General features: G+C 30.9%; 3 protein-coding genes across 4 annotated transcripts; 2 read left to right on the top strand and 1 right to left on the bottom strand.

The window, feature by feature from the left end:
- Positions 1-15,630: 15,630 nt before the first annotated feature.
- Positions 15,631-26,034, top strand: LOC123220719 (signal peptide peptidase-like 2). 2 transcript variants are annotated; one of them, XM_044643276.1, is made up of 14 exons: positions 15,631-16,000; positions 16,712-16,870; positions 17,597-17,708; positions 17,807-17,926; positions 18,868-19,022; positions 20,363-20,542; positions 21,487-21,521; positions 21,679-21,826; positions 22,930-22,983; positions 23,060-23,152; positions 23,302-23,444; positions 24,531-24,601; positions 25,454-25,537; positions 25,639-26,034. In XM_044643276.1, the coding sequence occupies exons 1-14, from the start codon at positions 15,872-15,874 to the stop codon at positions 25,737-25,739; spliced, it is 1,584 nt and encodes a 527-aa protein (XP_044499211.1). In that variant the 5' UTR covers positions 15,631-15,871; the 3' UTR covers positions 25,740-26,034. The 2 variants fall into 2 exon arrangements, with proteins under 2 accessions (XP_044499211.1, XP_044499210.1); XM_044643275.1 differs by having other exon boundaries at positions 15,632-16,000; positions 21,670-21,826.
- Positions 26,035-42,374: 16,340 nt separating this feature from the next.
- Positions 42,375-42,892, bottom strand: LOC123220522 (putative lipid-transfer protein DIR1). Its single transcript, XM_044642769.1, has one exon. The coding sequence runs from the start codon at positions 42,835-42,837 to the stop codon at positions 42,541-42,543; it is 297 nt and encodes a 98-aa protein (XP_044498704.1). The 5' UTR covers positions 42,838-42,892; the 3' UTR covers positions 42,375-42,540.
- A 26,699-nt stretch (positions 42,893-69,591) lies between these two features.
- On the top strand, positions 69,592-71,539 carry LOC123220132 (UDP-glycosyltransferase 92A1-like). The gene has a single exon (XM_044642158.1). The coding sequence runs from the start codon at positions 69,733-69,735 to the stop codon at positions 71,227-71,229; it is 1,497 nt and encodes a 498-aa protein (XP_044498093.1). The 5' UTR covers positions 69,592-69,732; the 3' UTR covers positions 71,230-71,539.
- The last annotated feature ends 550 nt before the right edge of the window (positions 71,540-72,089 follow it).

Genomic DNA, 72,089 nt, shown 5'->3' on the forward strand with positions numbered 1-72,089 from the left:
GTGGACGTCAATAAAATATCTTGTATGTGCAAAAAGTTTCAGGTTTCAAGCATTTCGTGCGAGCATGCCATTATTGTTGCAAGACATATGAGGCTCACAAATGTCAATGCATGGGTTCATCCATTCTTTCACACCGAGTTCTATCATGCAATATAAGCAGAACCTGTCAACCCTCTCGGAAACCAATCAGAATGGTTGCATGCACTAGAAGAAAGAGTTATCTTACCCCCCGTTCTTGATCATCATTAACTGGGTCACCCTTCCAATAGGAATCAACGTCCTTCACAGGGGGAAAATGTTACACCTAGGATTTGTAGTTGTTATAAGCAACAGGGCATGTTCAAACCCAATGTAAAAGCCCAACACTAGTTCCAAGCTCCGTTCTATAGGGTTCATCCAGAAAAGGTAAAAGATCGAAATCTTGACAAGCTTCAGTTCAGTTTTATTAACTATGTGATTTATGACTGTTGTTCAAATAATATGTAATCAATGTATTTTGATTAATGTTTTAGATGAGTAATTGTGTTCATATGTGATGTAATAATTTTATTGTGAATATTTTCTTTATTTCATACTTGTTAGAATGAACATTATTCTTTAAGTTATTAGAATTAACTTTTTCTAATTTGATTAATATATGTTTTACTTGTGTATGAATATTAACTTATAAAAATCAATAAATTATGTCATTGAACCTAAAATTCATGCAATTTATTGAGTCAATATTATTCATAAATTAATAATATGATTAAGCCCATACAATTAAGCGTAATAATGATATTAATGTTGAATATATTTTAGTATTTCACTAATAGCATAATAATGAAATCAAATACATATCCATATATAATGATAGTTAATATATATCATACACATAAGCATATATAATAAATATATACATAACAACTTCTGTATCAGTAAACCTATAAACAATGATCAAACTAAATATACATCCATGATCTACTTGATACAGTGAAAATACAACTATGACGCTAAACGCCGATGCATAGAGGTGGACGACTCTCGGGAAAAATTTATTCTTTGTGACAATGTCAAACACTCTATAAAGCGTAAAATATAAATGCCACAATCATCAGAACCCTCGCCCTATTGGGGGACACCGTTCACTCGATGTAACATCAAGGGATCGACTCGTGGTGTACGCCCAAAAGTTGTCCAAAAATTCATCGCCTTTAATAACTCCAGTATGTATGCCATGTACGGTCGAATCTGTCGAGTGAGTGTCTCTAAACTCCTTGAATATGATACCTTGGAGTCGTATACCATAATTGATCAATCACAAAAATCTATAACTCCGGCTATCCAATATATGCAATTGAAATTTATAGGGATGAACACCTATAAACATTGAGAAATTAGAATAGTTACACATGTAGTATATAAATTAATTCAAAATAAATTATAATGGAAATAATATTGTACTATACCATATCGACCTTCCCTTATGGTTTGTAAAACAAGCTAGGGGTATAATCTGCCTCAACCATCTTTGTGAACATCTTGAGAAATCGATACTCCTTTGTCGGCGTGGTAATTCAACTATCATATGCCATCCCTATATATCCTACAAAGAAGGTGTGCGCCGTCGTCCAACGCTGCGAAAAGATCGTCTGGTGATCATCCTGGTACCGATGTAATATAGCCAAGAAAGAATCGACATGCTGAAATAGATATAAAAAAGTTGAATTGTGTTAGTTAGTGACAAATATATAAAACTTTATATAGTAAGTGTAACTTACATCGTCAGTCAACCACTCGCATAACTCCACAACAATCCTCTGGAAACTGTCCCTTGACTTCGATCCAATGAAATAAAATTCATGCTCGTCAGATGCTACAGCTCCGGTATACCACGCGAGGAAAAATTCCTCACGTTCTGCATCAGAAGATGGAATGGTCCAAAGTTGTCGTTTCGTCCTTAGTTTAATTGGATTTGTATACTGGGTGCGAACGAGCAAACTCTTCCGGATGACCCATCCATGTGTAGTATGAACCAACTGAAAAAACATACAACTGTTAAGTCATTATTTAATCTTAAGTAACAGTTACGATTTAATCGACTAATATTACCTTGTTGATGTATGCCAGAGGAGGTTGGGCGAGGGAATCCTCTATCGTAATCAAGTCAACTGTCTGTACCCCTTGAATGGACTGCAGAATTAATTTTATATTGTCAATGATCAGTGTATATGAATATATACTAATTATAATAGATATATCTCATCATAGTTTTCATTGGAAACATCCTCTCGTAAGTCCTCCCCCTGTGAACTAATATCTATGACCCTTTTTCTAAAACTGGAGATATCAACAAGTAACCACAACCACTCATTCTAAGAATGAGATAAAACATTTCAAATAAACGTAATAATTTGAGAGACAAATTGATCGATGACATTTCATCAAAAAATACACTACCTCAATGGTCGAGGAAGGTGTACATAGAGAACTCTCGATCAAGAACTCCTTATGGCTAGTACCCTGTATGAATGAAAAGAACAAATTGGTTAGTAATATTTCATATAAAATATAATAACTACAATTATTAAGGATCTTGTGTATGTATGTTTATTAGAAGATAAAGGTAATAATGTAAATGGAAATTAATTAAATTACCTAAAATTTAGGGGTGCAAAGCTAAATTGTCCAAATTTTTTAAATTTAAACAAAACTACCCTATTTCACTATGAAGACAAAATTGCCCTTGATGAAAAATTAAAGAAAACGATGAAGTTTCATTCCTAGCAGCACAAAAACACATACCTAGCTACACGATATCGTAGACTCTCTCCGGTCGATTTTCTCAGGCGAACTTGGCAACATTTTAGCAAAAAAAATGAATAAAAAGGTTAGTAAAACAATCCATGTCATGTTTTTATGCATTTTAGTGTAAGATTTAGTCGATTGGATGGGGTATTTGGGTGTTTAGACTTAAGATTTTGAATTGAAATATTTGTTAAAATTACTTGATTTGTTGGTGTTTTGACTTTATTTTTTTAGGACTTCTGTATTAGATTAGTTGTAGCGTTGATTGTTCATGAAATGGTATTTGAAAAACGAAGTTTGAAAGATGAAATCTCACCACACGAAATCGACAGTCACTACCGAAGTTTTTGTTCACCACACAAATTCATGTGATGAGATTTCTTGGAGACGGAAAGGTTTTGTAATTTTTTTAAACTTTCTAGAGCACATCATGTGGTTAGGGGCCAAAGTGCGAGGTTTTAAACAGTGAATCGTGTGGTAGGTTAGAATTTTAATTTTGAAAATTTGTTGACAAGTGAATTCATGTGGTGCAGTGTCTTTTCAAAGTTTTTAACCACACAAATTTGCGTGGTAGGCTTGGGGGGAAGAATGAAATTTTTTCATAATTATGAGTGTTTTAAATATTTTTTTATAAGGGGCAAATTTAAATTTTTTCATTTTAAGGTTTTTTGATGTGTAGAATTTGAATTTGAGGTTTGTTTTTCTGAATAATCTATCTATGTTTAGAATTGAATCATTTATAATATAAAATTGATATAATTGCAATTTAATTTTTTTACGAGGAGCTCGACAAAAGAGAAAAAGGGATAAGGGAAAGTATGGAACGAGATTCTTTATCGAAAAACACTTCAAGGCTCAAGTTACTTCACGTGGATATAATAATGTGAGAGTCGTGATTAAGAAAATATTAATAGAGCAACAGTTACAAATACTTCAGCGTACTTGTTTCGGATACTTCCTAAATCTTAAGGATAACCAATTCAATGGAGTGTTAATACGCTTCTTCATCCTAAGAGTGGTAAATTAGGCAAATTTGAGTGATGAGTTATGGTTTCGAGTTAATGATATTGACGTAAAGTTTAGCGTGTATGAGTTTATCATTAAGACAAGCCTTCGATTCAGTTGAATATTAGATATTAACATGTATATTCCATCGAAGGCCACAAATAAGATCCAACATACATATTTCCATAGGTGTAAGTCAGTTATATATGTTGATCTGAATCACATTTTCCAACAGAGGCCTTGAGGGGAGGACAACACTGATGCAGTAAAGTTTGTCTTGTTGTATTATCTTCACGTGGAGTTATTAGAGAGTGATTAAGAAAACAATCCAATAAAAGATGTTACAATTGGTTGATAATTTTTATGAGTTCAATGTATACCCATGAGAAGTACGAGTATGGCAAATGACGTATTGATCGATATGTGATAATATCTCCTAAATTTCTATGGATTTCAACCTTATAAAGAAGAAGGAAAACCTTATAAAACAATATGGTATCATAGGGTTCCCGTTGGCTTTCCAAGTAATTGTGACATTTATTAATTTAAAAAAAATGTGATTAAAATAGAACTGGTTTAATCCGATTGTAATTTTAGAAAGTAATAGATTTAAATTGAAATTGTAGTTTTGGATATATGCGACACTAGATACACTACATCGATGGGTGGATATCACATCAGTTTCAGGATTTGCCTCGATGTTAGGGTGGCATACGAAAGATATCTCAGGATGGGATGTTATCCTAACTATCTTCACTGGAGATGTAATAAGTAATAATTTGTTATTAATTAAAATATGAATAAGGTATAATAACAAAGTTTACTTAAATAAAAATTTGCAAGATAATGTTAATTTTCCATTGGTTTTAACTTCGGTGGAGAAAACCGCAGAATAGTTTAACGATATTGTCCGATACACAAGGATGTCAGATAGACAGTCTTCTTCATCGACATCCTCTCCATCCTTATCAAAAGATGCATCATCGAGTCCTCTTAATATTACTTCTTTGGTCGTTGCTCTGTTTTATATCAAGGTTCTTGTTCAGTTCTTGTCATTGATCCCACTCATGTCACTAAGTCCACTCTTGTCGATGCCCCTATTATGACCCCTATCATCGAGTGTATATCATTAGAGCACTCAGTTGTGCCCTAACCATCGAGCACACATCAGATGATCCCTTTGTCACTAGACAGGATTTCTCCATTTGTTATTTTGATGTTGCATTGGCTCAATAGGGCAATCTTCTTAGATTGTTTGACTTGTATGGAGGATAAGATAACTCGTATGGAGGATAGACGATCTCATCTTAGCATAGATACTATTGTGCACGTAAAAAAGTTAATGATATACCAAATATTCTAGTTAATTAAATATTCAAACATATAAACCCTATAATAATTGTATATATTGTTATAGTCTTCTCGTGACGATGATGACAGACCATTGAGAGAGGTTTTGACATTCACATCTTCACCTACTATTGAGGTAAGTACTAAACTTTTTGAGTATATTAGAAACGATATTTCAGATATACTTTTAGTATTTTGTTAACTTATGATTATTGATATTGTTACAACATCAGTTTTTTTAATGAGGGACAATCGAGAGAGGATTCTATATTAACTTCTGATATAGGCGATGAGAGATCATCATATGAGGTTTCCCTATTGACACCTTCTATGATGGTTTAGGTAAGTATAACGTTGTTTATAAATGTTATATCTCAATTTAGCATTCATTTATCGATTCCATGTTAACTTGTTGCTGTTGACATTATGATAGTGCCCCCGTATTAATGAGGTCGCACCAAAGGGGATCTCATATTGACATATGTTCTAATAGTAGAAGTACGTATAATATTGACTATAGGCATTATAATCTTTGTAAAACACTTTGATTAACTAATATAAAATGTCATTATTGTTACAGGATGTCGACGATGATGAATCACCCCATGAGGTTTTCCCATTAACACCTTCTATGATGGTTCAAGTAAGTATAATGTCATTTGTAAATATTATATCTCAATTCAATATTCATTTATCAATTCCCTATTAACTCGTTACTCTCAACATTATGACAGTGCTCCGACATTGATAAGACTACACTGAAGGAGGATCCTATATTGACATCTGTTCTGATAGTAGAGGCATATATAATATCAACTGTAAACATTGTAATCTTTGTAACACGCTTTGATTAACCAATATACAACGTTAATATTGTTACAAGATGTTGGCAATGATGGATAACCCTATGAGGTTTCCCTATTAACACCTTCTATGATGGTTCAGGTAAGTATAATGTCGTTTATAAATAGTATATCTCAATTTAACATTCATTTATCGATTCCCTATTAACTCGTTATTATTGACATTAAAATAGTATCCCGACATTGATGAGGTCGCACTAAGGAGGGATCTTATATTGATATCTATTCTGACAATAAAGGTATGTATAATGTCAACTATAGACATTGTAATCTTTGTAAAACACTTTGATTAACTAATATAAAATGTTAATATTATTACATGATGTCAGTGATGATGAATCACCTCATGAGGTTTACCCAATGACACCTTCTATAATAGTTCAGGTAAGTATAACGTTGTTTATAAATATTTTATCTCAATTCAACATTTGTTTAGTAATGTCTTAACTTGTTATTATAGACATTGTGACAGTGCCTTAACATTGATAAGGTCACACCAAGGGGGATCATATATTGGCATCTATTTCGACAATAGAGGTACATATATTATTGACTGTAGATATTATAATTTTTGTAAAACATTTTGATTAACCAATATAAAATGTTAATATTGTTACAGAATGTTGACAATGATGGATTACCCTATGATATTTCCCCATTAACACCTTTTATAATGGTTCAGGTAAGTGTAACGTCATTTGTAAATGTTATATCTTAATTTAAGATTCATTTATTGATTCCCTGTTAACTTATCTTTGTTGATATTGTAACAGCGCTTTAACATTGATGAGGTAACACCTAAAGGGGATCCCATATTGACATCTATTTTGATAGTAAAGATACGTATAATATTGACTATAGATATCGTAATTTTTGTTAAACACTTTGATTAACCAATATAAAATGTTAATATTGTTACAGAATATCGGCGATGATAGATCACCCCATGAGGATTCTCTGTTATCACCTTCTTCAATGGTTGAGATAAACTGTTTGATTAACTAATATAAATTGTTAATTTTGTTAATATAAATTGTCATTTACCTTTTTATCTGTTGTTATAACGGGATATCTGATTGGTTTATCTCAACACCCCAAGCAACGATAAAAAGGTGATTGATATTACCCCTTAGGATGATGACTTGACTAACATTACTTGTCTTGGGGACGATATGGTTCAACTCCCAGCACAGGAGGAGATAGTTCAGGTATGCAAATTTCATTAATGTTTTCATTATATCTTGTATGTATGAATAAAAAGTATATTATTTATTTACTATTTTTATGTATTCAACACCAGTTGGTCCAAAAATTTGATATAGTCGGCATGACCTATCTTGAAAATTCCTCGGCCATGACTCTTGTCTTGCAGAAGGTATTGAAATAAATTTGAAAATCTCACGAGCTAATATAATTTTAAATGATATATTATTTGTTTTGGTATAGTATTTTTGCATACTTCGTCGTCGAATTGTCAAAAAGGAACCGTTCGTTCGAAGCCCATACACAAATTCGTTAAAACTAAGGATCCAATAGGCGAGGCCTTTTGTGCCATTATCAAATACCGAACATAAGGAAATTTTCAATAAATAGTATATAAAACCTAATTTCATTGAGAAACGAGAGGTGTACAACATAGAGATAAAGACCAAAATTGCCTTCAGGGGTACAACGATGAAGACTTCTGGATGGTTGTCTAATAAGGTGAGTTCACTTAGTCAATTAATTTGGTTTTTTAATGTAGAATGTTTGCTCAGATGCGTGATAATGTTATATTGTATATGTTTTTACAATGCTGGATTCTTTTTTGGAATTATTACATTGAAGACAACATGATGTTACGATAGAGGTCTGTCAAAACTAGATGATAATTCTGGGTTGTTTTATTGCACATATTCCTTATGAGTATGTTGCGTGGATGAAAGATCAGTTTAACTACCAGTTTCCTTCACTTTTTACATGACTGGTTGATGCAAATTATCCCCTTGACTTATATTTGCAACCTTGAGGTACGGTGGATGAGGTCAAAATTCGATAATCAATTACTTTACAAGGATTATTAAATTAAGGTTTAATATATGTATTTTGTCAATGTGTGTAGGTTATTATCCTAATAAACTATAACATTGCACACTAGGTAGCAAGCGTCTTGGATTTTAAGGAATAGAAGATCACAGTTTATGACTCGTTATATAGTTTTATTATTGACCTAGAGATATTTAGTAAAAAGATGTTAGGGCATATATCGATGATACCATATTTACTAGCTGTGAAATCATTTTGATCTTACGTGGGCCAAACTCCATGAGACAATTCATTTGCATTGCATAGGGTGGTGGATATACCATAACAAGCACCCCTATCAGGGGATTGTGGTGTGTTCGTATTTCGTTAGGTAAAGTATTTAACACTTGGCCAATCGTTATCTTTTGAGGCCAAGGACTCATTATGTCTATGCACGTGTTTAGTCATACAACTATTTTTCAGAATATTGATTGACCTTTATACTATGAGCATTTGTATATTTAAATATATTTATTCATTCATATGTTTTATGCATTAGTATGTTTATATGTTTATTCATTTATATGTGTTTGTCCTTATATAGTTACTATAACTGATCGGTCAAGTAAACAAAAAAGGACTAAAAATGTATACATAAAATCAACATTGACATATATAATAATTACAAGTCAAAATCTTATAGATATATTAACAAATACAATTAAAAGTTTTAAAGATGATATATCAAAATCACAAACTTTATATATAAAGTAACAAATACAATCACAAATTTTATATCAAAATGAACAAGTACAATCACAATTACAGTTATCTTCAGCCTTTCTTTTTAGTTGTTAAACTTGATGGTACGAAATTAGGCATCGAAATAGGACTCTTGCTATTTTATCTCATATGTCTAGGTTTCTAACATCGGCTACAAACAAATTGTTCAATAACCTCACCTTATGAAGGAATTCTGTTTTTATTTGTTGGATGTCTTGTGCGGATGACGATGAACGAATGGTGGATGGATACAGCACCCTTTCTCGGCATGTAACCACTCTGATTGATCTTTTAATGGATTAATGACCTCTACGTAAACTACAAGATAAAAGGCAGTGTTGTAGTAAGGATGCACTTATTAAACACAGGTGGTGGGCTTTACATATCTTGCAATGACGATGACATGTGTGTAGGGAATCTATGATAGTTGAAATTTTCTGCATACATATGTCCTCTCTGCAAGGTCGACCACACCATCATATTGGCCATTATTTAAAATCTCGTATCATTCAAATGCAATAGGATGCACCTTCAAGTTTGAAGACTTTTGCATATCTTTAATAATCTTCTCATCTGCCCAAGGTGTTACTGGGCTGGTGCAAGCATCTACAAATCATATAAATATCAACACATGATAAATAATTAAGTATAAGTATACATAAACACATTTATAACATGTTATAATATTGAATATGTACTTACTTGTATAATTTCTTTTTTCATAAAATCGTCATTGTAATATACCTTTGATAAACTCGATAAGCATAATAATGGACAAACCCTGAGTGTGTCTGACAAGTGCATTAAATGACTCAATGATATTGGTAGTCATTATATTGTACCTATGCCCTAGGAAATATGCCCTTGTCCATAGATCATAACCCACCTTACATAAGTATGCTGCTACATCAGGGTGCATATGGGACAATAAGTTCATTATCTTTTGAAATTCATACTCTGTGAATGCCTTAGCTATTTTCCAATACATCTATACGACTTTTGTATTCTTCTTATACTGAGGTCGTATGTTACAGTGAAAGTGATGCCAACAACAATCATGGTGCACACCTGAGAAGACTTCAACCATTGTAGGGAAGATACTAATATATCAATCTAAAATCATTGTTAAATGAGGTACCTCACCCAAACAATCCTTCAACTTTATTAAAAACCAATATTATATGTCATCATCTTCCTTGGGATCGATGTCAAAAGTCAACGAATATATTTGATTATTACCATCTAATGCAACAATGATAAATAATTGACCTAAATATCTGCCTTTTAAAAGGGCAGCGTCAATATAAATGACTGGACGAATATATTATTGGAATGTATGGATACTACAATCCAATGCAATATAAAAGCATTTAAATTGTTCCTTCTCATTCATTAGTGTATGTGTCATAGTTCCTAGATTACAACGTACTAAAGTGTAACAATACTCTGGTAGCAACATAAATGACTCTTCGAGTGTGCCCTTTAATGATTGAGGTGCCTAATTTCTTGCTAGCTATGTTTGTGCATATGATGTATCAATTTTATATTAGTTGACGATGTCCACATTGATCTCTTTAGTCTATACACACAATCAATTAATATAAATCTGGCCCTCAAAATTTGCCTTAAAGCTTAGGCCCTCGTTTGCCTATGATGAGGCAATATCTATCTCTAGGACGTGTGTTGGTTATCCATATGACGTAGTTCAAAACTGTCACTTTCACCCACCTTGTTTGCCCTTGCATGCCAATTACATTGTTGATTATGATATTTAACCTCCCATTTGAATGTGTCTAACTTGTGCACTCTAAACTAATATCCTTTCTCAATAGTATCTCGAGTTATTGCATCAATTACATATTATTTACTTGAAAATAATGTACCAATTTTTGGAGAATCATCATCTCTTTACACTCCTTAGCTTCTGGATATGGATGGCTGGTTAGAAAATTTGGGCAACCAATGAAATGCATCAATACGAACATTCCCACCATCAAGATTTGTTTGTAGGAAACTACTTGTATCTACAATATCTTCATTAACATGTGTCTTCTCTTCGAATTACAGCTCCTCAGTGGGAATACCATGCATAGCCTTCTCATCAAATTCACTCCAATATGGAAATTTTTTTTCGTTGCCATGAACAAATTCTTCTACATTATACAATACATCAATATGAACATCATGTAAGTACGCAAAGTCTTCCTTAGAAATTTCTTGTTTAAGATTGATTCTGATATTTTGAATCCCTTTTAAACAAATCTTATGAATTTGTGGATAACTACTTGACTCATCACCTAGCAAATCCTCATCTGCTTGTTGCACCTCATAACTATCATCATTAAGTGTAGTTATTACAAAAACTGAAACACATTTTTTGAAGAGGTTAGTCAGACTATTAAGAACCTCAACATCTTTATCATTTGAAATTTCAACAGAAATGTAGTCGACAAGATGTCTTGGTCTCATTCTTATTTGAATATTAAATACCTTTCAATCTATATTACACTTTTCGCTCATCATTTGGATTAATCTCTTTAATGTCATGTACTTTGGAATTTTAATCAATTTCTTATTATCTCTAGCATATTTTATTATATTATCACCTCTTTTTATCAATTCTCCTCTATTTAATTAAAGTTTATCTTGCTATTTAGATTAATCTTACAATAAAATATATAATCAACATAAATAACATGACCAAAAATACTATTTACATATTTGTGTTACATTATTTTATTATTAAGTCCGAGTTTCGTAATTTTATTTTTATTGCACAATTACACTTATTTCATAATTCTATTACATATTGTGATTGTTAATATACTTTGATTTATTTGATACTAATTTTTAAAAAATATCACTTTACCCCTATATCACAAAATATCATTTTGCCTTCAAATATTATATAATATTTTAACACTCTTTATTGTAAAATATCATTGTACCCCTAAATATTATCTAAAATCTCTAACACCCTTTATTATAAAGTATCATTTCACCCCCTTACTATTATAATTACAAAATAGCCTTTATAATTTTTATCAATTTAATTTTTACACACAACTCTAATTTATTATATAAACACCACATATAATTGCATTATCATTAAAAGTAATAATGATTAAAGTTATAGTACATATAAATATCTTGATATTATGAACTTTTTTCTTCTTATTCGAAATCACGATCATAAACTTTTTTCTCTCTCTTAAAATCTCTCTCGGGGAATGAGTAAAATTATATATGTTTATAGATAAAAGAACAGATATGGTTTATATAGAATAAAAGAATCGTAGTTTTGGTTTTTTTTTTATTTATATTTATGATATTTCTATTTAAATCCTTTAAAATATGAGTATTTTTTTTAAACCACAAGAGTATGCACAAATTTGTTTACTATCCATAAAATATGGGTAACTTAATTAATTTCCTTAACGTAAATATATTTAATTAGATTTGTGTACTTAATTATGTTGGTAAATTACAGTAAATTAAATTGATAAATTAACTTTAATTATATTGATTAAATTTTATATTTTATATAAAAGATATATATACACATATTAATTTATGAGGATGTTTTTTTTATTACCTTAGGAGTAAACCGACAACTAACAAAATATATTAACAAAAATTTACAGTGGGTAGGTTAGACCTGGGCATGATTCGTGAACCGTCAGTTTCGGTTTGAAACTGTCTGTTCACGGTTTGAAAATATAAGGACCTTGAACCGAAACCGTAATAGGACGGTTCGTCCACGTTTCGGAACTGATGGTTCCGGTTCATGGCCCCGGTTCGGAACCGACTATTTCGGTTTGAAACCGATATTGAACTGTCAATTTTAATACATGATCTTTATTTAATTTTTAAATTATTAATTACAATAATTGAAAATTAAAAGAAAGACTTGGATTTAATTTTTCAATTAAACTTCCTACGTATCTTCTTGGGGTCTATAAGTTGATTTTCATTTACATTTGATATATGTGAATATTGACAAAATCTCCTATTATCGGAAGAATTTCCACTACTTGCCATTTTTTGATAATAAATAAAATTAATTATATAAATAAATTATATAATTAATTAGAAAAGATAATACAAAAATAATAAATAAAATTAATTATAGAAATAAATTCTATAATTAATTATGAATTGTATAATAAAAATAGAAATTAGAATTAATAAAAAATTAAGAAAGAATTTAATTAAATTTAAGAGAATTTGATTGAATTGAAAGATTGAGAGTATTAAGAGTTGAAAGAATGAGAATGAGAGTTTGAAAGATTGAGAGTGAGTAGTAGAGAGATTGAAATTTGAGAGAATGAAATTTGAATTGGTATATATATAGAAAAAAAATTTGAAAAAATTAAAAAATAGGGGGATAAATTGTAATTTAAAAAATTACAGGGGATCTTTGAAAATTGCAGGGGACCATTTGCAGGGGACTGGGTCCCCCGCAATTTCTTCTTCTGCTGCAAGCCAATGGTTCCCTACGCAAGGAATCGTTGGCTATTTAAATAAATTTTAAAAAAATTCTAAAAATTCAAAAATTTTCGGTTCAGCACAGTAAACTGCCGGTTTATATATCAGTTCATAAACCGGTGTGAACCGGTGGTTTCACGGTTCCAATTTAGGTAAGCCGGAACAGAACCGTCAAAATCCGATTTCGATTCTGGTTCGGTCTGGTTCCGGGTTTACCGGTTCAGGTTCCGGTTCTGATTTCATCCGGGCCTGTTTAGGTCCGGTTCACGGGCCAAACCGACCCGTGGCCAGGTCTAGGGTAGGTAATTGACATTTTCAATTTATTGATCAAAATTTCAGCCCAGCAAGCATGGGAAAATAACCATTTAGCGTTATCCAAACCATTAATTTATTAGGAAAATGTGTAGAGTATACAATTATGAAATACTGAACTGTTCAACTTCATATAAAGGTAAAACAGTAATGGTATACAATAAAATATTTTATGTAAAAATAAATTAAAATTACTAAAATTAAGAAGCAACAACATTAAAAATAAAATATTTTGAAAAATAAAAAAAGGAAAAAGAAAAGGCTAGATGGAATTTTCCCTTTCAGATTTCTTACTTTTACTCTTATGAACTACTTTGTTTACTGTAATAAAGAATTATATTAGTAATTTATCTTAATAAAAAATTTTGATAATTTTTTATTATTTATTATAATATGATAGAGAATATAAGAAATAATGTGAGTATCATCTCTACCTTAAATATTAAAAAATTAATATTTTGATTTTTTTATAATTATATTCTTATTTATAAATTTTTTAAGATAAAAATATCTTTATTTTTAATTAATATTATAAGTAGTATAAAAAATATTTTAAAATAATTATACGCAATGATATTAAAGTAAAATAATATCTTAATATTATTTTATTATTTTTAAATAAACACAATAATTATATATATATAAATTTTTAATAATAATTTATATTTATTAATCTTATAAATAATTTATCTTCAAGATAATTTTATATTTTTAATAATAATAAATTATCCAGATCAAACACATCTTTATACGGTATATTTCAAAAATTGCCTAAAGTAGATATAATTATAAAAAATAACTTGAACTGAACAGTTAAATTAGTTATATCAAGATTTGATAGGCAGTTCGGTTTGGGATTTCCACAGCTCACTTAAGGCTAATTGTTATGCCGATGTCAACATAATTTTTTATAAAATTTCTAAAATTGTTAGGACAATTGTACCCTACCACTAGTCTAAAATTTTGTTTGGTTATACATTAATCTAACTTCTACTTTTTATTTAATTTATTTTAACCATATGGATTTGTATTATATCAACAATGTTAATGTCCAGGTCAGATTGATTAGACCAAAATCGATATAGGCCAACCCTTTGACCAGAACAAAGCCCGATCCAACTTTAGATGTTCAAGCCGATTTTTGAAACCCTGGTGGGTGAATTGATTTTCTCTCTGTTTTTGTCTTTTTTCAGCCAATAGACATATTCTCACTCAAGGTTTATTCAATTGCCAAAGTAATCCCCACTAACTTTTGAAAATCTAAATATTCATTTATCATCCAACTTCTGTTAAAATTTATTATTAGTTTCAAGACTAAAAACGTTATTTAACCAGTAATATTAAAAAAACTAAAAATTTATCTTTTTTCTTTATTTAAATTTTAAAAACTAACAATTTTCTTGTAGCATCATATTTTTTAATTTTGAAAAGTAATTTTTTCCTTTAACTTTAGAGTTCTTTTTCTTACTACTCTAGTGAACATCTTTGTCTTTGGCGATTTTATCTTTCTATCCTAAACCTTTGTCAACTTTCTCTCTCCATCAATGCTCGAAGACGAAGACGAATTGTCTTTGTTTTTATCTCTTCATTGACGAGAGAGACAAAAATAATTTGAGGCCGAACGAGATTCAACAAAGAGTTTTTAACTAATTCGACGGATTTGTCGAGTCATCTTTTGAAGGGAGTTATAAAGAGTAATAGAGAAAGAAGGTAGTCAATTTCAAAGAGGAAGACAATTGAAGTAAAGAAGGTCATCGAAAACCTTAAACTTTTTTGAGTTAACATTAATAGGAAGGAGAGTACAATTTTTCAAAACTTACAATAAAAAAAAAATTATAAATTTTTTAAATTAATATAAAAAAATAAAATAAAATTTTATTTTTTTAATATTATTAATTAAATAATAATCACACTAATTTTAATGGATTTTATTTATTTTAACTTTGATGCTAATTTTTGAACTTCTTTTTCTACAGCAAATCGGCAAAGCCATTTCTTACCTTATAAGCAATTGTCGATTGTGGAATGGTGAGGGCTAACTGGCACCGACCATGTTCCCAAAACGACACCGCTTCTTGATCAATTATGTAACCCAACCCAACTAACCTCTCTTCCTACCTGTCGGTCTTTTTCATCTTCTCCCCCACAGAGATTCAGATTGTGATGTAAGAGATCTTCAAGCGAGCGCGTCTCTCATTTCCCTCCTTTCTTCAGCGATCGGAAACCTTAAATTCTGATTCATCCATTCATTTGCATCAATCTCTTCTTTGGATTCGGCCATGGCGCGCCGTTTCTCGATTCTCTTTTTCTTGTTTCTGATCACGTTCTCATTCGCTGCCGCCGATGACGCCTCAATGGACGACGATTCGTCTCCTAAAACTCCTGGCTGTAGTAATAAATTTCAGTTGGTAATCTTTATGTTCTTAATTATGATTCAATTTGATGCATTCTTTGTTTTTATTCGTTGAATTAGGTTTCACCGAGTTATAGCTTCGAAACCATAATTATCAAATTGAATGGATTTTAGAGGATATTATTTTTAGGTGTAGCTCGATTGATTAGATAGAATTATGTATGTGATTTAACTGAATATTGTAGTGGCGTATCTGTCTCGATTGTTGTTGCAACAAATTGTTGAAGGAATTGAGCTGTGATGAGTTAAAATGTGAGGAAAAAATGAAGATAGAACAGGTTATCTGCTTTTTGTGTGATAGTAAATAAGGTGTAATGTGGGAAAATTGTGTTGCAATAAAATCTGAAGAGCGGATGCCGGTAATAGAAGATATCACGCATATAAACTGTGGGGAGAAATAATAAGTTGCTTAATTAACTTCAAGTATTGCCAAATGTTCTTGCAAGAATGGGAGATCGGGTATGTAGGTGTAGGACTAATGGTTGAGGCACCTGCTTATGGATGTTTCATGGCTACATGCTGCAAGCAAGTTGAGTTATTTGTGTTGGAACATTGTGTTTGTTTGAGGTCAAAATAACTTTGTGTACAGTATGTGACATTGCAGGGATAATTGTCATTTGTGTGACTCCTAAGCTTCTTGGTTAATTATTTCAATGGTTACTTCTTGGGTATAAGAATATGTGTTACTTGTAATTTCTTTTTCCAGGTCAAGGTCAAGAACTGGGTCGATAATGTTGAAGGTGAAAGTTTTTCTGGGTTAACTGCAAGATTTGGGTCGTTATTGCCTTCTGATGTTGAAAAGGGGCATAAACTTACTGCTGTTTTTGCAAATCCAGCAAACTGCTGTTCAAATTCTTCTTCCAAGGTTGTGCATTGGTTTTGCTTTGTTGAACTTGCCAAAATATACTTCTTCCATTGCTATTTAGTTAGATGATTAAACGGCATTCAGCATTCAGCATTGTCATTGATGTTTTTGGTTTAAAGAGAGAACTCAAAAATGAAATTAAAAAGTTTGATTTTGTTCTCTCAAAATCTGAAAATGCATTATTATTATATGGAAAACAGTATTTGAAAATGACAACAATGAATATGTGTTTGTTATCATTTCCTATTGATGAATATGAAGTTTTTACAGTAAAGTAGATGATGAAAATATTAAATATAGCAAACATCCTTTTCATGTTTTGTGTATGTTCAATTTTCTAGTTATCCATGTGATTATCTGTTTTTCCTACCTTTTCTTGTTAAAGAAGGGGCATATTTATTAAACAAATATTCAATATTTTCCAAGATAATGTAGGGCATAAGTGTGGATAAAATTGGAGATGAAAACGATATTAAGCGCACCCTTATTGTTTTTCTGGAATCTGGATTTCAAATGATTTCTTATACTATGTCCTTTCTTAGCTTCCCAAAGTTGTCAAACAACTTGCAAAATTATGGGCAACTTGTATCTCAATTTTTGATTTTTTTTTTTAAATGGTAAATAAATATGTTTTCTTTAAAAATCATTGGCTTAATGTGGGTTAATGAATTAAATTTGAATTTCTGAGGCATATGGGTAGAAATGGTTTTTCTTGCTGTTTCGCAGATATCTGGTTCAGTTGTCTTGTCTTCACGTGGTGATTGCGCCTTTACTACTAAAGCAGAAGTGGCACAGTCAGGAGGTGCTGCTGCCTTGATTGTGATAAATGACCAAGAAGGTTAAAATTTCATTTAACTGCAAAGTTAGATAGTGTATCATGTGAACATGATGGATTAGTTGAAAATGAATTTTTGCCCTGTTTTTTGACCTTTCCAGATCTTTACAAGATGGTTTGTTCTGAAAACGATACTTCTCTAAATATCTCTATTCCTGTTTTGATGATTCCAAAGTCAAGAGGAGATGCTCTCAACAAATCCCTTGTAAACAAAAAAAGAGGTGAGGCATTTGAGATCTCTCAATATTGTGAAACTTTGTCCTCATTATCTTTAAATTAAATTCTTGTGATCTTCTTCTATTATACTTGTATATGATACATTATAGTTATTCTCAGCTCCTCTTTGTTTCTAGTTGTCTTGTTAGTGTGCAACATATGTGTCTTTCCCCTTTATTCAGTGGGTTTTTTAACTCTTGGTTTTTGCTTAAATGCATAATTTGAAGATGGAATCTATTTAATATCTTTCATAAGAATAATTATATTTGCTTTTCTTAAGAAAAAGGGATGTAACACTTTACATGAAATAAGTGTGGGCTTTCTTGGCCCTTTTTTTTTTTTTTTTTGTAGTGTGATGGAGAATCTAAGGTTATCTGAATGGAACTTTTGGAAGGAACCGTTATTGTCAACTTAATGGATTTTGGAGATGTTTATATAGCTGAGTGTGCAGACTGTACCGTAGTTGTATTCTTGAATTGTCTTGGCCTCTGCTTAACCAAAGATATCAAAAGAAAAAAATAAAAGAAACCATTTCTGAGCAGTTTATGTATACATTTCACATGTAGATACTTATGTTGTTCTCTAGTAAACATATAGTGAGGAGTTCTGTTCACATTACTTCTTGAGATTCAGGGACTTGACACATTGCATCTTTCTTGACTTTTGGATTGACTGCACCCCATCCTCAACCCTAAAACAAGTTTCAAAAAGAAAAAAAGAAAAGAAATAAAAATACAACAACACTGTTACACTTTATTAAAGGTGCCCTTGATGTTGAGGAATCTCTGTAACAAATTACTGCCATGTTCATTATTTTATAATGATTGTGCATATGTTTTTGATGAGGATTGCTTTCGTGCCTTGTTCTAAATAAAGTATTCTTAAATTCTTAGGCTTATTTTTCTTGATGATCATTTATAAATGACTATATGATTTTGTTATGCAGTTGAGCTGTTATTATATGCACCAAATCGTCCAGATATAGACTTCTCAGTAATTTTATTATGGATAATGGCTGTGGGAACAATTATTGTTGCTTCACTTTGGTCTGAAATTACAAATGAGCATACTGACGAACGCTATAATGAAATATCACCAAAGGTGTACTACTCAGCCTTTATTCCCTCTTATTGGTGTTTATAATTAATTTCTATGTCTAGCTGTCCTGCAGCATGCAATTATTGACATGTTTTATGGGGATCTTGATTATATTCAAATACTATTTTTTATGATGATACCAGGTTGATTTAATTTATATAAAATTGTTGATTGCTGCATGGTAATTTTGTTTCAACTGTTGACGATCAGCATTGCACCTTCTGGGACTGCTTCCCAGACGTTCATAGTTAATGGATAATGCATTCTCACTTTAACTTCTTGTTTCTTGATGTTCGTAGTGATTTGCAGTTTGACTGTCCTTTTTTAATTCAGTCTATGCCAACCTTTGAACAACGTTACCTCACCGATGGGCCTTAGGCTAGTTAAAATTAACCATTTTGTTTGTTAATATTTAATTGACCTCTGTTATAAGACAAGTTACTGTATGACAATTACACATGTATTTTTAAAAGTAATGTTCTTTGCATTGATATCACACTTGAGAAGATTGACAGTTGATAACCTTGTTGGGTGAAGCTTATTTAGTAAATGTGTTTTGTGTGCTTGTGTAATAAAAAATCACTATCTTATTATGATGCTAATAATTTAGTTAAATAATTTTCAAGTATTTTATGTTAGCCCCTATAACATATTTCTAAATTTAGGCTTTAGTAGATGTTCAATTCATTTGCAATTAATCTAGAGTAGCATCCTAAAGATGTTTAATATACTGTTAGTTGATGCTGTGTTGTTTACATGAAGTTTATGACCTCTGAAAGATTATGGTTATCTTAGGGCAGACTTATTAGATCTGAGTTGCCTGAAAATTAAATTTTGGTGTCAGTTGAAGGCCCCTTTTGATATTAAACCTGTGTTTTTTTGACAAGCAGTCAAAGTTTCTCTCCTCCTCTTGCTCTCCACTTCTCATTGTAACTTATTTTACCTTTCGCTTCTTGAATTAATTCCAGACCTTATATAGATGGTAATGCCTCAGTCTAGTTTTTTCCGACTAGCAATTTGGTTGACCTTGCCTTAAGCCACTTGTCTTTTAGTTATAAGTTCAAATGTGTGTATAGAGTTATGGTTGCCATTTCAAACTGTTGTTAGATATGGATTATTGTGTATAATCTGAATAACTCTACCCATTTTCAGTCTACTTGTGAATTTGAGATTTTTTTTATCATTTGTTGGGTGTTTGCAACGATAATTCACTTTGCGTGTTTGTTATTGCTTCTATTTTTTATTTATATATATTTTTTATTTTGATTCCTCAATTATTGTAAAAAACATGTTTGAATAATGAGGGTTGTGTGACTTAAGGCATCATTTCTTTCATTGTTCAGGAATCTCTTAGCATCCCATCAGATGGAGATGATTCTGAGAAGGAAGTCCTTGATATCAGTGCAAAGGGTGCTATAGTTTTTGTTTTTACAGCGTCCACTTTTCTGGTTTTACTGTACTTTTTCATGTCATCTTGGTTTGTCTGGCTGCTAATTGTTCTCTTCTGCATTGGTGGTGTTGAGGTAATCCTTTTTTAACCCCATAATACTTTATTTAACTTTTTGCCACTTAAATGAGATAATGCTTGCACAGCAATTTTATTGAAGCATTATTAAATGGGTGATATCATTTTTAATAAAGCATACTAAATGTGAATCGTGGGATGATATTTATGGTCTAATATAAAAGTCCATTAATTTGCTCATTAGTTACTAGTTCGTGAAATATCTTACTTAAAGAAGAGGTGGATAATTTTAATCTCGCTGGTATACTTGTGGTAGCACACTACCTTGATCCTTATGTTGTGTGGATATTTCTTTCAACTTTAACATCATTTTATTTTGATGTCATCTCCAACAATAATTGCATGTCTGGTGTTGTGATGAGATGTGAGTATAAAGTCATCTTGGGTTTTTGTCTCTCTTTTGCGGAACCAAATATATTTGAAGGGTCTAATTCTCTGTTGGAGTTGTTTATTGACTTAAGTTGACCTGGAGGCTAACTTATCATTTTGAAACTACAGCCAGGTATAACTTTACTGTTAACTTTTGTTTTTTTTCCTTTATTGATATGATTTCTCAATTTTGAACTTGTCTTGGAGCTTGGTGGATTCAATATATGTGAGTTATTATTAGCTCTTGTCAATGGAAAATGGATCGGATAAAACTTCTTGTTTATCATACAATGGGGATGGAGAGTGAGTTTTGTCATTAGTTGTGTTTGGCAGGGTTTGGTTTGGGCACCAAGTGTTTGGGAGCCCTTTAGTCTTGCTAGATTTTTGGATGTAATTTTCATTTCAAGTGAATAAGAATAATTTTGTGTGCATACATGTGCATGTAATATCTAGGCACTGGCCAATCTTTTCTAGCATGCTTATACAAATTGAATTTCCTTATGCTATTTCATTTGGTGGTAATATTATGTAACAATAAATGCGCTGAGCTCATTGAGTATTTTTTGTTTTCAGGGAATGCATAATTGTATTGTAACACTGGTGTTGGGGTATGTGCTATCTTCTTCATCCTGCTCTAGTATCTACAAGTTGTTGGTTGTTTTAGTAGTTCTGGGGTTTCATTGCCAATTTTAAAGAGAAAAACATGTTTTTTTTTTTTCATTCCTTGTTTATGTACACATTTTTTTTGCTATGAAGGAAATGTAGAAATTGTGGTCAGAAGAAAGTGAAATTCCCTCTGTTTGATGAGGTTTCTATTCTATCACTTGTGGTCTTACTGTTCTGTGTGGCATTTGCTGTTGTCTGGGCTGTATATAGGCAGGCCTCATATTCGTGGGTTGGCCAAGATATTCTTGTAAGTCTCTACTATGTGCTTGGTCCATTATTGTTATTTTTCTTCTATATGAGTGACTGCAGCTTTGGAACATGTGATTGTCTGATTTATGCTGCTATGTGATAGCCTTTTCTGCTGTCTTTGACTGTGGAAGTCCCTCTTACTCTACTCTTCACTTCTGTTTTGTCACCTGCCAATATTGATACTAATCTGGAGGATTAAATGAGTTCTTTTGCCTTAAGTGGTCCCTTGTGGAAGCTATGGCTATACATTATATTCTCCTAGTGTTTCTAATTTTCATATTTTCCTTTCGTAAGCATAGTTTTGGGGGATTCTCATCCTGTATTGGATAAGGCAGTTTACTTTTGGTTAATTTTGTAGGTGTCAGTAGCAGCACAAGCCATTCTGTGCTCTTTACATGAAAAATAATATTTTTCCTATTTGCTAAAATCTTTCCTCTTTTTATTCCAAGAGATGGGGTTGGATTGGAAAATAACATCTTATTAGCGATGCCTATTATGCATTGAAATTGAAAAGGCTTCACATTATGTTTGTTATTCTATCAGTTAAATGTTTTGGCGGAAGTTGTAGTCATTGTTAAGTTGGAGGTGATTGTCAGTCCATTTCTTGTAAGCATTACTGTAGTTGATTCTGCAAGGAGGTGTTTCCTGGAATGAAAAACTTAAGATAGATTCATTGTATCGTGGGGCTTCTTTTTTGTGTCATTTTTCTTTTTCCTTTTGGATTTTCTTAACCATTGATCAATCTTTTTTCTTTATTTTTGAGCACTTGTTTACCTTTTCTATCAAAACGAAAATGAATTGTATCTTTTAGTGAAATCCCGGAAGTCAAAAGAAATGATATACTGTTAATATGTATATATATAAAATTACGGAGACTTACGATGTTTTAATAATGCCAAAGAAAGGACCAAAAAACTTGTATCATTTTAGACAAATTATTAATTGACAGTATTACCTTATGTAGGATTTTTCTGGTATTACTACTATTTGCTTGAGGCTTATCATGCTTTCTATTAGTTGTCTTATGGCTTCCAGAATTGAATTGAATATACTTCCACTTTCCACCATTCTTTTTACCTGACATAATATTTCTGTTGCCAGGGTATCTGTTTGATGATAACAGTTTTGCAGATTGCTCGATTACCTAACATCAAGGTATGCTTGTTTAGTTTGTTCTACATTGACAATTCACATCATGTACCTGTGCCCTGATCGTATTGTCATGACTCAGGTTGCTTCTGTACTTCTTTGTTGTGCATTTGTTTATGACATCTTTTGGGTCTTTCTATCACCGTTAATATTTCACGAAAGTGTTATGATTGCGGTAAGTTGTGTTGTTCCTTTTTTGGTGTAAAATTATTCGATGAATTTGGATATTATGATAGATGGGTAGATCTTTTTTTTTTTTTCAACAAAAAAGCCTCAAAGTATTTCTTGGCAGATTTATGTTTTTAAAAAACTTTTCTTATATAGGTTGCTCGAGGTGACAACAGTGGTGGAGAATCCATTCCCATGCTTTTGAGAGTACCCCGATTATTTGACCCTTGGGGTGGCTATGATATGATTGGATTTGGGGACATTCTGTTTCCTGGTTTGCTGATTTCTTTTGCTCGCAGGTAATGTATGTTGGATACGCTAATCATCAGAATGAGTATGATTATCTGCTTATTGTAGAATTTCCTGAGCTTTGGAAGCTCCCATCATATGGTTTACTTTATTAGCCAGGAAGAAAAGGGCATTAGAGACCCTAAGAATTTTTAGCTTACAGCCCCAATTACGATTTGTGTATATTGCAGCACACGAGAAAATCAAGCAAACTTGCACCTATTATACAACTAGAGGGTAGATAAATAAAGACAATAAAGCAGGAACTGCGTAAAAAAGGGAGGAAAAAAAAACACTATGGAGCATCCTATACAGGGCAACTTGTATAATACAAACACAGAGCAAATGTTGTTTTGAAATGTGGTTTGTTGATAAATTCTGGTTTAGGAAAGATGGATGGTACTTGGTATTTCATCATCACTATGTGGGAGAGATATTTTAAGCTGTGTATTTATTTGATTGACGTTAAGCAATTATGGTATTATCACATCCTTCAAGTACAAGTTAAAGCTAATTCCTTAGTAGTATATCATGCTGTATTGTACAAATTCTAGTTTCTATCTTCTGTTATTCTAGATTATTCAAAGAAAAACTAATCAGATGTTGAACTTGCATTTATGTTCTTAAGAAAATTTATCGTCCTTACTCATAATTGCAGACTTCTAAATTGTCTTTGTAGGCAGATTTGAAGTCATAAAACCATTTTGTTATAAGTTCCTAAATTTTGTTCAGAATTTTCTACCGATAACAATGATCTCACCAGTTTTGTGAGATACAAAGTTCGGTTTTATAGGTTTATTTTTTCTTCTAAGCATGGTCTGGATGTAATGCCCTGGCTGAAAGCAAGAGTTTAGAAAGCGGTTTAGTATGGTTTATAAAATATCTGAAATTTTTTGAAAACTCAGGAGTCAAAATGTGTTCCCGATCATAGATGATCTTGACTTAAGTGCTAGGCCCAGATGGCTGAATTTGCTTTTTGTGTGTTTGGATATTTTGCCTGATTTTTTGAGTTTGCAATTGGGCTTATCTTGGAAGGGTTTCACAATTTGTTAATGAGGTGCTTTTTTGTATCTTGCTTTTTTGTTTGGTTCTCTCAGATATGACAAGGCAAACAAGAAAGGTTTATTAAAAGGATATTTTCTTTGGTTAACGATTGGCTATGGAATTGGTGAGTATCTTTGAATATTTTCTTTCTTTTGTTCTTGTATTTTTCTGGTTATTTTTTGTTTCTTTTCCAGTAGGGATGTTGGGACCTGTAACTGAGGAATAATGTCATAATTGAGGATAGTTTGAGTTTCTGTTTTCTGTGTTGAGATGAGGAAATCTGTTGAGAGTAAAGTTGGTGGACAGTGTTATGGTGTCTTATGAGAAGAGAAACAAAAGTTACTGTGATGATGAATACATAGTAGTATGGTAAGAGAAGAAAAGAAAGAGAATGGAAGAGAGAGAGTTTAATTGTTAAGAGAGCTTTTTTTTTAACGCTTACTAAATTCCAACGCTAAATTGTTAAACACTAGGCTTTAGCAGTTGAAATAAATGTATTCTGTCTCTGATGTTAGGAGAGACCTAGGCTTTAGCAGTTAACACTAGGCTTTAACTTCAATTATTTACAAGTGACAAGATTAGAATCATTAGATGTTTCACAATGTCTGCATCAACTTTCAGAATGGGCTTTCAGTGGGGCAAAACCGCACCATATTTTTATCATTCTGACTCCATCTGTATGTAGCGTTCTGAACTCTGACAAAAAATTCATTTTTTCCGGTAACCATTTTAAAATTTCTCCATGTCATACTTTTCTTTGGAAAATAGATGCCTAGTTTTTTGTTTCTATTGCTGCAGTTTTATGAACTGACCACCAAAAAGGAAATGGAAAGCATTTATTAGGGCCCTGTAAATCTGCCTCTGCTCTTATGCCTGCCACCTTATGTTTCTACTGTGTCTTAGTTGCTATACATGCAAACACTATATTGATTTATCTTCTTGTGCTTGTTACTGATGGAGGTATCTCCCGATGCAGGTCTATTCCTCACATACCTAGCTTTATATCTAATGAACGGGCATGGGCAACCGGCACTCCTCTATCTCGTTCCTTGTACACTAGGTAATGATTTGTATTAATCTCACGTGGACTGGTGGCATCCTCTAATCTGCTTAGTAGAGGGATATTATGTATACTAACCTTTTTTTTTCCAACATTATCAGGACTCATTGTTGTCTTGGGTCAGAATAGAGGGGACTTGAAGGATCTATGGAACTACGGCGGAGAATCATCCTCCCATCAAACTTCTCTTCCAGAAGCTTGAATGACCGCAAAAGATCTATAGAAGAAGCTTAAGATGTGTTGCAGCTGTGTGGCTCGACCTTCTTCTTGCAAGGTATTTTGGGTAAAATTAGCACAAAAAAATGGTGGTAAAAAGAGCCGCAGGGATGTACAATAAAACCCAAGTTAGCTTTAGAATATGATTAATTCGATCATGTAAATGGCCTTTGTATCTATTGAATGCAGGCCATTTCCTCTATGCATTCTCGACACCCATCTATTTTGTATTATGCATCAGAGTGAAATGAAATTCTCGGAGAAGTTTTACTTTTCTTCTATTCTTTCTCGTTAAAAGTTTTAAGTCAAATCTTTGTAGTCAAGTAGGTACTTGGAAACAATATTCATTTAAAAGTAGTATTATCTTTATAAATAATAAATATAATTTTATATATAAATAATAATCATTATTAAAAATTTAAAAATAATAATAATATAGGAAAATTATTTATTACACAATTAAAAAAATTATAAATATATTTTTTATTTTAGAATTAATTATGAATTTTCTTTTGGGTCAACTGCAAGCAATATAACAAATCACTGACTTCTGGAGGTGATATTCCATGGACAAGTAGATTTTTTAAACTATTAAATGCATGCTTTTTTAACTTATCTCTGATGTCGACTCAATGAAGTGGCTGCAATACCCCTAGCCACAAATGGTGGTTATTTTGATTTTCCCGCCAGCTGTTGCTCACCTCTTGGACAACTATTACTGACGTCAATCGAAGTACTTTTTTCAATCCCTTTAATCATTTTGGGTACCGAATTTTTTTATCCTTTATTTAAATCTACTATATATAAATATATATATATATATATATATATATATATATATATATATTCATTTTAAATTTTAAATAAAAATATCATAATAGTAATATATTTTTTAAAAATATTTTTATTAATAAAATTCATACAGAAAGAAAGAATAATATCGTAATAATAATTTCTTTCATTTTTTTCAGTTGTCTAACAAGATAAGAAATCTCTCTAATATAAAAAAAATCTTTAACAGAGAAGATATTTATGATTGAACAATAAAACCAATGAAAGAAATTCATTTTAAATGATTCAATTTAGACACGAGAGGAAGAGATGAAAATTATCAAATTTCTTTAAAAAATTCACATTTGTTGCAAAAATTTTACAGCAAAATCATCCACATTCAAGTCAGTCTTGATTCAAACTCTTATGTTATGTGTTTTCTTGTTTAATAATTGAAAATCAAATAATGTAAGGTAAATTTATTTTTATGACTTCATGTGAAATATAATTATATTATAATTTCAAATTGTTAAATTGTTTAATGTTATAATTTCAGTTGTTGTATTGTTTAATATTATTATAATATTGTTTAATGTTGTATTGATGGTTAAAAAATACGAAAATTCATTTTTGCATAAAAACTAGATGAAGAATAGGTTGGCGAGGCCAATCCCTTTGGTTTTTCCACCAACCCCCCCAGCTTTCCGCCAAACGAATTTTAAACGTGGCTTTTTCATCTTGACTTAAAATAAGCCTAAGAGCATAAAAACACCTATGTTCAAACCTTGGGCATTATAAGGCATGCAATGGATTGGTATTGGTGTTAAACAATTGTGTTTAATTAGCTCTCTGCCAACTGTTCTTCATCTGGTTTTTATTCAGAATTGAATTTTCATATTTTTTAACTATCAATACAATATTAAACAACATTAAACAATATAATAACATGAAATCACAACATTAAACAATCTAACAATGTAAAATCATAATAAAATTATATTTCACATGAAGTTATAAATATGAATCTACTTTATATTATTTGATTTTCAATTGTTAAACAATAAAACATATAATATAAGGGCTTGAATCAAGTCTGACCTAAATGTGGATGATTTTACTGTAAAATCTTTACAACAAATATGAATTCTCTAAAAAAATTTGACAATTTTCATCTCTCTCCCTTTTGTATCAAAGTTGAATCCTTTATAATAGTTTTCTCTCACGAGTTTTATTATTCAATTATAGATGTATTCTCTATTGAAATTTTTTTTTTATATTACAAAGATTTCTTTTCTTGCTAGAAGGTTAAGAAAAAAGAGAGAGTACTGTTATGATATTTTTGTTTAAAGTTTGAGATGAGTGATATATTTGTATATACAGTTTAAAAAAAGGATAAAAAAATTAATATCCCTTTAATCTTGACCTTAATGGATCTTCCCATGTCAATTTCTTCATTTCCAATTCCACAGGCCAAAGTGTCATTCTCTAACATCTTCATCCCACCTCAATCTTATAATTTTTAATTGGTTTTGTACATTCTTACTTTTGATCAATCACTTCTAGAATCCTGTTTAATGTTTAGAGAATTAATATTAAGCTGGTAATTCACCCATGACCTAACACAACTTTTTTATGGTTAAACCATGGTTCACAATGGTTCAATAACTAAAATCATTGGACCATCACCCGAAACCGTTATTGTTTCTAAGTTTTAGTTGGATCGATTAAACCAACCAAATTGATCAAGTTTAAAACCATGATTAAATGTTGTTTGAACATTATAAATCTGATCAATTGTGATAATATACGTTGGTCATAGTCAAATAGAAAATAGTTTAGATTTAAATTCTGAGTAATGATTGCTTTTCACATAATCATTTATTAATTAATTTTTTAAAATAATTTTAAGATATTTGTTTTTAAAATTTTCAAAATTATATTTGATCTTGAAAATTAGATATCACTCGTATAAAAAGATTAAAATAGCCATTTTTAAAAATATTTTTACTATTAATTATATTAAAATTTAATAATTTAATAATTATATCTTAATTGAACAAAATTAAGATGATTACATTAATTGTATAAGTTCAATTTAATAGGAGATAATAGTTTCCCAAGTACACATAAGATGAAATAAGAAAATATTCTTCTAAATTTTGTGGAGTTAATTAAACTACCGAGTGAAGTTCTTCTCATTTTTTATGAGTGATGAAATTTCTATTTGCATTCTAATTTAATTTTAGGGTAGACAATATGTCGTATGTCTATAACTTGTTGTTTTGTTGATTATTTATTAAGTGTTGTATTTGTGAGTTTGATGAAGAAGAAATTTTATTGTATAATTAAAATTATATTTTATATTAAGTGTAGAGTGTTTTTGGATATGGTACTTAAATTTTCAAAAATAGCTTTTAAGTTTCATAAATTACAAATAGTGATAAGGAAGCAAAATTGAATGAGGAAATGATCTTTGCCAAAGAGAAAATTGCCATAAGAATGGGAATTATCAAAGTCAACAAAATCATACTAAGGCAAAACATAATAAATGAAAGGCCAGATGACTATTTCCCAATCAAGATTTGGTGCAACCCAATTTTTCACTCGTTAATTATTGAAAATCTAAATATCTATTCGTTTATTAAATTTCATTGTTAGTGTCAGAGATAAAATTATCATTTAATAAAAATATTTAAAAATATTTAAAAAAATTATAAATTCATCATATTTTTTCCTCAGATTTAAAAATAACAAATTTCCTCTCTTCTCTTACCCAAAGTTTGAAAAATGACTATTTACCCTATAGGGTTTGCATTTTCTCCCTTGCCACTTCTCTAGTGACCAAGTCGACCAACCTCTACCCTCCCATCTCCCGAACGACGACAAATCATTGGCGAGGATCTTTGTGATGTACAAATTTGTGTGTTGCATAGATCCTTGCCGACGAATCATCAGTAGACAGGAGGTTAGCTGACTCAGGTTGCTGGAGAAGTGGTAAGGAAGAAAATGCAAACCCTAGGGGTGAAATAGTAATTTTTTAAACTTTGAGCGAGGGGAAGGTAAGGGGAATTGTTAGTTTTTTAATATGGGGGAAAATGTGATGAATTTATAATTTTTTTCAAATAATTTTATCTTTAACAGTAACAGTAAAATTTTATAGATGGGTAGGTATTTGGATTTTCAATTGTTAAAAAGTTTGGTTTGCACCAAACCTTGGGTGGAAAATAGTCATTTGGCCTAAATTAAACTATCATTTTTCTGAGAAAAGTTAGCCATGGTTAATCTCATCTCATGGTTTGTGTCATCTTCTCATCAAAGAGCAAATATCTTAACCAAGTGTCACGTCCCCATTTTTATTCCTTCACAGAAATATAGGACTCTATTTATACTCCTTCTCTATCTTGAGGGGTATTGATAATGATGCAAAATTGCATAAGGAAACAATCTCTACCAAGGAGAACTTTGGCTTAGAATAAGAAGAATCATCAAAGTCTGTTGAGATGTGTTTGATTAGCAAGAAAACGAAAAAACAACGAATGAAAGTAGAAGAAAATGAAAGAAAATAAAACCCTAGTTAACCTAACTTGAAGAGGAAATGAAAGAAATAGAGAAGAAAAGATTATTCTAGAATACGTAATCTTATTGGAATAGAAAAAATGTCATAATACAAACATTTGTCAAACTTATATAATAAGTTGACACATTACAAGTCAGTCCCTGACACAATTACATTCAAATCCTACTTTTACATTCAAATAGATTGAGGCCAACAAGTCTCATTCTCACTCTCATATATTGACATTCCCCTTAAGCTTAACTCCATCCTGTTCTCACATATCTTCTCTTGAACTTCCCTTTATAATTGAATTTTGGCTATTGGTGACTATGGTTTTAGCAGTTTGAAAATTATTTGGACTAACTTGACACCTTTTTTTTTTTTTCATTTCTTCCTTTTCTTTTTTCTTCTTTTTTTTCTCTTTCTTTTGTTTTGTTTTTCTTTTTTTTTTTCCCATCATTTTCCCTCTTTTTTTCCTTCTTTTTTTTCTTCATTTTTCTCTTTTTTTTGAGAAAAAAAGAAATTGTACTGAATTGTACCTGTCAGTAGGCAAGAGCCCAGCAGACATTCAGAGGCAGATGAGCAATGAGATAAAACAAACAATGTTGAAAAAGATAATCAAAGATGAACTCACAACTAACCACTCCAGTAACGCAAAGACAATATCTACAGTAAAGAGAAAGTTAGTAGGTAAAACAGAATCTGAAACCAACTATTAAAATTGGTTGTTAACTGAATGGTTCTAGAAATGATAACTGCAAGAAGCAAAGTAAGTAAACTCATTGACTGGTAGGCATATTTGTCAAACATTATTACTAATAGTCCAAAATCTACATATTCTTTAAACGAACATTGTCAGTAAAAATCTGAGTGATAATAACACTATATCAAGAATCCTTTAGCAAAAGAACATCCTCAATAATGCCAAACACAACAATTCAACTATTCCATGTGGAGATTAATGAATTATGACAAGTAGAACGTAGCCCAAAAAAACATAGTATTGTTCACTCAATACTTTTAGCAACCACAGGAGATTAAGATCTAAAGCAAATAAAAACAAAATGAGGAAGAAAGGAAGAAAGGAGTAAACAGTATCAAGGAGCATCTACTAACAACTACACAGTCAAACTATAATTCCAAACACATGCACATATCCAAACGGTGTCAAGCAACATATATGTTAAGAAAAACCAATTATAACCAAACTCTAATTTAGAAATAAGATAACAAATAACAATAGACTCTAATTCAGTTAACAACCATAATGCGGAATACATTCACGCAAAAAAACACATATAATCACAACAAATTTTATAGAACCAACAAACCAAACTTCACACACCAATGGTCTAGACTTCATAAAAGATGGTACAAACATAAACCTATCCAATTTTATCATCACAACACATATTTAAGTCAGTGTAAAGTTTTTCAAACTTGTGAGCAGGCAAAGCTTTTGTTAAAATGTCGGCTTTTTGATACTCAGTTGGAACATATTGAATGACAACATTTTTTGCAGCAACTTGATCTCTTATTTAATGAACATCAATTTCAATGTGTTTGGTTTTGACATGAAAAACAAGATTAGAAGACAAAGCATTTGCACTTTGTTTATCACACCAAATAATAGGTGGAGTGAGAATGTCCAGGCCAAGCTCTATGAACAACGTCCTAATCCAAACAACTTCAGTGGCAATGTGTGTAAGTGCTCTGTATTCAACCTCAATGGAGCATAAGGCCACTACTTTCTGCTTCTTAGAACACCATTGAATCAAATGGTGCCAAGGAACAAACAATAGCCTCTAGTTGATCTCTTGTCATGGAGATTACTAGCCCAATCAGAGTCTAAAAAATTTGGAAACTAGAATTTGTGTGGAAAAATAGACCATAGTTCAAAGTGCCTTTGATATATCTTAACACTCGTTTGCAACTTTCCAGTGAAGTTAAGTTGGGGCTTGAAGAAATTGAATAAGTTTATTGATATAATAGGTTATGTTAGGTCTAGTTAAGGTAAGTTATTGGAGAGCTTCTATCAAACTTCTGTAAACTGTAGCTTCTATCACTATCTTCAAGAAACAATTTTGTGTCAATGCCTAAAGGAGTAATGTAGGGTTTGCAGTCTAACATATTAGCCTTAATCAAAATACTTGGTTTGACAAAGATGTAAACTAGTAGAGGACCTGGTGACTTCAAAGCCAAGAAAAAAATGGAGAGATCTTAGGTTTTTTAAGGCAAATTGACAATTTAACTAAAATATGATTTTGTCAATAAGAGGAATATCATTTCCAATTAACAGAATATCATTAACATATATTAAGATATAGACAATGACTTGCCTAAACTTGTATATGAATAAGCTAGCATCTGCAACAGAAGAAGCAAAGCCTTAGGTCAATAAGGTTACCTTTAGTTTTTCAAACCAAGCCCTAAGGGCTTGCTTGAGGCCATACAAGGCTTTGTTCAGTTTACACACAAGTTTAGTTTTGGAGGTATTGTCAGAAAAACCTTCAAGTTGGTTTATAAAAACTTTTTTAGATAAATCCCTATTTAAAAAAGTGTTATTAACATTTATTTGCTTGATCTACCAATTATAACACATTGCCACACTCAAAATGACTCTAGTTGTTGTAGATTTAATAACAGGACTAAATGTTTCAAAGTAGTCAATTATAAATGTTTACTGAAACCCCTTAACAACTAACCTAGCTTTGTATCTCTGAATTGTTCCATCAGGGTTATGCTTAACTCTAAAAACCCACTTACAGCCAACTACATTAATATTTTTTGATCAGGGAACAAGAGTCAAAGTGTTGTTTAACATTAAGGCATCATATTCAGACTACATAACCTGCTTCTAATCAGGGTCCTGTAAGGCCTCTGCCATTGATAGTGGTTCAGGTCTAGAATATGGGGTACTAAGTGTGTGAAGGCATAAATGAGGAATGAGTCTTGTTACATTTGATGCAACACACTGCTTGGGTTTAGGCAACCTCTCAGTTTTGGTCCTAGTTAACATAGGGTGAATTTTGACAATAAGATAAGATGCAACTGTAGAGTGTATAGGCATGCAAGGAATATCTAATTATTGAGCACTAGAGGAGAGTTAGGAACTTAATGAGCTAATCTGAGAGAAACTAGATTGATTATCTAGTGTAGCAGAAAAATTAGATGGATTATTTGGTGAAGTAGTGTAAATTGTATAGTGGGTGAGAAAGTTATGCTAGGTGAATCAGTGTTACTCTCTGAAGTACCCTAAGCAGAAAAAATGGTTGTGCTAGGTAAGTTGACTTCAAGTGAGCTTGTTAATATGGGAACAGTTGAGGCATATGAAGGGTTTTAGACAGAGGAATTACATAAACTTGAAGAAGGAAATGTAAAAGTGTGAGGTGTGTCTTCTACATTAATATCATATATGTGAGATTGAGATGGAATGAATTATTGTTTAAATTGTGCATCATGTGTGAACTGTTATTTAAACTGAGTATCATGCAGAAATAGAAACCCACTTTCATTGAACCTAACACTTTGAGTAATATAAACTCTTCTTGTAATAGACATACACTTGAAGCCTTTGTGACACAAACTATAGCTAACAAACACACATTTCTCAGTGTGAAAATTGAACTTTTGGGTATGATAAGGCCTTAGGTAAGGATAGGTAGCACACCCAAACACTCTAAATGCTAAATAATTTGGTGTCCTTTGAAATAGAACCTGGAAAGGTGATGTAAAATGTAATACAGTAGAGGGCAACGTATTACTAAGATAGACAAAAGTTTGAAAAGTAAGCCACCAAAACTGAAATGGCATGCCACTATGTGCTAGGAGAGTTAGCCTATTTTCCATAATCTGTCTATGCTTACATTCAACTCTACCATTTTGTTGATGTTTATGAGGGTAGAGGTGTCTAAATGAGATACCCTGACTAGTTAGGTATTGAGCAAGAGGTCTATATTGCCCTCCTCAATCAAACTGCACACATTTGACTTTAGTATCAAACTGTTTTTCAGTAAGTTTATAAAAATTTTTTAAAATGAGAGTTGTTTCAGATTTAAGTATCATTGAAAATATCTATGTGAACCTTCTGTAATCATCAATAAAATGGATATAATATTTGAATCCTTCTAATGACATAGTAGGTGAGGGTCCCCATAGATCAGTATGTATAAGTTTAAGGGGTTGGGTTGCCTTAGAGCTAGACGAAAGAAAGTTAGTCTGTGTGAGTTTACCATAATGACAAACAGTGCAAAAAGAATTGTTAACAAAGAAGGTGTGTGATGGCTTAATGATTTTGAGAATCGATGACATAACCTTAGAATGTGGGTGTCCTAGTCTATTGTGCCAAAGATCATACACAGAAAAAGTTTTGTAGTGAGAGTTAATAGATATTCTTTTATTGTTGTTATCAGTAATAGCACAAGGCTTATTGTTAATAGAATTGAAAGCCATAGTTTTAGAAAAACATCCAATAGTACAATTAGGTAAATCATGTTTAACAACAATACAATTATTATCATCCAATAAGACTCTGTTTTGGGTGTAGATTTAGATAAACTAATCAGCTTGGGAAGAGTAGCTTATAACAACCATCTTTAAGTGTTCCTTACAACAAGACAACCTTACTTAGTTTATCTTTAATAACACATTGGTCAGCAGAGAACTCAACCAAGACATTATTGTCTTTGGTAATCTTAGATATGCTAAGTAAGTTTCTAGTGATATGGGGAACACAAATAACATTTTTAAGATGAACAACCTTATTATAAATAAAGCTGGTTATAGACAAGTGACCAGTATAAGAGATTATGAGGTTCTCACCATTTCCTACTTGCAATTGATCATTGCCTTGATAGGTTGATGTAATTGCAAGTTGTATAGGGTCAGATGTAACATGGTTAGTAGCTTTAGAGTCCATAAACCAGGAACCATCTTGTACTAGCAAAGGAGTAGTAATAGATGCATTAGATACAGTAACCAAAGGTATGGATCTAATAGGATTAGTGTAAAAAGTATGCAACTAGTAAGAATTGTGAGTGTGGTATGCTTGGTGCATACTTATGGCAGTTTAAGAATGAGGAGATTATGTACTAGGCACTGAAGTTATATAATAGATATGAGGAGGCAAGACATTGAACTGTGAGTTTGAGACAGACATTTGATTGTTCTGGGCAGTTCGATCAAATGAGGAATAATATGGAGGATAGACAGGCATATTGTTAGGATAGGCCACAATAGGTGGGACACTGTTAAAAGGAGTACCTACAGGCCCAGTGTAGAATTGAGGTGTAATATTCTATAGATTATAGTTGGGGTTGTATTTGTGGTAACACTACAGGGCTATGTGTCCAAGTCTATTGCACATTTGACAAATAACCCTGCCTTAACCAAACCCTCTACCTCTACCTCTGGTGGAACCATTAGGAGTTTGATGAGGGAGAGGATAACTTGGTTGAGTGTTGGTTATTTGTGTTTGACTGTAATAGGATGGTGAGAGATTGCTATAGTTGCTTACTTAGGAAGGATAAATTATAGGCCTACGTGCGAAAGAAGACTTATAAGACAAAACAGGTTGTGAGGACTTAGTTGACAACAATTGTTGTTGTTCATTATCAGGTGTCATAATAGACATTAGATCCCATGGACTTGTCTAAAAGTTTCACTAAACTGGCTGAGTGTGCCCCATGAAATTCTAGAGAAATTCCAGTATTAAGATTCTGTTGTGTTCTGGCAAGTTTCAGCTCATGTTTTTGAAGCAAGTATTAAACATCTAGAATATGACTCAAACGTTCATCATCAGAAATGTTATACCCTCGAGATAGAAGTATCTCAACGTACTCTTTCATATTTTTAAAATATTCATTAATACTTATGTTGTTTTTCTTTGTGGTTTGTAAAAGACTCTTGACATGTAATAGTTGAGACTTTGATTCAGACAGAAACTCATTTTCAAGAGTAACCCATAGTTCATGTGCATGTTGACATTTTGAGATAATTCTAAACATACTTGTAGAGCTTGAAGACAATAACCAGGTAACCAACTATTTATCAATTTTCTGCCACAAAGTATAGTTGGAATTAGGTTTTTGTGGGACTACAAGATTCGTAAGTGTCTGAACATGGATGAAGGGAGCAAAGCAATTAGAAAAGCCTAACAAATGATTATCTAAACCATGGGCTCCTACAGAGAAGAGGACTTAGGATCTCCAGAAATTGAAGTTAGTCCTATCAAGTTTAGGAGTGATTGATTGAAGGCTAGGAGAAAAGGTTTGAGAACCTAAGACTGTAGAGTTTGATTGACTACCTTCAGCAGTAGAGTTCACTGTTTGGTTTGGGGAGTTTTCCATGGTTGTTAAGGAAGAGATTAACAGCAGAAGCAGTTTTAGCAGAAACAGAGTTAACCCTAAATCTTCCTAAGACATAGAACACAATGAATTATTAACAAATTGATTGAGATATCCAGCAACAAATAGAACATAACAATAGTCAATATTTCGAAAAAAAAATGATAGCTCAAAGAAAACTACAACAATTATAGTATATTGATAGCTCAACTTAACAATTTTAGGCTCATTGTTCACAATGTTCCATATCTTTTAAGATAATCAATGACCATTCCTTAATAACAAAGACATGCATGCAACCATTTGAGGCAGGTTCAAAACTTTTTGTATTTTTTTTTGACAAATTGCTTCGAATTACCAGCAACAGTAAGTAATCAATATTAAGATAGAGAAGAAATAGCAACATAGCTTCAAAAAAGTCACTACAACCATTTGTGCAACATCAGTCAAAAAAAAAATTATTCAAGCATGTACAACTTCAATAACTACTGTAATCATATGTTGTAGTAACAAGACCATACAGATTTAATAGAGATACACAACAAGAGATCACAACATGCATCAGATTTATGAATCAGATTATTTAGATAGCAACTCAAGCAATACCAGGCAAACGACGACATAAGATGGCTAATCTACACACAAGCTTCTAGATTTGTACACAAATCACTAGGAACACACAGTAACAAATCACAAAGATTCGATATATGACACACAATAATAAGATATTATGGATCCATGAAAAAATATAACAAAGATATCCAAAAATAGTTCACAAACTGTTTGATCTATGCAAAGAATAGACTATACATGTGTTATCTTTAGCAATATACACAGAGAATAACAAAGATTCTAGCTCTGACCATATAGTGACAGATCCGTGACCAAGATATCAAGAAACAATAGCAACACATCACAAGATCTACCAATCACATTGAACAACAAAGTAGAGTTACTCACATAGGATTGCATAAGAAAACATGCTATTTACATAAGAAATCAACAAATAACGGTTGAGAGATACTGACCACAAGCGTTCACAAGCTCAGCCTTTGAATCAGTGTTACCTTTTACTACCAGGACGAGTGACATATGTCTGATGCTTTAATACCATGTCAGAAATGTATATTGGGCTTATAAGTGAGAAGATTGAAACTCATATTATACAAAACCAATTGGCTTGTGTTAAAGTCTAATTCACAAACCTATATACCACTTATTTTACTCAAGCTTATTAGATATGAGACTCTCTATCTTTCTTTTTTATTTGAGTCTCCAACATGTTGGAAATGTAAATTGGGCTTATAAGTGTAAAGATTGAAACCCATATTACACAAAATCAATTGGTTTGTGTTAAGGTCTAATCATTCTCAATTCCAACTCATGCCTATATTTAAGCTTATAATAAGGAGTTAGTTTAGTTTTACATTGTCTAAAATTACAATAAAATTATATGTATTTATCACAAATAGACATACACTTGATATGTATTATTATATAATCGAATGATTTTAAATTAAAAATAAAGTAATATTCAATCACATAATAACACACATGAATATGTACCTATTTGTATATTTAAAGTTATTTCTCCCTAAGTAAAGGGTTTGAGCCCCATGAGATACTTGAGTGGTAAATGATTGGGAGATTTCAAGTATAGAGCAAAGGTTCTTACCCTCTGATTGTATTTCAAAATTAAACTTTTGATTTACATATATAAACTGATTGATTCAACCCTGAATGAATGATCCAAAAAAATAAGGTTTCTTCTTTACAAAAATAAAAAAGAATTAATAAACGGTTGATGTAGTATACAACTTATAACACTTGCTATTTTTGCCTATGTTTTTATTGTACATATTTACCTTGTATTTGAGTTTATACTCATTATAAGATAATTAATATACAAAGTTTTCAAGTTCCTCAAATAGTTGCTTTTAAATTTTTGTATAAAGTACATTATTTCATAATCCGCTTGTTTTATAATTATTATTCAAGTTAATTTATAGTACATGTTTTATTTTAGATTATAAAATAAATAATTATGAAAAAAGCTTGTAAATTCCGTCACCTTCTCTGATCTATTTCGTAAAAGATGACTTTATATTAAATTGAAACGGTTTGCCGCACTTGATTTAGCTCTATTGCTATAATTCTCATGCAAGGGAAGGAGTGTCAAAATCGTAGTAGTGAAATCGTGTATTGTATTACATATTGAAAATTTAATTTTTTGTATTAAGTATTGCATATTATATCGTATTGTAAGATATATTTTTTTAAATAATAATAATAATATTTTAAAACATTCTAATTATCATTTCATTATTTTGAAAAACATCATAAACATTTTTTAAAAATGTTAAAATTTCTCATATATAACCTTATCATGTCATCATTTTTATATAAAAGTGTATCGTTCTATATTAATAATATTTATTGTATCATGTAATAAATAGTATATTAAATGATATGTTTAATTTATTATATAATTTTTCATACACATTAAGATATATGTCGTTTTTTCTTTTTGTTGAATCGTATATATTATGTAGTGTAAAATATTTATAACAATGGTCAAAACTATGTGGCAAAATCACAAAGATTAAAATTACTCTTTTTGTAATGTTACATAATTTATCTTATTATTTTCATTATTACGAATAATATTAGCTACAGGTGGACACGTCAATCGGACCGAACCAAATATAGGCCCAACCCAAAACCCAAAATTTAAGCTTGGCCCAAAAAGGCCTGACTCTCTCTCTCTCTCTCTCTCTCTCTCTCTCTCTCTCTCTCTCTCTCTCTCTATATATATATATATATATATATATATATATATATATATATATATATATATATATATATATATTTGTGTTTGCTTCTAGTAGAAACAACTGAGGCTTCTACCACAAGCAAAAGCCAAGGTAGAAGCTAGAATGACTTCGGCCACAAAGGCAAAACCAGAATGACTTTTGCCACAAAGGCAAAAGCCTTCAATAGGCCAGTAGCCGTTATTTAACTTTTTTTAATTAATTAATTTATTTATTTATTTTTCTCTATATAAATCAATCCAACTCTTCTTCATTTTCAATTTTATTTATAAATCTCTCAATTTCAATTATTTCATTATATTCTTAATCTCATTTTCTCTCATAAACTCTCTTTTAAAAATTATCTGAATTTGTAAATAATAATTCTTTGTGTTTATAATTTCATTTTCATTTCAATTTTATCATTATAAAATATTATAAACGAATCCAATGTCAAATAAATTTAATCAATTTGAGTATTATCATGTTAACGCTGATGATATTATTGATGATGCATAAGGTTAAATAGGTGAAGCACCAACAGGTGAAAGTGGTATAGGTACAAGTTCACATTATTCGACAGAGAGAAAAAGAAAACAAATATCAATAGTGTGAGAGCATTTCGATCAAATAAAGGAAACGATAGAAGGAAAATTAATTCGCTGAGTAGTATGTAAATATTGTAGTTCTTATTTGATATGTGCAAGTACAAGTGACACAAAACATCTTTGTTGACACATTATTGATTATTGTAAAAAATTTCGCATGAGTTTAAATGACAAAAACAAATTGCATTTACCCCATCACGGTCTATTGGTCCTGGACCTAGTTCAGTAGGAGGTCCAAGTGGTTCTAAACACATAGGAGAAATATCAACTTTCATGTATGATCAAATGAAGATGCGAGACTACATGGCCAAGTATGTAGTTGCTTATAATCAACCCTTTAGTTATGCAGAAGATGAAATTTTAGAGTGGATGATACAAAATAATGTTCAATCGATATTTAAAAAAAATTTTAGGTCAATTCTTAGGTTAGACATTTTGAGAAATTATAAATTAATGAAATTAAAAGTCATGGAGAATTAAGTAATTTTAATGATGTTATTTCAATAACTTTAGATTTATGGAGTACTACAAATCAAGATATAAGGTATCTTTGTACAACTGTTTATTATATTAATTTTGGTTGACAATTATGTAAAAAAAATATTACATTTAAAAATTTAGAATATCCGCATAATAGTCTTACAATTTATCTTGAATTAGCAAATATTTTTGAGAAATATAAAATTAATAATTATGCTTTTTAAATTACTTTTGATGATCTCAAAAATAATGATAAAGTTATTGAATATATATATATATATATATATATATATATATATATATATATATATATATATATATATATAATCATTTATCTCTTCCATTTAATGGAAAATTATTTTATATTAAGTGTGCATGTCATGTTATTAATTTAATAGTTCAAGAAGGTTTGAGCTTGGCTAAAAAACATATACAAATTATTAGACATGTCATTGCATATATTTCATCATTCTCATTATAGGTACAAACATATCATCAATTATGTAAATCAATGGGGTTAAGATTAAAAGTAGATACTAAAACTAATTGGAATTTAACATACCTCATATTGAAAATATGCGAAACGTTTAAAGTTTTTATAATACGGTACTTTAACACCCAACCAAAAGATTCAGTGAATTCTTTTTTTTTTTTGATAGATCAAGATTGAGAGATAACTATGACTCTAATGAATATGTTAGAACCATTGAAGACAATCACGAACCATTGCTCAGGTGTGTATTATTCAATAACTTATTCAATAATACATAGTATGGTAGAAATAAGAGATATTTTTAAAGAACATGGGTCTCATAACTCTCATCATATTTTTCAAAATATATCTAGGTAAATAGAATACAAATTTTAAAAATATTGGAAGGAAATTCGTTTACTTTATTCTGCAGTTAATGTTTTAGATCTTAAGGCGAAAACTAATGGACTACAAAATTTATTTGATGTTATTAATAAAAATTTATCAATTAATAGTAATGTTAATTCTATTGAATATGTTCAAGATTTTTTACTTAATGTGTATAGTATTTATGAACAAAAATATGAAAAGACTAGACAAAATTCTATACCAGAGATAAGTTCTGGTAGTTCAGACAAAAAAGAAAGTCGCTTATATAATCTCTTTTGGGCAAAGGTAAGCAGTCTGTCAGTCAAAATATAAAGTATGATCAATTTTATAATTATATTAGTATTAACCATTGTCTAGAAATTATTTAAAGATCTAATGCTAAAAAACTATATATTTTGGCATAATGGAAAAACAAGGAAAAAACTTTTCCTGTGCTTGTTGTCATGGGCCAAGATCTACTAACATCTTTGATGTCGATTGTAGCATCAAAATTAGTTTTTAGTGCAGGTGGATGCGTGCTAGATGATAAACGATCCAATTTACACCAAAACACAATTGAGACGATAATATGTATGAAAAATTGGGTCAAAGTTGATTTCAAAATACAGAATTAGGTGACAAAAGATATTTTTAAAGAATTTAAACATTTGGATGTTGAAGATGAGTAGATAAATGATATAACATATATATTTTATTAATGTTTGTAATTAAACAGTATGTAAATTAATTTATTTGTACTATATTATAAATTTATAATATTTTTCATCATTTAACGTGGTATTCCTCCCCCACAAGTGAAAAATTATAAATAAAATGTTTAGAATACTGTCGTCAGTTTTAATAATTAAAAAATAATTTATGTTTAAAAAATTTAATTAAAATTCAAAAAATTGTTTAAATATGCTGGCCCGTGAGCCAGCCCGATTAAGGCCTGGTCCTTAGGCTTTCAAAAATCTATAGGTCGGTCCACCTAAAACCCCATTATTGTATAGGCCGAGGGCCCAACCCATGAGCTCAATGGCCAAGCCGGAGTTGGCCTTACCCAGCCCATTGACATGTCTAGGCAGAGGTGACAATTTTGCTGCTGGCTGCTGCTGTAATTTGTGTATCTTAGTCGTTCTGGGCGTCAGAAAAGAAGATTAATCCTTGTCAACTTTAGTATTTTTATGATTATGAAAGATAAACGAGAGTAAACCACAAAACACAATATTTTATAGGCCCAGAAAATCCACAGAACTCAAAAACAACGTTATTAAGGTAACTTCATATGATAAATGATCATGCAAATGTCAACCTTACACACACACAGACACACACAACACACATATTTCTTCAATTCCAACCAAATATCAAAGTCTAGCAATTGGCAGGATGAGGAAGCTTGCACTTCTGAGGGAGCTGCATGGCGAGATTTGGATCAATCCCAAGTGAAGGCAACACATTGGAGTTTTTATAGTTGCAAAGGCATCGCATGTCCGCATGCGCGAGGGCCGAGCAGCAAGTTGCAGTGGGCTGGCTTGGGTTTGGCGGTGTCACAGATGGCTTGCACGCCATCAAACCAGCAGCTGGCATATTGCATATGGTTTGAGCATCGGTGGCTATGGCTGCCATCAATACAGCCAAAGCGAAGAGCTTGTTCTTGAAATTCACCATATCTCTAATTTGGGGAAATTATTCTGTGAGGTTATGGAAGTTGGGGGATGTTTGTGGCTTTGTTGTTTATGTAGGGAAAGAATGTTGGGCAGTCCGTGAGTGGGCGTTTGTCATTTTGTCCTGATAGACTCATGAATGCACAGTTTCAGATTTGCTGTGTTGTCACGGGATTTGCAATTGTGGTCAGGATTGTTTTCCTTTAATTTGTATTTGGTATTTGGCTGCACATGGTGACAATCCCAACGAATAATTTGGTAAGATGGAAAGGTCAATTGATAAGACATGTCATTTTCTTATAATATGATAATAAAATGTAAACAATTATTGATATATATATATATATATATATATATATATATATATATATATATATAAAATAAATGTATAATATGATGTTAAGATTAAATCTATATACAAATTGTAGTTGCTCCCCTTGATTTGGCATTTACATTCTTATGTTCCATTTTTGGGGTTAAAGTTAATTAATAGACCTCCTATGTTCAAATACTAAATTATATGTTAAATATTAAAAAAAAAAGAAAAAAATAGAATTTGTAAAAATATATTTAAATGTTTAATATTATTTTTAAAAGAATTCACCATTTTGGAATAAATCGAGGTTTAGGCCGATCAAACATCTCTTCGAATGGATAAATTTTTACTTAAAAAAATTATTATTGAATTTACAATTACAAAATTTATTTATTTTAAAAAATGTATTTTTCAAAATTTATATTTTTATTTAGAAATTTAATTTTCAATTGTGTGTAACACTAAAACATAAAGGCATATAGTATAAGTGGGTACTTGTAGGGATAGATTCAAATTAAGTTAATCCTAAATAAGAGTTAGTTCAAGTTTGTTTGAAATCCTTAATATTTAGTTTGAACTTGAACTCGTTTGAGTTAATACACAATATTGTTGGAAGGTTAATGATAGGTGAACAGTATTGTCAGTGTGGTGAATTGTATTATCAAAAAAGTAATAATGTTGCTACAAACATAAACAAGTAAAATTTGAACTGAGCTATTGAACTAAAACTTTAACTAAAATTATACTTGCTTGAGCCAAAAGTGGATTTGAGCCGATTTGAGCTTGAGTCAACTCGGCTCCAATCCACCTTTAACTACCTGAAAGAGGCAAATTATTATTATTATTTTTGATGGTAAAGAGGGTGTAATGGAAATAATCATATCAAAGTCTTAACAAAGCTTAAAAGAGCCAGGTGCTTGTGTGAACTTAATAATCTTTTCTATACACCAATATTTTGAAACCTTAAGGTATATAGGTGTTATTAACTCTATTATATTTGATAAAAAATTTTGGATAATGACAATGATATCATATGGAGGTTGCTTTTAGCAATAAAATGAAGCCAATACATAATCAATGAGAAAAAAGAAAAAAAATCTTGTGTAACATATGCACATTCAACTAGTTAACCCCTTAGGCTAGTTAAGATTAGTTTTGATTTGAGTTGTTCGAGTTTGAAATCAAGTTTGAATTAAATGAGTCAAGTTTGAATTAACGATTATACTCTTTTTATTTTTTTGGTTTTTGAGTTAAAGTTAATATGAATATTTGAGTTCGAATTGACTTGGATCAAATATAAAGTAAAAACGTTTTTGGGTTGAATTCGAGCTATAATTATCAATCTTAATCAAGTTTTTTTAAGATTTAAATTGATTTCGAATTGTGTCTTGTTCGGGCTCAACCTGTATGGAATCCAACCCTACTTTAGCCCTAGCATCCATGTCAAGATGTGTTTTGTTTAGAGGACTTTTGGTGAAATCTTCATTTTTATAGACAAAATTTGTCTTCACATTCTTTCCTTTATCTTTTAAGGATACTTGGTAAAGATCAAGTAGACATTTTGACGTATGACATGTACGTGATCAATGTCCTTTCATGCCAAAAATCTACAGCAGAGACTTTGTCTAACTATGTCTAGGACTATTAATTAAGCTTACTGAATTGGGTATGATTTGTTTAAACTCAAGCCGGCAAAAGAAAAATTAAGCCTAGCTAGGCTTAAGGCCTACCCATTTGGGCGTTAGATTTTTGTCTAGACCTGATTCATTACAATATTTTTTGTTCTAGGCCTATTTCCAGCTTATTCTATAACTTTAAATTCTACAAAAACATCTTTACAATCCCATGTGAGTTTGAAAACCTATCAAATACAGCTTTGTCCACAATGAAATTTTGAGCCCTATTAGGCTTTAAGTTTTTACAACCTTTTATTAAACTCACGGCTGATAACTTAATGTTGTTAGAGCCTGAAACCCAATAACTTAATGAACAATTTTTCTTTTGTTAGACCTACTTGAGGCTCGAATTCTGTTCAGTCTGAAATTGAAATTTTTGGACTTTAAGCTTATCCATCCCAATTGACATGCTTAACTATGTCCAATTTTGTCTTTTTCCCATTTTCTTTCATTATCTTCTCACGTCTCATGGTTGAATGTGTTTTTATTAAACGAGTAGTTATAACTGTTATAATTATAATTTTGAGCTCAACCGTATTTATTGGAGACCAACCATGGGTACGATCTCTTTCTTGCCCAACACTATTAGAGACCATCAAATTCACTTTAAGGAATAGATTAAAACCAGTTGGATGAGCTTAATGATTTTTTGTTAACATCTCATTATTTTGTTATGCAGCAAGCAAACATGAAATTAGTTCAAAGTATTTCTTAAAACATTCCACTAGATATTGTGACTACAAGAGCACATTTGAGGCATGAAAGGTAGAAAAGTCAGTTTTTTTTCATTTTTTCCGCATAATATAAATTGAGAGCTAATTCTGAACACCAAAAAGTTATATTCACTTGTATAGTTTTAAAATCTTGTAATCCTAAATGCATCCAATTGTAATGAGCTTCGGGAGAATTACTAATTTTTTGGTGGTTATACCTTTCTTTTAGATTTTTCCAAAGTTGAAGTGGATCTTTCATTGTGAGATATTCAATCTTCAATCTTCCATGAAGACGCTAACGAAGGAAAATCATTGCCTTTGCACGATTTCGCATGGATTCTTTATTTTCTTCTTAATTGGTGTTTCCAAGACCCATAGCTTCTAAACGAATTTCAACATCCAGAACCCATAACAAATAATTCTTGCCCAAGATATCAAGGGCAAAATTATAGCTTCATCAAATTTTACATGATATATACTTAGGAACAAAAATATATCAAATATTTCAGAAATTGAAAATATATGACTAACAATTTAATATAAAAGTATATACATAAATTAAAATTATAGTTTATGTATAAATTTATAGATAAATTATAAAGTTAAGTTATACACGTATATAAATTAAAAATAATTCAAACAAAAATATTTTCATAACAATATAATAGAAACAATAATTCTAGCATGATAATAACATATTTAAACCAACATGTTAATTAGATTTAGTAGGGATATAATGATCCTTCCTCAAAATGATTCAATCAAAGAATAAAGTGTATAAATTCAAAAGTAGAACAATTCGTGTTGATAACAAATTATAAATATGAGAGTACTAGGAGGTTGGATCCTATGATTGGTTATATCATAAGTGAGGATTTAACGTGAAGAATGGTTGTGCGTTAAGGATTTTGTAAGGTGGAAATATATGTTATGAGTTGGTTGATAATGAACCACTTTCATAAGGTGATTTTAATGGCAATATGCAATTGGAATTGTGCAATTGCTTGTTCTATTGATATAAAGCTTGTGATTTGTTATTCTTGATGCGTTATGACATGGAAAGAGGATTTAGGACTTCGTATATGGCAATTTGTTATTCTTGATGCGTGATTGGTATATGGCATTTTGTGAAAGGGAGGTTGAAAATTGATATAGAGATTGAAAACAAAAATCTAAAATCTATACCACGTGCTTTTAGGTGAGATTCTCCTCGTGTTAAGTTAAAGCCACAAATGTGTGAATTTTGGGGTGGATACATGCCTGTGTTGTATGGGACACACGATCGTGTATCCTACCCAAATTATATGCTCATGCATATGTATCATTTATGTTGTGAGGATTCAATAGTACACCCCGTGTTTGGAAGATACACCTCGTGTATAATTAGGGAAGATAAGAATAAATGAATGGAAATGAGTAATGTTTTGATATGGTTACAAAAATGACAAATTTACCCTTAGAAGGGATGGTTATGAGGAAAAACCAATGATAAGGCCCTAACGAAGGTTGTTGGTGATGAAAATCCTTATTGGTGTGTCAGATTATGTGGACAATGACATAGATCCCGATCGAAGTGATTCTTAATCAAAAACTAGAAATGATGCTCTATGATATTGTGACTTGTCACCAATGCTATGTATGTTGTGATCATACCTCAGAACTATGTATAGTGTGATTGTGAAAACATCAAGGCTAGTCTAAATGACCTTGATAAGGATTATGTATTAATGGAAGGCATCTTAGCATTTGGGATATGTGTGCTTAAGCCAGAGAGGCCTAAGGTCTCACTATTCTTATGATATGGTATCCTTAGCCCAAAGTCGACTGACATGTATTGGGTGTACCTTATGATTGACATTTAGGATGTCTCATACTTTTACTAGGTGATCGGGACGTTGATATACATCATTTGACACTAGTCATCTAAGATGACATCGTGATAGAGAATTGGGCACTGGACACTAGCATGTGCACTAGGTGCACCTTATGATTGACATCTAAGATGTCTCATACTTTTTCCTAGTGTTCGAGACACTAATATACATTGTTTAACACTAATCATTCGAGATGACACTATCATATAAGATTAGGCATTGGGCACTGTGATGATTTGGATGAGTATTAGACATGTTGGATAAACATTCAAAAGACCACAAAGAGATTGATAAAGGGAAACTTGGGAGACTATTAATGATTAATGTGTTGTTGGGTCACTTACTTACTGAGTATGTTTCACTTTATGTTTTTCTTTGTGGTTTTATAGGTAGGATTATGGAGTAGTAGAGCGATGATGAGGAGTCAACAAGTTAGCTTGAGGCAACACATGAGGTTGGGGCATTTTGGTCATTTTGTCTAATTATTGTATTTATGTATTTGAGTTTATTTGTGATAGTTCTGCACTTTATTTCATGATTTTGGGATTTGAGACACTAAAATTAGTATTACATTTTATATTTATTTATTACACTTTTGGGAATGTTGGAGAGAATTAATTATCATGCATGTTGGTTATCTCTACTACAAGTCTAAATGAGGAAGCCTAAGGTAGCATGCCTCTTCAGATTTCTATTTCAGTAAGGGGTATATATCTGAAGTATGGTGTTACATTTAATAGTATCAGAACATGATTTTACAAACTTAAAAGTGTAAGTGTATGAATATGCATGAGTGTGTTAAGTAACCCCTTATGCGATACTGGCTGCTCTTGCTCACTAACTGTTTAAGTATTATTTTAACTTGTATTTGAATTATAGTTTATCTATCTGAATTTGAAATAGTAATTTCAGTATGAGGAGATACTTGAGGCTAGTGAGATATGATCAAGATGTCTCTACCTTAGGGAGAGTTAAAGAGAAACTAAGGAACAAGCCTCTAGAATAGTTACAACACCTGAATTGTGAGCTCACTAATAAAGTAGATGGATAACAAGGTTCTCTAAAAGAATTGCAAGGCATCTGAGAATATGAAACACCCAGTTGAGGTCCCTCATATTAATAAGCAACCATCAGTTGTAGACCAACCACCCTTACAGAAGAGAATGGGTGAGAAGATATAAAGGACAATTGTTATAGATGTAGCAATGGAAAATTCCACCTTATTTATAAATTGGTGAGTAGACACTATCCTCCAGAGTTCAAAGGTGGCATAGGATATGTTAGTTTTAACTAATGAGTGGTTTAAGGTTGTAACGGTGTCATTAGTATTTTTTGAAATGTCAGACTATGAAATGATCTGATCTACTAGCGATCTATTGTGAGGTAAAGTTAAGATTGTGGCAAACATTGTGTGATAACCATTGAGCAAGATGAGATGTCATAGGTTAAATTTAAAGAAGCTTTTAAGAAAGAGTATTTGCCTATAGAGGTGTTATATGTCTGAGCCTCGGTGTTTATAAAATTGAGATATGAATAGAGGACCATTAAGGAATACTTTACCAGATTAAGTATTATTGCATGTTATGCCTTGGTGTGGCTAATATTGATAAGGGCAAAATTAATTTTTCATTAATAGGCTAAGGTTGGACATTATTAAAATTGTGTTGATAGAAAATGGTCCTTGAAAAATCTTATGTTAAGACTTTGAGTATAATGAAGAGATCAAAGATCATGTCATTGAGGATAACTAAAATGGAGTATTCTTGAATAGCCCTGATTAGCGACTCTAACCCAAATGGGGATAAAAAGTATAAGCAATCATATGTTGTCAAGTGAGATAGTGACTTAAAGAGACCAAGAGTTGGTCGGGGATCAAATTATGTTTAACATGCTCGATCATGATGTGATTTTTGGCATTGACTTCTTGAAAAAATATGAGATTAAATTGAATGCAATAAAAGAAAAGCTCTGTTTTATATGGAAATGGTGATGAGTTCATTTTGGAAAGGATTGAATATTCAGTATGATGATCAATAACATAAAAGCAAGCAAATGCCAAGTAAAGAATGTGTGGGTTATTTGGCACATATGATGAATGAGATTAATAATTTAGTCTTGAACTTATAGAATATTCCCATTGTATGTAAATTTTAGCATATATTTCTACATAATTTGTCAAGGTTGGTACATTTTGATCCCGGTTAAGGATAACACCAACACGGATCAATTGGGTCAAGTTTATGCTAAGGAGATTATGAGACTCCATAGAGTACCTAAGATGATTGTATTACATTGGTGCACGTTAAGGGCATGTTGCTTAGATCAAAGAGTAAGTTAGATTGATGGGTTGCCACAAATGGAGTTTGTATATAATAATTGTTTTTAGGTGACCATTTAAATAGTTTTGTATAAGGCACTTTATGGGAGAAAGTATACATCACCGTTATTTGGGGAGGAGATAGGAGAGAAAGATACTATGACTTAGACTTTGAGGCCAAAAATGACTCAAAAGATGAATTATAATGTGAGGTTAATCAATAAAAAGAATAAAATAAGCCTAGGATCACCAAAAGAGTTATGCCTATTAAAGGAGTTAAGGCCTAGAATTTGAAGTGGGTGATACTGTTTTGTGTAAATTACCTTTACCATCTTGTGTAAAAATTTGGACAAAAAGGTAAATTGGCTCCGAGGTTACCTTTCGTGATTTTAGAGTGTATAGGTAAGGTTATTGACAAATACATGATGCTAGTGAACATGGATCAGATTTATAATGTACTTCATATGTTGTTGCGGTATAACTATAGTAGTGACTTGACTAATGCATTGAGAGTTGAGGATGTGATACCTAAAGATGATCTGATTTATGAGGACCATCTGATTTGGACTTTGGATGGACAGGTCAAATAGCTAAAAAACATACAGTTTTCACTGGTTAAAGGTTTTTTGAGGGGATCATTGGGTCAAGGAGGCCACTTGAGAGGTGGACTAGGATATCAGGCAGAGGTCCTACAATTGTTTGAGTGAATTTAAGGGACTAAACTCTTTTAAGAAGGAGAGAATTGTAATACCCATAAAATCATCCAAGGTTATTATTGTCTTTTGGCTTTGGTATGACTAATTACATTGGACTATATTGAGTGTGATTTCAAGCTTGCAAGGTCGTGTATGTGATGAAGAGGGTAAAATAGTCTTTTCCTATTGGATATTTAATGATTAGTTAAATATGGATGACATGCATGCCCATGATACACGCCCATGTATAAGTAGGCACACGCCTATGTATTATGCCCATGCATGGTTAACAAATTTGAATTTTAGATAAGGATGCATTTCGTAAGGATTTAAGAACTTGCCATTAATGGGTCATGACATGCACGCTCGTGTGTGAATAGTACATACACGTGTATCATGACTTTTAGTGAAAAATAAAAATAACCTGGATGTGTTTGATTAAGGTATTCTTGAGATTTCACAACAAAAAATACAAAGAGGAAAATAGAGGTTTTTGAGAGCTTGAAGGCTTTGAAGCTTAGGACACAAGAGGAAGCCTTTGCGAATCAATCTAAGCCACATAAAGGCAAACATTTCGCTAGAGGGAAGGTAAGTAACATGGACTTCTTACTATTTTTTCATTTATTAAGTTCAATATTAAAGTCATGGGATGATTTGAGCAAATATGTATAAATATATGTGTGTATGTGTTAATTCTGAATTCGTTATGTTGCAATATTGATACCAATCTACTACATTTCTATTAATGTTTATAGATGAGAATTCAAAGAGGTTGGATGTTATGATTGGTTATCTCATAAGTAAGGATTGAAGGTGAAGAATGGTTGTGCGTAATGGATTTTATGAGGTGGAAATATATGATATGAGTTGGTTGATAATGAACTACTTTCATAAGGTGATTTTAAAGGCAATGTGTAATTGGAATTGAGCAATTGCTTATTCTATTGATATAGAGCTTGTGATTTGTTATTCTTAATGCATTATGACATGTAAAAAGGATTTAACACTTAGTATGTGTGATTGCTATACAACATTTTGTGAAAAGGAGGCTGGAAATTGATATAGAGATTAAAAACGAAAATCTAAAATTTGCGACACATGCCTGTATGTCTATTGACACGCACTCACATGCCTTTAGAAGAGATTCTCCTTGTGTTAAGTTAAATCCACAAACGTATGGATTTAAGGTAGATACATGCCCTTGTGGTATAAGACATACAATCGTGTATCCTACCCAAATTACATGCCTGTGTATATATGTTATATATGTCATGATGATTCAATAGTACACCTCCGTGTGTAGAAGATACATCCCATGTATAATTGGGAAAGATGAGAATAAATGAGTGGAAATGAGTAATGTTTTGATATAGTTATAAAAATGACCAATTTACCCTTAAAAGGGATGATTATGAGGAAAGCCAATGATAAGGCCTTAACAGAGGCTATTAGTGATAAAAATCCTTCTAGGTGTGCCCAACTATGTGGACAACGTCATGGACCCCAACTAGAGTGATTCTAAGTTAAAAATTGGAAATGATGTATTATGGTATTGATACCTCTAAAGGATTATGTATCAATACAGGGCACTTTAACATTTTGGATGCTAGTGCAAACACCAACGATGAGCATTTTAGCATCTAAGATAAGTGTGCTATAATTGGAGAGGCCTGGAGTCTCACTGTTCTTATAATATCCTTAGTTTAAAGCCCTATTGATATGTGTATTAGGTGCACCTTATGATTGATATATGAGATGTCTTATGCTTTCACCAGGTGTTTGGGATGCTGATGCACATTGTTTGACACTAATCATCTAGGATGACACTGTCGTAAAGGATTGGTCATTAGGCATCGACATATGCAATGGGTACACCTTATAATTAACATTTGGGATATCTTATGCTTTCACACCAAGTGTCGAGGATGTTGATGTACATCATTTGGCACCAGTTATGCATGATGACACCGTTATAGAGGATTGGATACCAAGCACTGAGATAATTTAGATGAGCATCAAAGATGTTGGAGAAACATTAGAAACACCACAAAAAGATTGATTAAGGGACACTTGGGAGAATATTGATGATTAATGTGTTATAGGGTCACTACTTATTGAGTGTGTTTCACTCAATGTTTTTCTTTGTGGTTTTGTAGATAAGATTATAGAGCAATGGGGCAGCGACAAAGAGCTAGCAGGTTAGCTCGAGGTAACACATGAGGTACAGGCATTTTGGTTATTTTACATAATGTGTTGTGTTTATGTATTTGAGTTTATCTGTGATAGTTATGTACTTTATTTCATGATTTTAGGATTTTAGACACTAAGATTGATATTTTGTTTAGGGAAAAGAACTATTTCCCATCCAAATTTTAGGTTATTCTTAAACCTACACCCACGGGAGATGAAAAACCTTTTCTCTCACCTATAGCCAAACTTCTATTAATTTTTTCTGTTAAAGAGATGGGTAAAATAGTCATTTTACCGTTATATTAAAAAGTTATAAAGTTTATTACTCTCCGCCCCTCTAAGTTTTAGAAATTAATATTTTACCTTTACCTAAAGTTTTCAAACTTTAAAAAATAACATTTTCACCTCCAAACCTAGGGTTTTCATATTTTTAAAACTCAATCACCTTTCATAACTTTTAAAAATAGCAGTTTCACCTCTATTCTTCAACTTCATCTTTCAAAGTCATTTTCGATGTCGTCTCCAACCTCTTTCTTCTCCTAGTGTAACTGCGGTAGTGCGATAGAGAGATCTCCATCTCTTCGTCGCATGGTGCAATGAAGAGACAAAGATCTCTCTTCGTTGCACCACCTAGACAACGAAGGATGATGCTTCGTTGTCCTTCATCGCTGGTCTTGTTGTCTAAACACGACGACAAATGATGACAAAACATCATCCTTTATCTGTTCTTCCAGATCTGGATAATGTTTTGTCATCAAGATCTAAGTGATGAAGGGTCATCTTTCGTTGTCTTTTGTAGTCTGAGATAGGAGATTGGTGGAATGCATTAGTCGTTGGTGATGGCCAGAGAAGGAAGCAAACCTTGGGGGTGAAATCTAAACTTTTCAAACTTTAAGGATGGGTTAAGGTGTTAGTTTTTAAAACCTAGAGGGGGGAATGATAAAATTTTAAAGTTTTAAAGTTTATAAGTAAAATGACAATTTTACCCTTGTCTCTAACTGAAATTTTGGATGACAGTTTGGTCATGAATGGGAGAAAGGGTTTTTCATCTCCCGTGGGTGTAGGTTTGAGAATGGCCTAAAATTTGGGTGGGAAATAGTCTTTTTCCCTTTGTTTTAATATGATTTATTACACTTTTAGGAATGTGGGAGAAAATTAATCATCATGTATGTCAGTTATCTCTGCTGCAAATTTAAGTAAGGAAGTCTAAGGTAACACATCTCTTCGGATACTTATTTCAGATAAGGGTATGTATTTAGAGTGGGGTGTTACATGTTGATTCTTTCTCTGTTGTTCATTTATAACATGTTTTGCAATTTTTTCTCTTCATCTTCCTTTCAAAATTGTATCAGAATTGAAACAGCTCCTTGCATGTTCATTTTGACTTAAAATATATTTGATGTTCATAAGAATATGTGTATATATGTATCCCATATATACATGCAAGTTGTTCTTTTGCCTTGAAATCACTTTTCCAAGCATAAACTCTTCTTTAAATGTCTCGGCTAGATGTTCTTTGCTAGATTTTGATTTTATTTTCATGCTCTAATGATTTTGGGATGAAGAGCATGTTATATATTGCATGTACATATGAAATGTTCATAGGATGCATATTAATAGACTTGTTCTTGACAAACCTGTGCATTTTTGCCTTGCAGATTGAATTTTGATTCATGATATAAGGTTGCATGTCACAACAACCATGTATATTGTGATATACATTTTGCTTTGAGTTTATTTTGTGCTTGATGTATAAATATTATGATTTAGGGGGATGCATGTATAGTTTGTTATGTGATTTGGCTTAAAAACTTTGTAAAATCAAAGCTTAAACTTATGTTATATATCTTGGCGATGTGTATATGATATGCCTAGTGAACTTTTCCTTGAAGTTATTTTATCTATTGTACATGGAATACATGTATTAGAGGTATATAAGTATAGTGTATGCACTGAAAATATTAATGTATAATGATATGTTAATATATCAACATATAGGTGATGAATGGTTCATATTAAAAATTCTGCATTTGTAAGTTTTGATTTGACATGCTAAATAATGTCTTAATGTTGATTAAGACACTTAAATGAAGATTATGGTATATGCGATTAATGTAGTTACATATAATCAATAAAGGTTACAATGCATGTTAAGAGAATTGACATATTTTGTTTAAATGACCATGTATAATTAGTGTTTAATTTAGTTTAATTTGATTGAATAGTTAAATTTTGCATGTATGTCAATTTAGGCTAATGGTGATTAGGTGTTAAGATAGAATCTAATGTTGACACAAAATTAGATATTTTAGAAGACATGTGAAATGATGCATGTGCCATTTTACGTTGTTCAATGTTGATCAAATAATGATGTTATACACAAATATCAATTAGCTCTTAATTGTGATTAAGTGTGATAGTTGACATGAATTGATACGATAGTAAATATAATATTTTTTTGTATTACACATATAGTAACTAGCACCTAATGTTGATTAAGTGTGAGAGGATATAATCATTTAATGACAATTTGAAAATTAATAATATTAAATTGCATGGGTATTGATGACATTATGACCTATTATTAGATAAAAGTTATCTAAAAATAAATATTTGAGAATATTTATATTAAACATTATGTCATTTGTAATTGAATCATTGCATGTTATTTATTATTTTTATTAGATTAAATTTTATGAATTAATATTTAATTAAATGTGAATGAGTTAATATTTTATATTAAATATTAGTTTAGTTGGATGGATGGATTATTTTGGGAAGATCATAGGTGTAATTTGTCATTTTCCAAATTTTAAGTAATTAGGTTGTAATATTCTTTTATTAAGGGGTTTGTATTAAATAACCCATCTCATTAGTTTAATTTAATTATATTTATCAGTTTGCATGTCTAAGTTTTGAATGTAATTAGAGCGTATGGATGAGAACCCAAAGACAATCTGGATGATGACCCAAACGATGACTTAAACTTAGGTGAATAGTTTGCCATTAGGTTATAATTTCGAAAACCCTATGATCATTCCACCATAATTTATATTATGCACATATGTGATATATGTTTGCCATGCAAAAATGAACTTGATTAAATATTAACTTAAACCTAAATCTCCCTAATTGCAATGATTAAATATGTCTTTCATCATGGAATAATTAAATTCTATAACATAAATTTCAATATCCCAAAAATCCTATTATGTGAGGGATATGAAATTTATGTTATAAAATTAAATTTATCTTATTTTGGATGGTTATTTACATCATGCCTAAAAATTATGTTATGTGAGAACGGGATAAGAATCTCATTTCAATAAGCATGATGGTTTGGATTTAATTAGAAGATAGTACTGAGATTTTTATTATGGGAGATATTCGGAGTGAAGAGCATAAAAATGAATCGAGTCTTATATAGCGATATAAATGGAAAGAGCTTCCTATTTATTAAATTTAATTAACTGAAATTTCTATTATGTGAGGTTAATTACATTTAACAAGAATTTGATTCCCCACATGAAATTTAATCTAATGAAATTTTTGGATTATGTCTAAAGGTAGTGTAAGATTCTAATAAAATAGTGAGAGCTAATGAGATTATGCAATTAAAAAAGGTTTAAATTCACATATTTGATTCATTAATAAAACTATTTCTCTTTGTAATATTTTCGTTTAATTGTGATATATTCCAAAAATGGCCAACAATGTACTCTTAAGGATTTTAGATAATAATATTTTGACTTGACCTAACTTCAAGGATTGGTTAAGAAATCTTCGAATAGTACTAGACTTCAAAAAGATTGGCTACGTCTTAGAGACATCACTTCCTATTGATATAGCTCTAGATGCTTCCGATGAGGAACGTAAAAAATTCAAGACATAGGTTAAGGATAAGAGGAAAGCTTAAGGCTACATGCTAGCCTTAATGAATAGGGAGGTCCAAACTAAGCACGAAAATGTTTCTAAGGCTTATGACATCCTCATTGCTTTGCAAGAGTTGTACAACCAGAACTCAAGAATAGTCGAGTACGAGCTATGTGTTTCACTCTTTAGCATGAGATTAAGGGAAGACATGCCCTCAGATGAACATGTCATAAAGATGATCAATGCATTAATGTAGTTGGATATTTAGGGTATAGTCCTACCAAACCGCATCAAAGAGAATTTGATTCTACTATCCTTTCCATCGAGTTATAAACTATTTATAACCAATTATAATTTAAATCAAATAGAGCGAAAACTCCCTAAGTTGTTTAATGAGCTCTAAGAGTTTTACAAGTAAGAGAATAAGGATTTTAAACATGTGGATATCTATGTGAAATAGGGCTAATAAGAGACCCAAAAAGCAATAAAAAAAGGGTCCAAATGTCAGAACCACAAAAGTGAATTTAAAAAAAGGTGCCATTAAGGCAGAAAAAGGCAAAAGCAAAAGGAAAGTGTTTCCATTGTCAACATGATAAACATTGGAAGAGGAACTATCCCTTATTTTTGGATAGCCATAAGAACAAAACATATGTAATCCACTATCAAGTCATTGAATTTGAATTAAGTTTGGATTCAGATAATCATTGTTGGATTGTAGATTCAACAGCTACATCTCATGTGTGTGTTTCTATATAGGCAATATAGAATAAATTCTTCCTAAGAGCACTAATTTATGGTCCTTAGCTTAACCCAATGTCAATTGGTTCACCACTAAGTTAAAGGTTCAATCTTCACCCATTTACTTTGAAAGATCTAGATTTGTCGCTCCACACCTCTACAGCTCTATGGGGAAATACTTTTATCACCTTGAAACACCTTAACCATCTTGACTTAAGCTTGTCCAAAAAGAACTTTAGTCTCGAATTATAAAGTAATACCATGTCACCTTCATAATATTTTTTTCTTTAGAACATGCATGTCATGCTATTTTCTAACTCTTTCCTTGTAGGCCTTAGTGTTTTCAAAGGCATTTAGTTTATATTTGTCTAATTCATTCGTTGAAGAAGATGTTTCTCATCATTTATCATAGCCTCATTTACAATACATGCTTCAAGTGGGTCCTTTCGGTATTTCTTGTTAGATATTTTCCTTGTGCATTTATCCATTATATCAACCCTGTAACAAGAATTCACGATGTTAAATTGCTTAGAAATTTGGAAAAACATTAAATTTAACTTTTTCGACACTAATCTCAAAGGTCAATTTTCTATTTTTAACATTAATGATTGTTCCTGATGTGGTTATGAATGATCTTCCTAGAATAAAAGGAACTTGAATGTCCTCTTCCATTTCAAACACTACAAAATCTATAGGGATATAAAATTTTTCAACTTTAACTAGCATATTTTCCATTATCCCTGTAACATATTTTATGGATTTATCTGCTAATTGTAAGGTCACTGTTATTGGTTTTAACTCTCTAAGCTCCAAGCTCTAATCTTCTACAAATAAACAAAGGCCTTAGACTTATACTTGCACCAAGATCATATAAAGCTTTATCAAAAGATATTTTACCAGTTATATAGGGAATTGAAAAAATCCCTGGATCTTTAAGCTTAGGTGACAACTTATTTTGCAACATGACATTGCACTTCTCTAAAAGAGCTACTATTTCAAAATCTTTAAGTTTCCTTTTATGTAAGAGGTTATCTTTGAGAAATTTGGCATACACTGGCATTTGAGTTATAGCTTCCATAAAAGGAACATCGAGATGCATCTGCTTGAAGACTTTCAAAAACTTTCCAAATTATTGATGGAGTTTTGCCTTTTAAAACCTTTGAGGAAAAGACAAAGACGTAACTTAGCTTATGGAATGGACTTTCTTTTTAAGAGCTTTTTGAACACTTTCATCAACCATTTTCTTTAACAAGTCTTCCTCACCTAACTTTTCAACTTTCTTTTGCTAACCCTCTTTATCAACCTCATTTTCAACCTTTTCTACAAATTCACCCAATTGTTTGCTACTTCTAATAACAATTACATTACAATGTTCTCTAGGATTTTGAGGTTGGCTAGACAACTTTCTTATTTCTCTAGAATTAGAAGCATTTGCTTGTTGACCCAACTGTAGCTCTAGCATTCTATTATGTGCAGCTAATTAATCAACCTTGGTAGTGAGTTATCTAATAGCTTCATCTTGGGCATTGGCTTTTTGTTTTTGAGCAAGAACAAAGTTTTTTATCATCAATTCCAAATTTGATTTTTGCTTTTGAGGAGGTTGAAGGTGATATAAAGGTTGTGAGGTAGTGTTTCTAGTTTGGAACCTTGGAAGTGGTTGTCTATAATTTTGGTTTTCTGTTGAAAGTGTTGGCTTGGTTTGACCATGTGAAGTTTGGGTGGTTCTTCCAACCTAGGTTATATATGTTTGAGTAAGGATTACCTTATCCCCTTTGGTTGTAATCGAGAAAGTTTACTTGCTTATTTGAAGGCTTATGTGCATAAAGGCTATCCGATTGACTTTCATAGCTTGCATATTTTCCACCACATATCTCACAACTAGGAGTGGTTACAACCTTCATGTCTAACCTTTCTAATTTCTTTTCAATCCATCCAACTTGGCATTCACCATAGTAATTCTATGCACCTCTTGTACTCCCAAAAGTCTCCTACAACTAGCTCTATCATTATACCACTAATAACTATTAGAAGTCATTTCTTTAATCAATTGCAAAGTCGCATCAAATGTTTCACCCATTAATGATCCATTTGTAGTTGTATCCAAAATACTTTTCAAAGAATAAAAAAGACCATTGTAAATCCTTAAAGCTTGATCCCACGATTCATATAAAGACTCATCATCCCTTTGGTAAAAAGTAACAATTTCATTTCTCCATTTAACAGTTTTAGTGGGAAATATTTTGCAAGAAAAGTTTGAAAAAGTGCTTGCCATGTAGTAAATGTACCAAATGCCCTAGAATCCAACCAAACAGTTGTTTTATCCCTCATTGAAAATGGAAGCAACCTCAATTTAACCACATCTTTAGAAACCTCATTCATCTTGAAGGCGTCACATATCTGAAAGAAACATGACAAATGGACATGTGGATCCTTATTTGTTATCCCTCCAAACTAATTTTGTTGTACCATTTGAACAATGGAAAGTTTGATCTCAAAATTATTAGCATCCACGTAGGCCTCACAACACTGGAATAACTATCATAAGTAGTAGGTATAATATAATCATGAAGAGCTTGTTGATTGTTGTTGCTATCTGCCATTGCTACCAACAAGAAAAGAACAAAAGCAGTAAGAAATCAAGTAGAACAAAAATAAAATAAAATAAAACTCTAGTGTAGTCAAACTACATATTATATTAACATAAACAAAACACCAATCCCCAACAACAATGCTAAAAACTTGTTGTCTATGGTTCACAAGTATACGAGTTAATCAAGTAATATAGAAAGATGTTGGTCCCACAAATTGGTTGTTGATGACTAGTTCATTTTGTAATTAAAATTAGCTAGGGAAAGAAAATGCTATGAATGGAAATTGAATTAAAATTAATTAAAATGCAAATTAACTAGTCACAATTGATGAAAATGAACAGGCACCCAACAAAATTAAAGTAAAACGCCAATATAGAGAAACCTAGGTTTTATGATTTCACTATTAGTTACTCAAAAATCAGTAACAAATCTAATTAAGATCAATAGCAAAATGAATTGTTTATGGTTGATTATCTTATTTTACACAATTTCTCTGTAAGATTAAAAGTTTATTTGCTTTTGTGGTATGATGTTAATAAAAACCCATTAATTTTTATGACAATTAATTTAACCACAAATGATTTATATTTATCTTTAAATAAAACCCTAGGTTTAGCTAAGACATGAACTAATTAAGTATGTATTTCTTAATATCACATTTCAATCTACAAACAAGCATAAGATTAGGCCTTAACACCAAGCAAAAAGCTAAAAACACAATTATTAAATCAAACATTCATCACCATTGATTAATAATCAAAACCCATTACATAATCTTTGAAAATTTATAAATTTATCATAAACCCTAGCAAAAGAAATCAGCTATTCAAATAAAGTTCAAACTACAAAATAAAGTTGAAGAGAAAGACATTTTAATCAATAAAAGAAGATATTAAAAAAGATAAGAAAAACTCTAAGTTCTTCAAATCTTGATTCTCTTGGATTTTCCTTCTTTGATCTTGAATCTTCACTCTTCTCCTTGGTTCTTGAAGTTTTCTCTCTCTAAAAGTCTTTTTGGCTGTTGTATTTTGGTGATAGGCAAGTGGAAAAGACGTGGGTTTATTTTTATATGCTACCACTTAACCCTAATTTTTGTTTTTTAAATTTTATTTTTGTCTAGTAATTATAAGCACTCTTGTGACCATAATTGAACCCTACCTTCTTTTATAAACTCTTTCTATTTGCTTCTTTAAACTTTCATTTTTGCTTTGAAAAGGCTTGAACTTCTCCAAAGCATTTAAAACATGATTAGAAGTACAAAAATAAAATCAAGCCATCAAAAATAAATAAAAATTAAAGAATTCAATAAAATAAATCAAACATTCACTTTAAAAGCATACTATTATGAACCCTATCTGTGTGTATTTCATATAAATATCATATAATTGTTATAGAATAATGTTGACAATAATAGTCTTTTAATAAAGACATTAAAGTTGGACCATTATGATGATTTTTATTAAAGATCATATTAAGTTGAAAGTTAGTGTTGTGGTATATGGAAGAGACTGTGTTAAGAGAAAATGACACACAACCGCCATAACACGCATTAATATTTCAGTTTAATAATGATATAATATTGTAGCCAATGTAAGAAAAATTTTGGTATAATTTTGTGTGCACCTTATGTCATTTCTTGTTAAATTATAAAAGTAATATCATATGAACAAAGTGGGAGAATATAAGATTTATGACTTACATGACATTAAAAAATTTATTTTATCAAGTATAATTGCATTTATTTGATAAAATAATCAATCGTTTATAAAGATTTTCAATACCTAAATTCGATTAGCTAATGTACAGATGTGACTCCTTATGATAAAAAGATGTGGCTCTTTATTAATGGTTAGGTGTGACTCTTTATAATTGAAAGATATGTCTTTCTATAAGCATATGACTTTTGATAGGAAGTCACTATTAATTTTGTAAATAAGAGTTGGTCTTTTCTCCATCTCTTACAACATTATATTACTCTACTTACAAAGTTACAATATATTATTACATAATCAACACACAACTAATAACAACAACTTATAGATGGAAAAGCTTTAAATTGTTTTATCCATCATTAAAGCAAAGGGTTAAGTGAGAGAAATTAACATATTCTAAATACTTTGTAAATTCTTTTATGTTTGGTATGTTTCAAAATATGATAGATCAAGGTATATTTTTCTATCTTTACTTTATATGAAAAATATAAAGTTTTAATATTTATGAACATAACAATTAATGTTTAATTGTTTCTTTATGAATATAATAATAACTTAAATTATGGGCATAATTAAGTATTTCTTCATGAATGTAATTATGATTTGCATGAATAATAGTTTGATATTTAAGGTAATTATTATGAGTTACAATATCAAGCTACATTGAGGAGCAAGATCACTAAATGGCATTATTAATTTCTAAGCGTGAGTAATGAAAGGTTTTTTCGTAAAGAATAAGTTGAAAATGATGATGCCATTGTGATAACGATCCAGAAATGGAGAGACAAGCACCAAGAATAGGCTTGAAAGTTGAATAATCATCGAAAATGAGTTATTAGAAGTGAATATGGCTCTCAAGGTTTGGTTGGCTAGGAAGAAGAAGGTAAAGGTAAAAGAAAATGCGAAGAAGAAGGTAAAGGTAAAAGAAAATGTGAAGAAGATGGTTGTAATATGTAATATGATATTTAAAGTTTGAAAATAAAATAAACATATAATGGTAATTTAACTTCTTAATGTCATGATTATTTTCCATTAACAAAATTTAATTTTGGGTAAGAAAGTATAATTTATATCATCATGGGGTGAAAAATGTTTTTGGGCTAAGCCTTGATAGGAAAATGTAACTTTTTCAACACATGCTTGAATAACACTAGTGAGAGTAAGACTTAAAAAGAGCCAACACACGACTACAACCCTCTCTTGCCCAACACTAATAAAGACTGTCACATTTACTTTAGGAAATAGATTAGAACTAGTTGGATGAGCTTCATAATTTTTCATCAACATCTTGTTATTTTGTTTAGCGATAAAGGGAACATGAGATTAGTTTAGAGTATTTCATAAAATTTTTCTCTCAATATTACTATTACAAGAGCATATTCATGGCATGCAAGAGAATGCTTTCTTACATATCCTAATCATGTTTTTTTCCCCTATAATATTAGTATATTAAGAGCTAATTTTGAACACCAAAAAGTTATATTCATTCAAAATTTTAAAATCTTGTAATTCTAAATGCATCCAATCATAATAAGGATGATAATTTTGGCCAGATTTTAGGGTTTCCGACCCACCCCAACCCAGTTGGGAAGGGGATTCCCTAGTAGAAATAGGGATGGGAAGGAAAAATATCCCCACAATCAGGGACAGGAATATATGTGTCTTTTTCCCGACCCGACCCGCCCCTCCTTTCTCCTCCCCTCCCTACTTCACCTCGCTCCTTTCCCTAAATCTAATATATAATATATTCTAAATAGTTTAAAGTTATTACATAATTACTTTAAATCTAATTTATATTTATTAAAAAATACACAGTTAATAGTTTTTTTAACAAAATTACTACCCATCTTTTTAATCCTAAATGTAAATCATCTCTTTCATTCTATGTTTTGTTTATCATAACATTTTATTTTTCTTTTATTACAATTAATTTTACTTTTGCAATTGACTATTATAGGTTAGTTTTTAAAATGTTATTTTGTATTAACATGAAGATATATACATGAAGAGCTACTAATGAGGGGATTAAATATTTTAGAAATTGAAATTCAAATAATAGTAATATATTTGTTAATTTCAACGAATATAATGAATAGTATGGTAAATATATTATCTCATTGTACAAACTAGAAATAAGTCTAGAAGTCTTGGACACCAACCTCATATGCAATAATAATATAAGTAGTGTAAAGAGAGGAAAACAACCAAAAATTGACCCCAAAAGTTAGCTTTAGTAACTAAGTGAAATGACCCTGTTGTAAAATGTCAAGGTTCGACTAATATGATTTCTCTCTCATATGAAAAGTTTGCAAGCAGTGGTTGTATATTCAACTATTATGAGCAAGGGTCAGTGGCTGAGGGTCATAGACCAGAAAACACTTTTCCACCCTTTAAGAAAATTAATGAGCCAAAAATGGAGAGAATAACACCAATAATGGGTTTGGAACTCAAATAAGAGTCGTAGATGAGTCGTCCAAAGTAAGAACAGTGGCTAGGGTGGGGTTCGGTTGGCAAGGAAGAAAAGGGTAAAGGTAAAAGAAAAAGGGAAGAAAAGAGTTATAATGTAATTTTGATAATTTAAGTTTTTTCAAATTTTTGTTAATTGAGAACTATATGATAATTTTGGAAAATGAAAGTTAGACATAAAATAGTAATATAACTCTTTAACACTGCGTCAAGACTCTTTTCCATTAACAAAATTTGATTTTGGGAAAGAAAGTATTATTTATACCATTAATGAGTAGAACATGTGTTTGGACTAAATCTTGGATGGGAAAGTGTAACTTATTCAACCCTTGTTAGACCTGGCAAGTTGGATGGGTTTCCCATAGCTACCCTTGGGCACTCGCTCTAAAAAATTGTATGGATTTCAAGTTTGGATATGATTTTTGCAGGCAGACAAGGTTTACCCACGGGTACCTAAGAGTTGTAATTTAAAAGAAAATTTTGCATCTTTCACTCTTCATTTCTTTTACAAGAGGAAGAGCCTCCCAGGAAGAAGAAATAGGATTGAATGAGTAATAAAAAAAAGTTTTATTACATTTGGAAGACAAAAGAGTATGAAATGAAAGAAAAAAAAAGGGAAAGAGGGGAATAAATAAAATATTTTCAAGAACGGTAGATGTTTAAAAAAAGAAAAGGATGAACTCTGGAGAAGCAAATCTGAGCATCCTTTGAAGGGAACAATTTGAGTTTGAGACATAAGAATAGACATGTCAAGAGAGATAGATCGGTTCAAGTCCTTTTTTTGGCCTAGCCTATAGGGCCCTAGCACGTATTGTAGTTGCCTGTAGCCCAACCTGAGGGTTGTGCCAACGGTCATAAAGTTTGACAACTCAGCTCGACCTAGTCGAACACAACTCTATACATGATTTTTTAAAAATTTTATGAATTATTTTAAAAATTTTATTATTTATTTATTATTACATAGGCAATCCAAATAATTTACATAGAAAATCCAAAAGTATTCATTAGTGTTGTAGAAAATTAAAAAGTAATAATACATTTATTATTAATTTTATAGGAAACTCAAAAGATATTGTAAAAAATTTAAATTTATTAATTATTTGTTATTATTCTTGTAAAAAAAATTAAAAAATTACTATAAAAAATAAAAACATATAACAAAAAATAATAAAAAATTAAATATATACATATATATAAAATTAAATTGACACGATACAACTTATTATACACTAGTCGTGTCACAGGACTATATATTTTTGTTAGCTAACTTGATAAAAAAGCTCATAATTATATAAGTCTTAAATCTGATACGATCCGAAGGTACAATTGGCTGTGTCAAAGCCAACCCAGCACGGCAACTGTGGTGCCTGCATGACAATGAAATTGATGACGATTTGTATTCTGTTTAATTGCTTATCTGCAACAATTAATGACAATACCCACTTTTTGAAAAAGATAAACTTATTGCAGCAATTAATGTCACTGCCTACCCTTTTTCCTTTTATTTAATATAAAAAATAAAAACTTATATGCAATAAATATTAATTAATTAAAATTTAATTATAAAAACAAATATTTATAGGGTATTCACGGGTTTATCTGTAACCGCAGAATTGGATATGGATTCTAAAAATTACTTTTCATATGTATCTACTCAAGTTTGTCTTTCTCGCACCTATTTGACTCAGCCTGACCCATCCATTTGTCAGGTTTTATTCTTGCTCAAACAACACTGATTCGAATAAGACTTAAAAACAGCCAAAACCCCAACAAATGATTCATGATTTTCCACGTAGTAAAGTTCATTCAATTTGAAGCCAACCAAAAGAATAATAATCCTACTTCTTGTAAGGTAATTTTATGTTTTTTTTTTTTTTTATATATACTTATTTTAAATATATATATATATATATATATATATATATATATATATTTATGTACGTTATTTTACGGGTAATTCAAAATTAATCAATCATATAATAATATATATAAATATATATTTATTTATGTATTAAAAATAAACGTACATAGTTTTATTGATAATTTTTTATAGCCTATATTAAAGGATATGTTAATACACAAGTTAGTGTGTGTGTGTGTATTGTGTGTAAAAATATATTACTAAAGGCATATAACACAAAAGAATAATATTATATATACTCATTTTGAATACACAAATAGATATACAATTATATGTGATATCATATAATTGGTGTTACTTTATTGTTAATTTAAAATTATTGAATTATATGATAACACATATCAAATGTATATTCATTTGTATATTCAAATTGGGTATGAACAATTTTATTGAACAGAAAATTAAAAAAATCTAATAAATTTTGATCTCTTAATTTGGGTTATATGTACTAAGAGGGTAGGTTTGGTTGAGTAATATTTTATTACAAAAAATGAAATATTACAGAAAGATAAATTACCTAAAAATTTACTGGGTAATGAGATTTGTTGAATGTAATAAAAGATAAAAATATTATTTTATTTAAATATCCTTAATATAATTAATCCAAAGGCAAAAGGACTTATTCCCACCCAAAGTTTACTCTTTTTCTAAATTCTCACCTATTAACTTTAAAAAATTCAAACACCATTTATCTGTTAATATTGGTTATTATTATCAATGATAAAATCATCATTTTAAAATTTTATTTAAAGAAAGAATAATTTATTCTTATTTCTTATCTTAGTTTTGAAAACTAATTACTTTCTCCCTAACTTAATTTTAAAAAGTTACTTTTTCACTTCCTCCATCTAGAGTTCTTAGAGTTTCTATATTTTAAAGTTAACAACCACCCTCTTAAAGTTTAAAATATTACACTTACATCCTCAAAAATTCGTTCCCTCTCTCTGACGACCATTCTTTTTGGCCATTTCTCTTGGCATATTGTAAACCCCACCATCGATAAATCTCTCCCTCCTCGATAATTTTTCGATATGAAAACTATCAAAAATTATGTCAAAATAACTAAATTTGTCACACTAATTTGTCTAATAAAATTGGATAGATCCATACAATAGAACTGTGAGTCAGCTGATGCACAACTTGGTCAAACGACATACAAATTTATGTGATGTAACACCTTTATTTATAAGGTTACGAAAAGTTTAATGGTAAAATAAATTTGTGTGACGTAACACCTCTATTTATAGGGTTACAAAAGCCTTTGAGATATCAAAGGTTTAATGGTAGAATAAATTCATATAGAATGTTAAGGGTTGGGCAATATTGAATGTAAACAGATTAAGATTATGCAAAGTTGGGGGATTAAGGAAATACTTCTAAACATAATGAGACTTTATGATCTCGTAAATAAGAGCAAATCATATTAAAAGTTAAAGTAAAAAAAAATTAAATAATAAAATAATATATATTCATTTTAAGTATATAAATATATATTTTTGATATATATTATTAAATAATTAGATAATTTTTAATTAAAAAAATAATATTTAATTATTTGATTTTATATATATATATATATCTATCAATAAATACATGTGTCATTATTTCAAATGTATCTATCTTATGTGTAATAAAATAAGGATGTTGCCGATCATTCAATGTGTTGTTGACAATGAAAAGCCAAAATGCTTTTATCTTCATTTGATAGAAGTCTCCCTCAGCCCACTACAGAGTTTCATGTAATATCAAGTAAAGTATAACCAAGAAAATGAAAGAGAAAAACGGATAGCATAAAAAATATGCCAAATCAAACTTCAATGTAATTCCATCATTAAAAATTATTGACAATGATTTAAAATGTTTTAAATATGATTTTATCTTCATTTGATATAAATCCTCCCTTAGCCACTACTACATCATTTTCATTCTCTCAAAACTCCCACTACAGAGCCATGTTATGGAATGAGATCACAAAATGACATCTTCGATTTTTGAGTGTGAGCAACCATTGGTTTTGTCATTTAAAATGAGTTGGAAATGATAATATTATCATAGTGATGAGCCAAAAATGGAAAGATCGACGTTGAGAGTGGGTTTGGAAGTCAAATAAGTGTTGGAGATGAGTTCACCAAAAGTGAGAATAGTGGCTAGGGTTTCGTTGGCAAGAAAGGAGAGAGTGAATGTGAAAAGAAAGGAAGAAGAGAGTTGAAATGTAAATGTGATATTTAAAGGTTTAATTTTTTTTTTTAATTTGAGGTTGTATGATAATTTTTAAAAATAAAATGGTAATTAAGCTTCTTAACATGTGTCATGATTCTTTTTAATTAACATAGTTTGATTTTGGAATTGAAAGTTTTATTTATAACATTAAGAGTTGAAAATATTTCGGGCTAAACTTTGGATAGGAAAATGTAACTTTTTCAAAGCTTGCTTGAATAGTACTCGTCCGAATAAGACTTAAAAAAAAGCCAAAACCATAACCCTAGTTAGTAAAAATGTGAACAATTCATGAATTAAACATATTTTTGAACACAAAATGTACTAAACACATATTTTGTATGTTTCTTGTATTAAAGGATCATTTTATTCGTTTTTCCTTTTTCTAGATTTTTAAAGAAATCCAAAACAACATCATTTGATGCCCAAGTCTAAAGTACCAAAGTGTCCCTTCAATTTTCAATTAATTATTATAATATTGAAAAAAAAAACCTTTTTTTTTCAAATCCCTATCATCTCCATTTATCGCATCAGGTTTATTTTGATAATAGCAACAAAAACTTTTACACATAATTTTATTACACCAGATTGGGGTTTTTCTTTTTGTTGGGCTCAGCTTTTTATTTTTGTTATCCTCTGAAAAAGAAAATTTTTATTGTTTTTTCCTTTGTTTGTTTGTAACTTTGTTATATTTATAATTCCTTTAATGTTTGATATATTGATTGATTTGGGGTACCAATTTTTCATTAATTGTGTTACATATTTACCCAATAGTGCAGTAACTGAATATGATAAATAATTATGTTATATTAATTTTAATAGTTAATTAAATATTTTATATAGAAATTGTTATATTAATTTTAACTAGGAAAGCTGTGAAAAGTGCTAAAATATGATTGCTATTGCTGTATTTTTAAAAACGCATTATTAATGATATATTGTATTAAACTCGTGTATATGCGTTTAGTAGTTTTTGTATCCAAATTTTATAATTTTTTTTATAAACATATATTTTTTACTATTTATCATATCATATTTATATAATTTTCGTATTTTTTTTTATTTTCGTATTTACTAACTAAGACCACAACAAGTGATTCATAATTTTCCACGTAGTAAAGCTCATTCCATTTGAAACCAACCAAAACATTAACAATCCTGTTATATATGGTGGATTTTCCATCACATATTGTCAAGAAAAGGGGGTAGTAGCCTTTCTACATAAAGATCCCCCCCCTTCCTTTTTCACGAATCCTAATTTTTTGTAAGGTATGTTTTTTTATAGCCTATCTTAAAGCATACGTTAAGACATTAAAAATTAAAAAATATATATTAATGTGTTAAAAATCATTTTTTTATATATAAAAATATATTACTAAAGGCGTATAATACAAGAAGAAAATCGAATAAATAATAAATAAACTTTGATTGCTTAATCCGCTTAATATTAACTAAAAATGAATTGATAAAAAGGTACAAGCCATTATTTATGTAAACCTAGAAGCTCAGCCGGCCGACTGCGAATTCAATTTGGCTATGCACTTTTCTTGTTAAATTTCAAACAACAGTCAGCCGATCGAAGTCGAACAGAGCACAGAAAATGGGCAGGGATGAGCATATTTTGATGGTGCCAATGATGGCTCACGGCCATCTGATTCCTTTTCTGGCTCTAGCAACACAGATCCAACAAAGAACTGGCTTCACCGTAACCATTGCCAACACTCCTCTCAATATCAACTACCTCAAATCCACCATTTCCACGAACTCTAATAAAAAACTACTTCTTGCAGAGCTCCCTTACAGCAGCTCCGATCATGGCCTCCCACCCAATATCGAAAGCACTGAGAACTTGCCTTTTGATCTAATTGGTACCTTTTTTTCATCATCAAAAAGCCTCAGCACCCCAGTTCATAGACTCTTAATAGATATCAAAGAGAAAGATGGAAAGCCTCCTCTTTGTTTAATAACAGATGTTTTCTTCGGATGGGCTGTGGATGTTGCAAGAAGAGCAGGAACTATCAATGTTACTTTTACTACATGTGGTGGCTATGGCACCTTGGCTTATTTGTCCTTGTGGCTGAATCTTCCTCATCGGAAAACAGATTCCGAAGAGTTTCATATACCGGGTTTCCCGGAAAGATGTCGTTTGCATACCACACAATTGCATCGATTTTTAAGAATGGCCGATGGAAGTGATGAATGGTCTAGATTTATGCAGCCACAACTTTCAGGGTCATTGGGATCACACGGAATGTTATGCAATACAGCTGAAGAAATTGAGCCACAAGCAGTAGAATGGCTTAGAAATTATACAAAGCTTCCTGTTTGGACTATTGGTCCTCTTCTTCCCCAACCTTTGCTGGAGAAATCATCACCTTCAGGATCTACCGTTTATAAACAACATTCAGGCAAAACTCCTGGAGTATCTTCTGAGAGGTGTGTTGAGTGGCTCGATTTGCAAGATCCTCAGTCGGTTCTTTATATTTCTTTTGGTTCACAAAACACTATCAGCCCATCCCAAATGATGGAATTAGCTGGAGGACTGGAAAAAAGTAAGATACATTTCATTTGGGTCATAAGACCACCAACTGGTTTCGACTTAAAAGGTGAATTCAAGGCTGAATGGTTGCCTGAAGGTTTCGAAGATCGTATGACAAAAACTAAACACGGGTTGTTGGTGAAAGACTGGGCACCCCAGTTGGAGATTTTATCACACAAATCGACGGGAGCATTTTTAAGTCATTGTGGATGGAATTCGGTGACGGAGAGCTTAAGCCAAGGAGTGCCAATTATAGGCTGGCCTATAGCGGCAGAGCAATCTTTCAATTCAAAGATGCTGGTAGAGGAAATGGGTGTTTCTGTAGAATTGACAAGAGGGTCGCTAAGTATTGAAGGGAAAGAAGTGAAAAAAGTAATACAATTGGTTTTTAGTAAAACAGGGAAAGGAGAAGAAATGAGGCGAAATGCTTCAAAGATTAAAGAGCAAATAAGGGCATCGGTGATGGAAGAAGGAGATGAGAAGGGATATTCTGTTAAAGCATTGGATGATTTTTTGAGCAACATTTTGTCAAGGAGAGAAGTGCATTCAGTTGGTTGAAATAAGTGATCTATAATTTGTTTTTGTTTTTGTTTTTTATTGTTCTGTTGGTTGAACATGTCTAGAAGAATATTGAGAATAAGATTGAATTTTATTTGTCAGAAGAACATTATTTGCCGAAGCTGAGACTGCTGGAGCCAAAGCTGAGACTGTTGGGGGAAAATTCAAGAAATCAGTGTTTATCTTAAATTGATCATGTTTTGGTAGATATTTTATGTCCATGCTTATATTTGAACATGTATAATTGGGAAATTGTAACATCATATTCTAGATTCTTTAACCGAATGAAACTAGTTTGTCCGTTCTAACCTAACCTCAACTGCTTGATGAGCCGTCTGCAAAGCTTAACCAAATAAGATGAAGAGTGCTTCTTTTCGCTTTAATATTTACTTATACCATTTGTGAAGCATATTCTGGCTAACAAATTTTACTTTGAGGAGGTGTTTGAGATATTATTAATGGTGATATGATATATAATATTAAGGGTAATATGATTATTACTTCTAATTTAGATATTAAAATATTATCACCATAATTTTGATTTTGTTATAATTTTATCTTTAATAATTTTTTAGAACAAAAATACATTTATTTTTAATTAATATAATAAATAACATAAATTATATTTTAAAATAATTATACCAAGGATATTTAAACAAAATAATTTCTTAATATTTATTTATTATATCTAATCAAATACAATAATTATTTATGTCTATTTATTTTTATCAAATATAGTAATAATTTATACACAATAGTCTTCTAGATAATCTATATTTGTCATAATAATTTTTTTTATAATAAAAGATTATCCAAACTAATTGCATCATATTGCTTAATTTTATCACACAAGTTTTGTG

This window comes from Mangifera indica, chromosome 7 (assembly GCF_011075055.1).
Source record: "Mangifera indica cultivar Alphonso chromosome 7, CATAS_Mindica_2.1, whole genome shotgun sequence".
NCBI lineage: Eukaryota > Viridiplantae > Streptophyta > Magnoliopsida > Sapindales > Anacardiaceae > Mangifera > Mangifera indica.

Coding starts and splice junctions, on each gene's coding strand:
- LOC123220719 (XM_044643275.1), top strand. CDS start 15,872: ATGGCGCGCCGTTTCTCGATTCTCTTTTTCTTGTTTCTGATCACGTTC. Junction 19,023..20,362: donor ATAATGAAATATCACCAAAG/GTGTACTACTCA, acceptor TTCATTGTTCAG/GAATCTCTTAGCATCCCATC. Junction 21,827..22,929: donor GGGTTGGCCAAGATATTCTT/GTAAGTCTCTAC, acceptor TTCTGTTGCCAG/GGTATCTGTTTGATGATAAC.
- LOC123220522 (XM_044642769.1), bottom strand. CDS start 42,837: ATGGTGAATTTCAAGAACAAGCTCTTCGCTTTGGCTGTATTGATGGCA.
- LOC123220132 (XM_044642158.1), top strand. CDS start 69,733: ATGGGCAGGGATGAGCATATTTTGATGGTGCCAATGATGGCTCACGGC.